This window comes from Maylandia zebra, linkage group LG20 (assembly GCF_041146795.1).
Source record: "Maylandia zebra isolate NMK-2024a linkage group LG20, Mzebra_GT3a, whole genome shotgun sequence".
Lineage (NCBI taxonomy): Eukaryota > Metazoa > Chordata > Actinopteri > Cichliformes > Cichlidae > Maylandia > Maylandia zebra.
In genome coordinates this window covers 22,875,554-22,934,212 of record NC_135186.1, presented here as the reverse complement: position 1 = coordinate 22,934,212, position 58,659 = coordinate 22,875,554, and the positions used below count along the sequence as shown (strand labels likewise).

The window sequence follows — 58,659 nt, the reverse complement described above, 5'->3', positions numbered from 1 at the left end:
ATTTGATTATCAGGGAACTGCCAGGATGTTTGTACCATTGGGGTTAAGTAGAATGAAGTACAAATATCTCAGAATAAAACAATATGTAGCTTTTTGGTGTTTTCACACAAAAGTCAGATGATAGTTTATGCAACACCATCCATCCATCCACTTATTCTAACAGGCTTGTCTTTGCACTGTTGGAGGAAGGCATGGAGACACAGGGAGAGCATGCAAACTCCTCAGAGAAAAGCTCCAGAATGAATTTGAACCCACGACCTTCTTGCTGTGAAGCAACAGTCGGGCCCTTGAGTTCAATGAGTTTCCATAGCGGCATTATTTTTCAGGATGTGGTGCCCTCTTGTGACTTTTGTGCAAATTTCAATCTGCTGAAAACATAAGTAAAGAAATAAATTCATCCACATAGTCTCACAGCAAGTTGCATTCAAAACAATAAATATTAACCGAATAGTTAATGTATAACAGTTTTGCTATAACTAAACTAAAATAGTATTGAATACAATGTAAAATAAAGATAGTAATAATAATATTTAATAATCCGCCAGTCCTGTGGGGGCGCTGCCAGGCGTTTCTAGACCTTAGGCCTCTTTTTCCTCGGAGCGGAAGCTCGACTGTTGTTTATCCGGCTCTGCATCGTCTCGTCGTGTGAGCAACGATGGCTAGCACTGGTGCAAAACAAGCGCCTAAAATTGTCTCCAAAACTTCTGCGGGAGGCACCGGGGCGGCGGGGGCTAGTGGTGGGCCCCCGATAATGCCCCTCGCCTCTCCGCTCATGGGGAAAAAGAAAAAGCCGTTTCTAGGGATGCCTGCTCCGCTCGGTTACGTTCCCGGTCTCGGCAGAGGGTGAGCTAACTTAAAGCTACATGCTGCTAGCCAGATTGACCCTTTTTTTTTTTTTTTCAATCGTACTAACCCAAGTTAATAATGAGTAAAATTTAAGTACAAGGTAGTTTTACAATACATTAATTAATTGGTTAATATATATATATAATTTATACGTGAATAAAGTGCATATCGTTTCCTTTACCATGGCAAGTACGCCAGACTATGAAGTTTTTAAATAGTTTAGTGGTTTTATGATTTAATTGCTTTACCAAACGTGAACTGTTAAATTGAAATTTAATTCAAATAGAGTTAAATGTCAATATATGCTCTTCCTAAATCCATAGTCATCTAATATATAATCTGTTTTAGACAAGCGAGCAAAATTTAAGTTAAAAAGTCATAGTGATCAAAATAGTGTTATGTCACTGTGTTATAGAGAAGAGTAAAGACCTCGCGGTATAATTTTGGCCTGGCTGTGTTTATTTATGTCACATTTAAATGAATGCTTTTCCCTCCAGTGCCACCGGTTTCACCACCCGATCTGATATCGGTCCTGCTCGTGATGCCAATGATCCAGTGGATGACCGGCATGCACCCCCTGGAAAGAGGACGGTCGGGGACCAAATGAAAAAGAACCAGGATGATGATGATGAAGATCTGAATGACACCAACTATGATGAGGTATCTGTGATTTGTTGTAGATAAAGTTTTTTTTTTCTGAGAGTTTAAATGATCAAGTCACAATTTTAAAGCCAATTTCTTTTATTATGAGCAGTTAATTTGATAATCTTGTCATACTTTGTTGTTTCTCTTGTAGTTTAATGGTTATGCAGGTAGCTTGTTCTCAAGTGGGCCCTATGAGAAAGATGATGAGGAAGCCGATGCTATATATGCAGCGCTGGACAAGAGGATGGATGAAAGACGCAAAGAAAGAAGGTTACAAAAAAAAGAGTCTATTGTTTAATTGTTTATCAATGCACAGTGTATTTGTTTTCAAATATATTATGGATTTTATATTGCAGGAGTCTTTTGTTCATGGTTGTCGTTGTATTTTAGGGAGCTGAGAGAAAAGGAGGAAATTGAGAAATACCGTATGGAGCGACCAAAGATTCAGCAGCAGTTCTCAGATTTAAAGGTAAGAGATTGACCCTAATATTCCAAACCTCTCTTCAGTATCATTTATGGAGTTAAAAAAATCTAATGTTGTCTTCTTTTTGCACTAAAAGCATCTTAAATGCATTTTGGTTTTATTGGCTTTATTATCATATCTACAGAAGAAAAGGATTAATATTATCCAATGCAATTCTTTGGTTGAATCAGAATCAGAAGGCTTTTTTTAATGCCTGAGGAAATTATGTGATCAGAGTTTCTCCAAGACTGTAAGAACAGCAGCTAACTAAAATAAATTAAATATTTCAATATATTGCAAAGTTATGCAATATAATAAAATAGCTCTAATATAAAAAAAAATGGCTTTAATTATAAATGGCTTTAATGATAAATGTCCCAGTATATTACACAAATGAAATATATAGTTGACATTGTGGTGCCCCTCTTGTCATACTGTGCTTTTTTGTTTTCTCTGTAGAGGATGTGCAAATAGTAAGCATGTGCAGGCAGTACAGCATACACTGTGCTTTAAATGGAAGAATTGTACAATGAGATAGCCACAGGCAGGATCGGTTATAGTCTCTAGATTCATGATTTTTAAGCAATGAATTCCCAGGCTAAGATCTTTCTGTGAAAATAGCTTAGTCATAGCCTAGTAGTGAAAAGTGCCTTGCATGTTTGTCTCTGAAACAGTGTTCCCTTTTCTTCTTGTTTTACTGAGGAAATAAAATACTGATTAAAATAGAGGTGCTATTTTAATCAGTACAAATATTTGCAGATTCTGTGCAGTAAATCACATTTAGCTTAGGTACTCAGGTATTATCAAACAATCGTAAATGAAAGCAATGCTCACATCCCATTCTTTTCTCCAACATCTTTCTTTACTGTTTCTCTACAGAGGAAGCTTGCAGAGGTGTCAGAGGAGGAATGGCTGAGCATTCCTGAAGTGGGAGATGCCAGAAACAAGCGCCAGAGGAATCCCCGCTATGAGAAGCTCACCCCTGTCCCCGACAGCTTCTTCTCCAAACACTTGCAGAGTGGAGAGAACCACACCTCTGTTGACCCATTGCAAGGGGTCAGTATACTGTGTATACAAATAGAAATAATTTTTGTAACTCATATTTACTTCCAAGTGCACTTCACTAAACTTCAGGGTGTAGTTTCACTATGGCCCAGCAGGAGTCAGGATATCTCCTTGGAAAAAAAGTTACTCTCCAGTTACAGCAGTTTGCTCAGTTTTTCTCTGTTTAACAGACTGGACACCTGTTGCTACAGTAATTGGTCACACGAACTTTGTTGGCATTTAAAATACATTTGAAAGGGACACTTCATTGACCTGTGCATGCAGGTAGACGTCCATGAATTGAAAATGGAGACATGCGTGCTGATTTAAAAAGTTGAGTTTTTTAAGAGGTATAGCCTCCTAACAGAGAAAAAGTCATTGCTTGACTTTAAATTAAAAGATTGAAGTAATTTGTGTCATTTTGCATTGGCTAGAAAAGTGTTACATGATTCAGGCTTTTGTTTCAAGAGCTGTTTAAACGTGCCATGACAGACTTCTCACAGACTGTGTTGCTCCTCTCTGTTGACATTGTTTCCTATCTCTACTAGCTGGGAGGTCTGAACACACCTTATCCAGGAAGCATGACACCTGGTCTGATGACACCAGGGACCGGAGAACTGGATATGAGGAAAATTGGTCAGGCCAGAAACACACTCATGGATATGAGGCTCAGTCAGGTAAATGATGCATCACCTAGCGCAACTTTCACTTTTACTTTCTTCTAGGATTCATGCTGCTGCCATTATACTGATAGAAACAACTTAACTATTCTCTATCCCTTTGTCTACATGTTTTCTGTATTCAGGTGTCTGACTCAGTGAGTGGACAAACAGTAGTGGATCCCAAGGGTTACTTGACAGATCTTAACTCTATGATCCCCACTTATGGAGGAGACATCAGGTAGAGAGACACTGACAGCATCAGATTGCTATATTTGTGTAAAAGAAGTTGCTGTGTGTATATGTGTTTAATCGCTTATTTGTGGCTCTGCTTGTTCAGTGACATCAAGAAGGCTCGTCTGCTGCTGAAATCAGTGAGGGAAACAAATCCCCATCACCCACCTGCCTGGATTGCTTCTGCCAGGCTGGAGGAGGTGACTGGGAAGTTGCAGGTGGCCAGAAACCTGATCATGAAAGGCACAGAGATGTGTCCGAAGGTAAAGGAAGTTAAACAGTACAATAAAACTATTAAATGACAACACAAGGATGCTGATGTTTTCTGGATATTTTGCTCAAATTAACCCTATAATCTCTAAGATTGCATTTCTTAGAATATGGTATTAGTATATCGCTAGTATTATAATGTAACAGCTGCTTAAATTTAAGACGTAACATTACTTCTTGAATAAGTTGCAAATGGGGGCAATGGTTTGTGCTTTCCTGTTTAAATAAGTGTTTTCCCTTTGGATTAGAGTGAGGATGTGTGGCTGGAGGCTGCCAGGCTCCAGCCTGGTGACACAGCCAAAGCGGTGGTAGCCCAGGCTGTCCGTCACCTTCCACAGTCTGTGCGCATCTATATCCGAGCTGCAGAGCTGGAGACAGACGTCAGGGCTAAGAAACGAGTCCTCAGAAAGGGTAAGGTTGTCGTTTATCCCCTCCAATATTTAACAAAAAGCTTTTTTGTGTGTTTGTGTTTATTTATTCACAGATTACCAGAAATTCGTCTTCCTGTTATGATATGAGCCGAAGTTCATGCGCCTTCCCAGCAATGCATATCAGAATGAACCATTTCTGCCAAAAGAAAGAAACTTAATTTCTGCAGGGCCAAAACTCAAGACCAGTCTCAATCTGTTTATCTTCTTATAAAATCACCCGCACAGATCTGCTCACTTTCTTTATTCATAAGGTTGCAACAAAAGATTTTATCACAGTTACATTTGGCAGCTGTGTTTCTGGCTTCTTGTCAAAGCGAGACCATGGTGTCAATGCTCTAACTTACGCACACACACAAACGCTTATTAACACTTCCCAGCAGCATACCCCACTGACAGAGATGGATCAGCGTTTCCTCTGAGGAAGAGCTTACTCCGCCTCTACATGTTCAGTTGCCTCTGCTCTACTTTTCTCAGTTACATACAAAGCACACTCCCATCCCAGCTGACACTGTTGAAAATATGTTATTTATTTTTGTTGTCTGTGCTTGTGTGTTCTCTGAGCTCTATAGGATCTTTGTTAAATAGTTTTTGTGTTCTTGTTTTTATGAATTCTTGCATTGAAGTTATTCAAAATAAAAAGCATCAGCAAAATAACTTAGTACTTATTTAACTGTTCCCTGTCATAGCGCTGGAAAATGTATCCAAGTCAGTTCGACTGTGGAAGACAGCTGTTGAACTGGAGGAACCAGAGGATGCCAGGATCATGCTCAGCAGAGCTGTGGAGTGTTGCCCTACAAGTGTGGAGGTACTTCACCAACATGAACATTTGGAAATTGGACTGAATGTCTCAGAGTGCAGCACAATATATGAACATATGCAATGAACTTTATAACTAACTCTCTGTCCTCTCTAGCTCTGGCTGGCACTGGCCCGGTTAGAGACGTATGAGAACGCTCGTCGTGTCCTGAACAAAGCTCGAGAGAATATCCCCACTGATCGCCACATCTGGATCACTGCTGCGAAGCTGGAGGAGGCCAATGGGAACACTCAGATGGTCGAAAAGATCATTGACCGAGCCATCACTTCTCTGCGTGCCAATGGTGTGGAGATCAACAGAGAACAGTGGATACAGGTTTGTTTCTGGGGCTTTCTGTTTTCTTTGAAATGACTGAGAAGATAAAGGGAGACCAAATTGCTTGTTATTTTTATTCATAAATGAGTGGCTCCCACTTTGAACTGTGATGTGCTTTAAACCTGCATTCGATCTGAAGGCTAACAGACTTTTTGTGACTTTTTGAGTCCTCAGCTATCAAGCTGAGGACTCAAAAAGTCACAAAAAGTCAAAATGGAAAAAATGGCTTTCTTAGCATTTAAATTTTCAATATGATTTAATGGGATCAGTCACTCATTTCAGGACATGCTGAAGGGAAAAAAATTGAGTATGTTTCCTTAAAAAAAAAAGAGGATATGCTCATTGGCTAACAACTTGTGATTGACCAGGCAACAGCCAATAAACAAGCCATTTCACAGGCATGCTCATTCGTCTTTGTCACATCCCATTTTTTAACCAAGATGGCAACAGTAAGATCACTACAGCACACAAAAAACACTAGCACAAAAGTGAGTCATGCCTGAATGAGGGAATCACTTTAACCCTTTAAAGCCGGTCAGAGCAGGCACGCTCCGTTTTGCGTAACTTTTTTTAAATCCCGGTAGCACTGCAACCGTTTAAGCTAGTGCAATAATTTTTTTTGCATATGAAACCGGAGGAGTTGAACTTACATTTGATGCCATCAGCTTGTCCTAGGTCGCAGTTTCCTTCCACGCATAGCTTTGCAAAAATTGCATAAAAAGCACTTGCAGCAACAAAAACATAATATTCCAGAAACACGCTTTGCCGATCCGATCAGCTATTTGTAGAGCTGGGCGATAGAACGATAACGATATGTATCGCGATATAACTTTTTCTCGATAGAAAAATTAAACTATCGCGATAGACCTCGCCGCCCTTGTCCTCTTAAAAAAAAAAAAAAAAAAAAAGAACAGCCAATCCAAATTACGTAGCGCAGAGCCGAACCAATCACAGCCGCAGCGTCACGTCACGTGACTTGTTACGTACAGCACAAGTGCCAAGCCGCACATGTGTATTTGTTTGGGAAGCAGCCAGCCACCCTACCGCCCGGGTAATTAAGGAAAAGAGTGAGCCGACTAGAGAAATCAACCGAGCGTGACCGAAGGTTACCGAAGAGAAAACAGATGATAGTTCCAATGCCGGAGAGATTGTCGAACGGAAGAGCCATAGAAGTTCCGTAGTGTGAAGGTATTTCGGCTATTTCAAGTCTGACAAAAAACAGAGTAGCGTGCACTGTAAATTGTGCCGAAAGCAAGTCTGGAAATACAATAAACTGGTGCATGCGCTACGTCCACACGTACCCGGGTATTTTTGAAAACGCAGATTTTTCTATGCGTTTGCACTAGGGCAGGGCGATATGGCAAAAAATATTTATCACGATATAGATTTGAAAATTTGCGATAACGATATAACTGACGATATAATTGACGCAAAACAAAATACAACTCTACAACTTTTTTAGTGGAAAAAAACCCCATCAATTTGTTTTTGTTTAAACAAGCAGCTGTTTATTTTAACGTGCATTACAGCCACACAAAATTCAACAGTGGTTATCCTGTTATATACATGGTTATCCATAATCATGTATATCCACAAAACTTAAGAGGTGCTTTGTAACAAAAGTGCAGTGTGCAAAATCAATAAGTCAAATAATAATATTGCACAAACTCTTGAGTAAAAACAAAACAAACAAAAAACAGATAAATTATGCTACTGCTCCTGGAAGTTTTTCTACATTTCAAGTTTTAAGATTCTTTGTCAGAAACACTAACATGTTCACAGATGCGGGCTTAAGGGAGGACCTTTGACAAGTTACAACATTTCCACCTGTGCTGAACAACCTTTCAGATGCAGAGCTAGTTGCTGGAATGCAGAGGTATTTCCTAGCTAATCTGCTGATGTGGGGAAAGTTTACTGTGTGAACTTTCCACCACGAAAGAGGATCACACTCACTGTCTGCTGGTGGACTATTCACATAACATCTCAGTTCAGATGATAACCTCTCTGCAGTTACCTCCATCTTGCCACTAACTGGTCCCTTCAAAAAACTCCCGAGACTCTTCTTTTGCTTTTTAACAGCTCCCTGATTTGTTTGGTCACCAGTAGATGTATGAAGTGTTTCTGAAAAACCTGTGATACCCTGGTGTGGGACAAGATGCTCTAGTTCACTCATGACTTGAACTTTGATGGCTTTGCTTTCTCTCTCACTGAAATATTCTGTATGAAACCGTGGATCAAGGAAAGAAGCCATGTTAACAAGCCTCTCTGTGACACTGTCTGTGTAGCTTTTGTTCATGTAGTCAAGTATTGCTGTTTTGATGTCTTTGGTCAGCTCAGTGTCACCTTCTTTTACTTTTAACATGTCATTGTTAAACATCTGAAGAACAGGCTTAACACATGAAATGGTTACATACTCTTCAGCAGAGAAAGCATCTGTAAACTCTAGGAGTGGATTCAGTGCAGTGCTGACCGAGTCAAGCACTTCAATGTCTTGCCATGTCAACATGAGGTGCCTTGTGGTTTTATCAGCAGCTAAAACCTGTGTTATAGCTTTTTCTTGTTCCAGCAGCCGTTGGATCATTCTCTGCTTTGAACCCCAACGAGTGCAACATTCAGTTATGAGTTTGTGTTCTGGTAGGCCCAGTTCCTTTTGGGCAGCCTGCAGAGCTCGCTGGCGCTTCCAGCTATGGCCAAAAGCAGCAACAATCTTCTTTCCCACTCCAACTGCTCGTTCGATCCTTGGGTCCTTCACACTTCTTTCTAAAAGACATACATTTAAAAGGAAACACAGTTTCAACAGCACTATTAATGCGGTGTGGAATGTGACATTTAAGTTGTATAACACACAATTATTTACACACACATCTCTCTCTCTCTCTCTAATATATATATATATATATATATATATATATATATATATATATATATATATATATCTTGCAGTACAACTACCCACATTCAGAGATTAATAACACAAACAGTATTATTACCATCATTTAAACTAATACAATAAGTTCTTAATCTGACGTTATAATTAACTTACCTATAGCAAAAAAACCCCAAAAAAACGTACCTATTGCAATGTGCAGGCGATGTCCGAAGCATGAAAGTCTGGTCCAGTTGTTGAGTGCGACGGCTTTCACAATGTTGGCCCCGTTGTCAGTCGTCACACACACTTGTTTTTCCTCCTGAAGATTCCACGAGCTGAGGAACTCTTTTAAGACTCTGGCTATATTTTCCCCAGTATGGTCCTCGGGGAAAAAACATGTTTCGAGGCACTTGTTTTGTAGCTTCCAGTCTTTGTCCACATAATGTATTGTGAGGCTCATGTAGGGGTCTGATGTTCGGCTTGACCACATGTCCGTGGTGGACGCAAAAAACTCCACCGAAGATAACGCATTTGACACCTCAGTACGGATCTCTTCATATAAAGCAGGCAAGGCGACTTTAGAGAAGTATTTCTTTGTGGGTAGCTTGTAGCGTGGCTCGAACATTTTAAGCATCTTTTTGAAACCTTCTCTTTCCACACTCTGAAAAGGCATCATATCCCTGGCTAAACAATGTGTCACTGCATTAGTTAGCTCCCCCCAGCATTTGTTACTTTTGTCATAAGGCATGGAGCTATTTAAAGCTACGTAGATTGTTTGTTGAGTCATCTTCTTTGGTCTTACCACCTCGCTAGTTGAAGCGGACAACTCTTCACGTGCTTTAATGGCTTTTTTGTACTCAGAGGAGTGCTTCTGCTTCAAATGATAAAATAGGTTTGTAGTGTTTCCTCCCTTCGCCGCGATGGCCCGCTTGCATGTTCTACAAAAAATTTTGCTTTGGTGGGTATCCGATGGACGAAAACCAAACCACTTCCACACCACCGAAGTTGCACCGTTTTTACTGACCAATTCTGGCTCACCCGCTTCATTCAAAGACGCGCCTTCGTCCGTGTCATCCTCCATTGCCGCCATACTTTTTCTGCCATGTGCGTATGAAAACAAAGGCACTGCGCATGCGCATTTTGCCCACATTCTATCGCGATATTTCATTTTCCTATCGTTGCCGAACTTTATACCGGTATTATCGTGAACGGTATAATATGGCCCAGCCCTAGTTTGCACCTTTCGTCCACACGTAAACGGCGTTTTTGGTCACTGAAAACGAAGATTTTTGAAAACTCCCGTTTTTGCATTTACGTGTGGACTAGAAAAACGGAGAAAACGCAGCGTCAAAGGTGTGCGCATTTTTTGACGTCACACTGTGCGCCACGTTATTGTTTCGGTGAAATGAATTTCTACAATACTGTTACTGTTACTTGTACTCTCTGCAGTGTTTAAATGCTTACATATACACACAGTTACTGTCCCTCCACACATACGACGCGGTTCTGCTTCTATGCCCCGACTCGGTTCTGCTTCTATGCCCCAGCTTTGTTTACTTTTTCCCACCGAGGCTTCTAGACTTCTGATTGGCCAACATTTCTGCACGGTTAGGAATCTAGCGCCACCTGCTGCTTCGGCATGTTCATAGCAGCGTTTTCCTTCATTTCTGCCTTTATGTGTGGACGGTGTGTGGATTATGTGTGGATTATTTTTTAAAACGAAAACGGAAAATCTCCGTTTTCAAAAATACCCGTGTACGTGTGGACGTAGCCTCAGTCTCTGACTGGAAGCGCTAATTCGTCATTCGGCTTTTGTCAGACTAAAGTAACTGTTAAAACTGTTTGAAAAGCTAAGCTATACAACAAGGAGAGATTGAGAATTTCCTTTTAGTTCTCAGTTTATTTGATATTGACAAAAGTTAGTCAGTTTTGTCTGTTCTTCTGTAAAACAAACTAAGATTTATTTTTAGAATTAATATTTTGTTTCTAAGTGGAATTGACAATTTAGGAGTCTGATTCGTTTGTTCTATTTTGAAACTTAAACGCTTTAGCGGCTGCCTTTTGTGTAGTTTGCAATATTTGCCTTTATTTATCTGAAAAAGTCTCATGTTCCTTAAGTACATCTACCCTGTTGAACTTATTATGGGAAATAAATATTTAAATAAAAACAAGCTGCTGATTATTTCACATTTTACTTGTGAGCAACGGCACATTTAAATCTTACAAATATAGTTATTTGGCTTATATCGTGATAGATATCGTTATCGCCTGAAATGAAAAAAACATCGTGATATGAAAAAATCTTATATCGCCCAGCTCTAGCTATTTGTAACACTTCCTATATCCAACAGCGCGAACTATCGCATGTCCGCCATGACCTGCCCGAAACTGGAAGTGACGTCATTTTGCGGAAATGTAGTTTTTTTTACCATCAGGGCCTTATGAGCCTATACTGGTGTTTTTAAAAGTTATGTTTGACTTTATGACTTTCTGTGTCGTTTCTGGGATGCTTAGGACTCGTATTGCACTGCTGGAAATAGTTTATTTTGATGCATATGCTGTTTTGTTTTTTTTTGCAAATTTGCATTATAATATTTATTTTCATTTTTCCTGCAGTATATAAAAATTGGTGTATTTCAAAAATAAAACTATGAAGACACTTTAAAATAAATTTCCTGTGGTGGGAAACTATTTTGTGCAACTTTTTTGTATTTGCAGTTTTGAGGGGTAAGCCTCTTAAATTTCTCTAACTAGAAATATATGTTAAAAAAACAAAAACGATTTTAAATTTTTTTGTAGTTTATTGCACTTTTTTGCAAATTATGTTATTACTATGCACTTAATGCAGACATATTATTTAAATTTGAGCTATAATGGTTGTATTGATGTATATCAACTTGAAATGCTCCCAAAAATGGCTCTACAGCATGTAAAAATATAATATAAGCTCTGGCGGACTTGGTTCTATGGTAGGTCTTAAAGGGTTAACTAAGTGAGGAAGCCAATAATGTGACGTATCCTGTTTCTGAAAAGGCCCAAAGATTCACGCTGAACAGCCTGCTGCACTTAAACTTGAAGCGAGGATCTGTTTTGGGAGATTTCATACGAACTTGTTATTGCGAATTGTTCATTGGTTGTTGTTGGACTTACTCTTTTAGAGACTTTGCTGTGGAGTTAAGTTTGTAAGTCTGCAAGAGCAAATTAAAACCTTGCAAAGACAAACTACTGATTTATTTTACATTTACATGACTAGAGTCCCCTAAAGGCTCCAGAGAATTGCCTGTTTACACATTACCTGTCTCACTGTTGTGAAGAGAAAACGGCTTTTAGCCAGAATATGCGGAACACTTATCCAAACAACTTTGAAGTCAACCCTACTCTTCCTTGGCTCCCCAGCAATCCACTTGCCAAGTGTGGGACATGTTAAATGAATGGTTTGTGAGAACAGCAAACAACTCACACAAGATCCTCAAAGAGATGCCAGTAATGTTTCATCTGGATGCAAAACAACACACCACTGTGTCTAATGTTTTCTTTAGTGCAGTACACAGCTGTTTTGCAGTAATTGGCTTTAACTGAAACTCCTCTTTTGCATAGTTGTTTTATTTGTTTCTTTTTTCTTTTTTTTGCCAGTGGTATTTTTTTCTTGTCACCGCAAATATTTGCTTATTAATGTCTGTCAGCTTTAATATTATTATTATTTTATAAATCTGCAGGTGTTCTGATGTCAGTTTTAAAATTTCTTTCTAATTAATATTAGAGTTATTTTTGTGTTAATCACTTTATCATTTCATTTGAATGGCTTACCTAGAATTGATACCAGCAGTTCATCCAGTAATTTTTGCACCCTTCTTCTTCTTCTACCAAAGTGTCTATCCTTCTAAATGCTTGTTCATACCCTGCAGGACGCAGAGGAGTGTGACAAAGCAAGTAGTGTGGCTACCTGCCAGGCTGTGATAAGGGCTGTCATAGGGATTGGAATTGAGGAGGAGGACCGCAAACACACCTGGATGGAAGATGCCGAGAGTGTAAGTATAGAGAGATTAGTTTGGGTTTTTTAAAATAAGTTTTTTACATACTTGCTGTTGTAGTTAAATTTAACAATGAGATGGTTGTGTGTTTGTGCCTCAGTGTGTGGCCCATGGGGCGCTGGAGTGTGCCAGGGCCATCTACGCCCATGCTCTCCAAGTATTCCCAAGTAAAAAAAGTGTCTGGCTTAGAGCTGCCTACTTTGAGAAGAACCATGGCACCAGGTGACAATCTTTAATTTCCAAATGCAAACATTAGCAGTCAGAAGGTGACAGTTGCTGTTTCGCATCACTATACTTATTTATTCTTTTTTGCTCCTGTGCTTTATGACCTGCTGCTTCGTCGTCGCCGCCGCATCCATTATTCTTTCATGGCACATTTAATTTCTCAGAGAGTCCTTGGAGGCTTTACTTCAGAGGGCTGTGGCTCACTGCCCCAAAGCAGAGGTATTGTGGCTAATGGGTGCCAAGTCCAAGTGGCTTGCTGAGGATGTGCCAGCAGCCAGAAGCATCCTTGCTCTGGCCTTCCAGGTAATTAAAAAGCATTCACTTCTCGATACAGCATGTCAAATATTAGAGTAATCTATGTATACCTATGTCTAACTCTGTTATCCTGTGTCTTCTGCTTCTCCTCTCCCTCTGTCCTCCTCTGTCTGTTTTCATAGGCTAACCCAAACAGTGAAGAGATCTGGCTTGCTGCTGTCAAACTGGAGTCGGAGAATAATGAGTATGAAAGAGCCCGTCGACTGCTAGCCAAGGCCCGCAGCAGTGCACCAACAGCCAGGGTAAGTGTATCTGTGTGAATTTCAGAGTAGGGAACTATTGTAAAGGTTACTTCGTAGAAAGGATAAAAGTTAATACTTGGTTTTCTGTTTGAGCTTTTAATACTTGGTTGAATTATAGAATTGCCTAAAAAGCTATTAAAGGAAACTGAATATTTGTATAAGAAGATTAATGAAATCAAGTTGTTCAGGTTATCTCATGTCACTTGCACTGAGTATGACTGCGTTTGCATTGAATCAATCCTGTCCTTTCACTTTGACTGGCCTTTTATGAACTGTACTACATTGTGTTTTTCATGTAGTGTTATTAATTTTTGAACTCTGACACATTTTGGATGAGTGATTCAAGTGTTAGTTTATTTTTCTGTTTTGAAACCACTGCTCTCTACATAATGGTGCAATTTCCTTGAGGTTGTTTCTGGGAACACTGTCAGGTTCAGGCTTGCAGGTTTTCCACAGATTATGCCGTTCAGTACCACATAGGCTGACAGATGTGTCAGCCAAGCTTTTAAACCACCACTCTGTCTGTCAAGTGACCTGGCAACACTCCCCTTTATCTTTGTTGTATGCTGACAGATGTGAGTAAGAGAATCTGCCTTAATGTTTGCTGTACTGCTTGTCCTATCAGATAACACAAAGTTTTAGTGTTAACCACTTAAGCATTTAGGCAAAAACTTAGCAAGTTGGCATTTGATAAAACTGATGTATAGACTTGCAAGTACTGGGGTTCAGTATAAGCATTTTCCTTGTTTTACATTATTCTGTTTCAGGTGTATTACAATGCATTTGCAAATATAAAACTTCATAGGTCTCATTTGTATTTGTAATCTCTACAGGTGTTTATGAAGTCAGTGAAATTGGAGTGGGTGTTGGGAAACATAGAAGCTGCCCAGGAGTTGTGCACCGAGGCCCTGAAGCACTACGAGGACTTCCCTAAGCTTTGGATGATGCGAGGCCAAATCGAGGAGCAATGTGAAAATATGGATAAAGCTAGAGAGGCCTATAACCAAGGGGTGAGGATGGGGTTATGTTTGGGGCGTGGGTTTGTTTTACCGGTAGTATTGGATTGACCACAAATGCAAAGGAAGGAAGTGTTTTATTTTTTGATGAAAATGAGTGTATCATTAAAAACCAGAGTAAGGGTTAAGGATTTTTATTTTCATTGGTACAGTTAAAGAAGTGTCCCCACTCTGTGCCACTGTGGTTGTTGCTGTCACATTTGGAAGAGAGAGTGGGACAGCTGACCAGAGCCAGAGCAATCCTCGAGAAGGCGCGGCTCAAGAATCCCCAGACCGCTGAGCTGTGGTAAGAAAATACACGACAACAAGGAACTAGGAAGAGTTTGGAAAAGGTCACCTGCGCAGCAGTGTATTTTAGCATATGCAGGTTTTTTTTCTCTCCTATCCATGAAAACCTGTAAAAAGTTACAGCTGGAAAACATTATATTTGTGCCTCCAAACTAGAAGCAGGCTTAATTTGCTTTTGCAAAACCACATCAACCGAAACTGGCACATCAAGAACATATATAACACCAACACCATTTATTGCCATAAATTCTGAAATAAAGGCATCTAAAAGTACATATGATCTTATTAATCAGGCTGGAGTCAGTCAGATTGGAGTACAGGGCTGGACTGAAGAACATTGCCAATACGCTGATGGCCAAAGCCCTGCAGGAGTGCCCAAATTCAGGTGTGTATAAAATGCTGCTATAGATGGAAAAGCTTTGTTTTTCTGAACCTGTATTAGTGCAAAAAACCCAACATCAATGTATTTTCAGTTAAACAAGCAACTGTTTTTTATGTGGATTAAAGTTATATAAAAATTTGACAGTTTAACCAAAAGGCATTTCCAGTGGAAATTGGCCGACATATCCTCAGCATAACCATGTATAATATCCACAAAACTTAAAAGAGGTTAAACACACACAATACGGCAATATTATGTTGAAGCACAGTACGTATCACTCCGCGAGGCTCCTGCCTACGATAGCCATAATACTCAGACAATCCATCAAGCGGTGCAGGTTCGTAGCTTAGCAAAGTCTTGCTAAAACATTTGACAGATTTTCGAGCGCCGTGTACCACATAAAATCGTTTTGAAGTAGGCTGTGCCAGATTGGAGTCTTTGGCGGGCCGAATCTGGCCCCTGGGTATTTAGTTTGTGATCCCTGCTTTAGATGGTTTGTTTTCCTCTGTGCCCTTCACGTTTATGCAGACTTAACTTTCGTTCATTGCACTGGCACTATTGGACTTTAATGCACAAATTTCAATCTCCTTTTATTTTCTTCCTTCAAAGGTATCCTGTGGGCTGAGGCAGTGTTTTTGGAGGCCAGGCCCCAGAGGAAGACAAAGAGTGTGGATGCTTTGAAGAAGTGTGAACATGATCCACACGTCTTGCTCGCTGTAGCCAAGTATGACTTGAACTTTTCACTCCCTTTAGTAATAGCTATTACTTTTTGTGATAACCTACAATATAAAAATGTGTATTTTGTTGGTGTTTTACATTCAGCAGACCTTTCTGTATGAAACTCTTAACATTTTGAGATGTTCTGCATATGTCAGGTTGTTCTGGAGTGAGCGTAAGATCACCAAGTCTAGAGAGTGGTTCCTCAGGACCGTAAAGATTGAGCCAGATCTGGGGGATGCTTGGGCTTTCTTCTACAAGTTTGAGCTGCAGCATGGCACAGAGGTAAGGATCTGGTGTCTAGACTTGTGCTATTTTGTTCATGCATTAATAAGTTGATTAAATCATTTGAAGTTTGATTCAAACCTGCTGCCTGGCTGGGGGCTTTCTGTGTGGAGTTTTCTAGTTCTTCATGTAGCTGTGTGAGTTTTCCTCAGTATTGATTGCATTGGTCCAGTTTTACTCCAGGCGTTGGTTGTGAATCAATTGTTTGTTATTACTTAGTGTTATTGTATGAAGTGGATATGTCAGCTGCTATAAACTTAAAATTTTCAGATTTATGTTCAGTCGTTAAAATGTGCAGTAAACATGTGAAATCATACATGATAAACATGTAATTAGTTTTTCCAGCTGCATGATTTATGGTATACATTCTTGCTTTTTTTTCCTTTCTTCACAAAGTTGGTAGTCACTTGTTTGTGTGGCCGGTCCATGTGTTGTGCTGTGATTGTATAACATTACTGCTCTGTATGCTTCAGGAGCAGCAGGAAGAGGTGCGAAAACGCTGTGAGAATGCAGAGCCCCGTCATGGAGAGCTGTGGTGTGCCGAGTCCAAACATGTACTAAACTGGCAGAAGAAGACAGGAGAGATCTTAGCACAGGTAGCCAGCAAGATCAAGAACACATTCTGAGAGTGGGGAAATTTGGACTGAAAACACCTGGAGGACTCTGGCAGTCACCAGTATAGAAGTGAGCAGCTATTGACATGCTTATTCTGTACCAGGACTTGCCCATCTCTGGCAGATTTAAAGTATTTACACACGCCCTTACATTTTTTTGTTGTTGTATGTGTCAGGAGAAAGTAATGATTTGACGTCAAAGTGACGGAATCTGTGGATGTTTTTTAAAAATAAAAATAAAAAATCAAAGTGACTGATGGTTACCCTCTTCATCCTGATATGCAGTAAGGAGATCTTTGGCTGCGATGTGAGATTTTTGTGGATACGTTTTTGATCTGTCTGTGTGTATGGGGTTTCAAGGTGTGGCCTCAGCTATCGTTGTGATTTGGCTTCTTTGTTAAAATCCTTGTCTTATACTCTCCTAAAAGTGCTAGAAGAGTACCCTTAGGTGTCCTCTCGGATTTCACAGCATTTTTCTGTTATTATTTAAACCTCCTGAGTCATGCTCTGCTTGATGTTGAAGATCAGAGGTGGTGTGTTTTGTTTTGTTTTGTTAAAACATTGAATTTTGTTTTGCTTCAGGTCCCACACGCCTTCTGGCAAATAATACATTGTTTTCCCTTTGCAACTCTGCTGTGAAGATGCAACCGATGAATCATCTAGTAAGCAGCTGTCGCATGTGCATTGAATAATTAAAGAGAAAAACACCCATTCCAGTGATTCATTCATTCATTTTTAAATCCACCTTTTTAGAATATTACTGAGTATAAAAGGTTACTTTCAGGTTTATTAAATAAATGATTATGTCATAGTAAATCTGCCGTTCTCTTTGGTTTAGAGTCATGCAGAGTGTCTCCCATCTTTTTTATCCAATAATCCCTGCTGTTATTTTATAGTTCTGCCGTGTTGGATCATTCAGCATCATCTAAATTTTAATATATTACCACAGAATTCTTCCAAAGGTCTGCCTAGTTCAGCTAACAACCTGACTAACTTTACCGATATCGATCAAATATCACAGTCTGCACTCCCATTGGTCAGTGTTGGTATTCTGCTTGTTAGGCAGAAGAAGGGCAACAAAAGATAAACAGGGCAGGCTATAATAGCTTTGTGGAGTTGGAGTTGGGTAACATTCAGCTCTGTGTACAAGTAGGAAGATGGCAGTTTTTTGTTACTGAAAATGTAACAAAAGCTACAGTTATATAATCAATATGGACTTAAAGGACAGACTTATAAGCTTTAATTCAAGGGGTGTCCAATACCACTGATGAGTTAGAGCTGGTCCAGTGTTTTTACAGTGTTCTGTTTTTATTTATTATTTTGTTTTGTGAGCTGCTTCTATTTTTTTTTCTTCACAAGTTAATGCGGTAAAAGGTTGTGAGATGTTTCCAAGTGACGTGTTTGGAAAGCAGCTGTGAACCACAACGTGCCATCAAAAGAGCTCTTAAGTACAAGTGTAACAGACCAAATATCAGCTGCAAAACAAGAAAAAACAGCTCCTTCAGCGTGATAGCGAGTGCATTAGAGAGGCCAAATCATTTAGACAGGAAAAAAAACAAACCAAGGCACTTTGCAACATAACAAAGTCCACATTTCCATGGATGACAACACCGGTGGATGATCCTGGGATCCTTTCCATTGTAAATGGAGCGTGACTGATATTTAGGACGATACTGATATTTGTTATTTTAAAAATATGATATTGCGATATATTTGTCGATATCTTTTTCTTTTTTTTAAAGAAGACATAAAATAAACATAAACATTTGTTACGTGTACGGTACTTTTTTTTTATCCCCTACCTGAAGCTGCACGGATCAGCTGCTTGTTGCGTTTGGTGGGTTGCGAATAGGGAAGTTGCAGAGTGCCCTCTGGTGGACAACTTATGCAATATCAACACCCACAACGTGGTTGAAGGGCGTTTCTCTCTTCTATGTCATTTATGAGCTGTTACAAATGCAGATACCAATAGACTGGCATACAACTAAGTCAGTCGGGCTCTAATTATAAGGATACAGAGGGTTAACGACAAGGTTCAAACCATACCTGAAAGTAAAAGGAAAGACTTTGCCAGAGCAGTTTGGAAACACCATTCTTTAAACAAATAAAACTGACATCAACCTTTACCGGAATGACGGGACAAAAAAAATTTGGCACAGCCATCCATTGGCTCATAAATCAAGCATACAGCATCTAATAAAAAAATGGACTGGAAACAGTATGATGCACAGACACACATGCTTTCCAGTTTCACTAATCACTAGTGTTGTGATGACACAAGACAGAAAGAGTCATGAAAAACTTAAATGTTGGGCTAAACACCACAAAGTAGGAAACTCATTCCACATTAATTTATTAAATTACATTCTAGCTGCTGAAAATAAGTGACTGTGAAAGATGGTTGTGATTTTTCAACAGTTCATGCAATATTTTTGTTTAACTCAAAGCTGAGAGTCTGTACTTAACGTCCATATTCACTCTGTAATAGGGGTGGGTTTTAATAATCGATTTATCGATTAAAATCGATTCTGGCTTGGATAACGTGATATCGATTCATTAAAATCCTGAATCGATTTTTTTATATAAATGTATTTTGCCCAAAATTCAAGAATCTCAGGTGAAACGTCACAAAATTTTGACAACCACCAAACATTTAAAACAGTAAATGAGAGCAGGTACACGGCTTCTGCACAAAGACGTAAACACAAAGCGCGGACCCGCGGATCAGAATCAGTGAGATGTCGCCTTTCTCACCCGACAGCACGGACACGGTCTGAGCTGAAAGCCGACAGCTCGCTGATTCTGATCCGCGGGTCCGCGCTTTGTGTTTACGCCCTTTTTGCGCTGATTCTAAAGCTGTTAGTTTTATCTCTCTCCAAACAATATTGACCAAACCAGCAGCAAAAGAAGATCCCAACTACGCTTCACAAAAACATCGTCATGGACTCCCTCTGACTTTTTCTGTTTTGCTTCCACCACAATAAAATCACACTTCATGCACAGCTCTCTCTCTCTCTTTCTCAGTGTACTTCAAGAACAGTTTCCCGTCTATTCACGAAATCTGTTTTCTGCATTATTCGCTTGCTTGTTACGCACAAGTCTACCGTTATTTACAGCGCTGTCGGCCACTGTTTTTTTTTTCCTTTTACTTACTTCCGAAAAGAAAACCTAATTTCTGCCATTCAATAGGCTTCTGAACAAATTTAAACTTTTTAAAATTATACAAAATGCAAAACGCTGTGTCTCTAATAAAACCACTGTAACTTCAGAGATAATGTTCATATGTTGATTAATGGTTTTCTTTCGTTTTTGATGTACTGCAGAATATTTGTACAAAATCCCAGGCCAGGAAAACCTCCTTCATGTTTTTCTGTGTTTTATCTTCAGCTACTTTGACACAAAGGCATCTGCTGTGATGCTCACACCTTTGATAAAGTCTGGAAAGTGTCAGCTTCCTTTTTATAGATACAAAAATATGTAAATGTACTGATCTGAATTATAACATTTCTGACTGTCTGAGGCAAAATTTCCCAGATTCGAATCGAATCGAATCGAATTGAATCGAATCGTGGATCGAATCGATTCAGGACCCTGTGAATCCGAATCGAATCGAATCGATTCTAGAAATCAGTGACGATACCCAGCCCTACTCTGTAACACTTGAATTTGTTTTTGTGAAATCTTTAAATGAGAAAATGTGTTCTCTGGTGTGTTGACAAGCACTTATTTTGGTTTCACGATGCTTGATCTGTTCATCATTCTTTAGCTGCCTGTGACCAGCCATTTCAAGTCATCTCACAGCAAACCAGCACACTGTCAGCTGGATTTGGCACACATGAGAATTCTGTTAACGAATTATATTTATAGCTCACATTGAAGGTGGTAAAAATGTACTATTAAATCAAAAATTATGCTTTATTGTTTTGATTTATTGTTCTGAGTTCAGTCTATGTGGTTGTTACAATTGTGAAATAAATGCATATTTCAGGCATTTTATACAAGAACTATCTAAAAAGGGCAGTTTCACATTTACAGAATGTTTGAACTGAACACATTAAGGTGTTTTTATCTGTAGCTGTGTTTGTTAAACACTTTACATTTTTGTGGAATTATATGTTTTGTGTCTTCTCCAGATTTGGCTATATCTGTTTAGAAACACATGACAGTGTATATAAACTCTTTCTCAAGGATTATATCATGTAGCCATGATTTTTGTCCTTTCTACATATCTTTTCTGAAATGTGTTTAAAAATACTTTGCAGGCATCCAATAAACAGACAAAGTTTATTGCAGAATTCACTGTTTCTCCCAAACAAGTTGGTTTCTAAGACTTTTTTTTTCTTGTGCTGTAAGTTAAATGTCAACTCAAACTCTGACTGCACACTTTGTTTGTGAGATATGATTTCCCACACTTTCACTCTAAGAGTGACATTCATCCTCCCGAGCAGTTCCCATGCAGGGTCATAGTTCTGACTGCTCTCTCTGGTATTTCATTCCATTTTTTATGTTGTAGGCTGCCTTTTTTTTCTTTTGCTATCACAACAAGCTTTTAAAAAGTTTAAATCGGCGCTTTGGATAAATGCCGCGTCGTGTCTTTCCAACGAAACCGAAAGGATGGAGGCAAATGATTGATTGCAGAAGTTGTCCTTGACTTGATCGGACTGGAGTTTGGTGAAATCCTAAGCCCGGCGTCAGCAATCCATGACGGGGAAGGAAATAGGAGCAGTCAGTTTGGTAATGTTGGAAGCCACGGAGCGCCACATCGGAAGTCTACCCGTCGCCGTATTAACGTCTCCGCCACAGGTAGTGCAAAAGTACTGAAGGGGAGCCAAAGAAAAAAAAAAGTGAAAGTTTGGAGCTCACCATGAGCGAAGACGGTCACGACTAGAGATGGGTTTGCTCGTCTGAAGATCCTGCAGAAAAACATGATAAATGGTAAGCGCAGTTTGAACATCTGGTGCGTACTTACGCAGTAAATGAGCTGCTGCTGATGAAGCGTGCACACCGACGTATATTAATGTGGTTATTTCGACTTTGGTCGAGATGTCAGGTGGCGCAGACAGCTGGAAACTGACAGATGCTTTTAACGCACTGTGCGCCTCAGCGGGAGCCAAATTGAGCGATGATTCGTGGCCTGTTTTCCTTGGTTGCGTGTGAAGAGTTGTAACACTGCTCTCTTTTCATAGTGTCTGACTGGAACTCTGCTCCGTAGTGTCCTGGTGGCTGTCTTGTTGGCCTACTCCTGTGGGAAAAGTAGATGTAACTATAAAGAAATACTGGGCTCCTACAGAGAAGTCATCTCCGTTGAACTACAGAATCTGGTATGATTGCAAAGTTTATTATAAGACTGTGGGATTAATTAACTGTGGTAGATATTTAAAAATGATTGTGTTTTAAGTATTGTATTGGCAGACATCCCCACTAACTAAACTACCATTAAATGCAAGTTCACTGCAATCAGTTACAGCTGTGATAAAGCTTGTGAGTTAATAACATGTGCTAGGCTGCCCTCCAGTGTTTGCTCTTCAAGTAAAGCTCTTTCTCCCCTCTCTCTTTTGCATCACAAGCCAAATAAATGTCTTAAATAACTCAACACTGGGCTTTTTCTTTTGCAGAATCTGACTGTTTCAGCGAATAAATTTAAAGAGAGAGACCCTTGTCCCTCAGGAAAGGTAAGTGGCACTACATTATATGCACTTTCAGCACCATGGACAGGGTAAAAATGACAACCTGCGTGGCACATGTTGTACATTTACGTTTGGGTAAATACAGAAGAAGTTTTCAACCTTTGACTGATATGCTAGATGGACTATTCCACCTTTTTAATTTTCTACACGTTTGGGCTGTTATCTCATGGCAGGCACGTCGCATCCTGGTTTCCATCTATGGTATGACACAGCAGATGCGGTGTCAGGGGAGTGGCAAAAATCAATCTGACCTGGAGAAGCCAGTTGAGAGCATGGAGCAGCTAATTGTGCAAAACTGCCGTCCCCAGTATTTGGTAAGATGACTTTAATGTGTTCTTCTGAGCCCCCAGCACCACCGCACAGTGAGAAAACAAGCCAAACCGCTCTTGTGCTATTTTCTTTTTCCATTTTTTTCAGGGAAATAAAACCTCTTGTTCAGCTGTCCAGAAAATACGAGGAAAGAAGAGAAAAAGGATGAGGTTAATCCGAGTTATCAAGGCACTGATCACTTGCTGGCAAAAACTTCAAAGTGTCTCTGTGCTTTAAAAGTAGGAAATGTATCTCCCTGGTTCCTATAGGCCTGTGCTACTTTCTCATGAAGACATAAGGTGAATTTACACAGTGTTCCTTGCTACAGATAGCGAATATTACATGTGACCAATCAGTGACTGTGTTTAGACAGCTATTTTTCAAAAGCAAAGTCATGAATGTTTACTGTTGTCAAGTTCTCAGTGTCTTGTGTATTAAAAGCTACACCAGCATCTGCATGTCAGCATTGCTACATTTTATGGAATAGCTTTATATAGTAAGCAAAGATAAGCTAAAGATCGACGCGTTCAGATACTTTTAGACCATTTTAAAAGTTTCTCCTGTTGTACAAACTCTTATGTTTTGTGTTTGCAAACCACATGTCATCATACCCAAAAATGTTCTTATGTCGGTTATATAGTTGAGTATATGCCACATAATAAAATTTGTACATGTTTGATTTATACTATTCTGAAGTGAGCCTATGCAGTTATTGTAATAATGATATTAATTAATTAATTATTGTTATTAGGGGTGCTATAGGTGTATCAGCTACAATAGACTTTTGTTGCAAGATATTATATAACCATCCTTTTTTTCATTATTTTGATTAAGGAATGAATGTTAGTGTTACAAAATGTCATTCAATAAATATTGCACAATGTCTTTATTGTAAAGAATGGAAACATATAGAAGCTTGTTTCTGTCAATCAAGATTTTTTTTATTTTAATTTAATTTTTTTTTGTTAGTCAAAATTTTCAGGTGATGTCTTGAAATTTTCTACTCATGACAAATCACTCAATTTTAAAACATTTAGTCAGTAACTTGACGTTTTGTGAAAAAAGTTCTAACTTAGCTTCTAACTACTTTTTTTTTTCTGAGTGACGGAAAAAAGCTTCCATAAAGAGGTCACAAGAAAAAGCTAAATGTGAATAAAGCAGATATTAATACATGCTGGCTAAATCATTATATTTTAAATAAAGTGTAGCAAAAAAACCCCAACCAATCTGCTATTTATTTATTAGTGATCTGCTCTTAGCCACTTTGTAGTTTGCAGTTGTGATGGACAAGCTGATAGATGAGGTCAGGCAGGAGTCTCTGTGTACTGTGATGTTTGTAAACGACATTGTGATCTGTAGTGAGAGTAGTGAGAAGGGGGATGAGAGCCTGGAGAGGTGGAGGTGTGCACTGAAGAGGAATGAAAGTCAGAAGAAGCAAGACATGTGTGTGACTGAGAGGGGGTAAAGGTGAGGATGCAAGGAGCAGAGGTAATGAAGGCAGACAAAAATATAGGAGGTGGAGGTGGCAGAGTTGAAAATGTTACGATTTTCATTTGTGGTGACAAGGATGGACAAGATTAGAAATGAGTCTACTGGAGGGCCAGCTTACGTTGAGTGGATTGGAGGCAAAGTTAGAAAGACAAGGCTGAGATGGACATGCGCGGATACAAGAATGAAGAGGAAGAAAAGAGCAAGACCACAGAGATTCGTGGATGTAGCGAAGGGGAGCATGCCAAGGTTTGGTGAGACAGAGGACGATGCATAGGGTGAGATCTCTGGCGACACCTACAGGCAGCAAGCAAAAGACGAAGTGCAAATATAGATAATATACAATAACTATACACATACACAAATCATATAATACATCTATATAATTATTCTATTATACATAAACGATTTATAACATTTTAAATTTATTAATTAATGTATTTAAATTAAAAGTAGACGGACACAAATGTGTTTCATGGTACTGTTTCCGTCCGGAGCAAGAAATTTGTGGCACAACTTCCACCATACGAACGACTCGAAACGTCAACAGCTGGATGTATGAAGTGTGGCTGTGAGAAAGGCTATTACACCGAAGTTACTAACACAGTGTAGCTTTAAAAAACTTTTTTGCCATGTTTTCAGTCATCGAGAATCGCATCAATTGAAAGTATTAGCGTCAAAGCAGCAGCGGCTCTCTGACCTTTTGAGGAAATCCGTTTGAGTGATCTGCATTTAACAGGTGAGAGCAGAGTTTAGTTAGTTAATTCGTTAGTAGATTCACGTTAAGTACCCCTTAAAAGACATGGCCAGCAGCAGCAGTGGTAGTGTGGACATGGATCCAGATGTTGCCCTGAGGCTTTTCGAGGAGGGAGCTACCCTCGTGCTGCTGGGTGTTCCTCAGGGTACAGAGCTCGGAATCGACTGCAAGAGTTGGCAAGTGGGTCCTCGTTTCCGGGGTGTTAAAATGATCCCCCCTGGTCTGCACTTCCTCCACTACTGCTCGTCAGGCTATGGAGGACAAATTGGCCCGAAGACAGGCCTCTTCCTCTCTCTCAAACCCAGAGAGATCATACTGGCCAACTGGGACGCCAAGGAAGAAGATCTGGACTTCTCAGCCTCCAAGAATGAAGAGGAGTTGAGTCGGATTCGTGCCAGCTTGCGCGAGCTGGATCCTTACCTGGGCCCCTATCCCTATGAGGTGATGAGGAAGTGGGTGTCCCTCACTGACCGTATCAGTGAGGAAATGGCCAAAAACTTGCAGCCTCTCTCAGGTCGAGTATGTGCATTCAGTGACGTGATTCCCGAGCTTCAGTTCACACACACCAAAGACAGGGCGGAGCAGCCGAGGAATGACACGGCCTGTCAGAGCATGAAAGAGGGGCTTGACAGGCTCCCCAAGATGAAACAAAGGGAGGGTACGGAGTTGCGCTTCTCTGTCATCCCTAAGAAGACCTACCCTCCCGGGGCTACGCCGGCTGAGATCACCAAGTGCAGCATGGACCTGAGCTACGCTCTGGAGACGGTGCTGGAGAAGAACCACATGCAGGAGGCTCTTAACGTGCTGGGTATGTATCACATTTGTTAAAAATGGGTTACTCTTGATTCATTATGCAAGAAAAAGTACTGACATTTAGCCCCTCTCTCAGGTGAGCTGCAGTTTGCCTTTGTGTGTTTTCTCTTTGGAAATGTGTACGAGGGCTTCGAGCACTGGAAGTGCCTCCTCGCTCTGCTGTGCCGCTCAGAGGAGTCCATTCTGAAGCGCAAGGACCTCTACCTGGGGCTCATCGCCGTGCTCTACCACCAGCTTGGAGAAATACCTCCTGATTTTTTTGTTGACATTGTATCTCAAAACAACTTCCTTACCTCCACGCTGCAGGTACATGCACAAATCAGACTATAGTGTTTGTCACTTGATGCTCCTTTATATCTAACTAAATAATATATATTCATCTCACTGGTGCAAAATTGATTTTAGATGTGAACTAAGATGTTGTGATATTAAAAAGTTAAAAAAATGTGTTCTTGCAAACTAATCTTAAGTAATTTAGGGTCCATTAACCAGTATCACACTTTTCAACCAACAAGCCAGAAGATCAGCCTTTTACTTGCTCCTTGTGTGACTTTATTGGCCCACAAAAATGACAGTTTAATTTCAAGATTATACTATAGGAACATATAATTTTTTATTAGTAGATTCAAGCTGTATTCAGACTACATTGTGATCTGTGGACAGAATTAGAATTGAGTACATCAGAGGGACAGCTCAGGTTTGAGAGTTTGGAGAGGGAAGGCTGAGATGGTTTGGACATATGCAGAGGAGGGATAGTGGCCAGATTGTACAAAAGAAGCTGAATATGGAGATTCATGGATGTAGTGAAGGAAGATATGCAGAGAGTTTGTGTGACAGAGAAGGATGCTAGGGATAGGCGGAGATGGAGGCAGATTATCCACTGTGGTGACCCCTAAATGACGCAGCTAAAAGAAGAAGATTATTAGGAAAAAAGCTGTAAATAAAGGTTTGGAAATGGAAGTCAAAGCAGCTAAAAACAGTCGATCATTTCGGTCAGCTCTGTTCAGGGGTAAATCGGTCAGTGGAAACACCGTCACTGGTCCAAATGGGTCAGCAGCTGGGCTATCAACTTTCCCAGTAGAGTTTTCTGCTGGCCTTGGGCCATTGGCCTGTTGGTTATGTTGAACCCTGCATTTGTACTACTTAAACCCCAGCGGGGATTAAACCTGGGCTTGCTCCACACTTTGCATGCTCTTCTGGTTAAATGTAAAAAAATAAATTATAAAGATAATAATTCGTATGCAACGAGAAAGGGATGTTTAAATTGCCAGTGTGTTGAATACCTTTCACAACACTATTTTTTTATGGCTGGTATCTGAGGACAGTTTATAATTCGATCCGTACAACATACGTTCATAATCCTGAATGATCTCCACGACACACAGAAATGCTTGCAAACAGAAAATGGACCACAGTATCAAAGCATCACCTGAATTTTTACAGATCACATTTACAGTTACCAGTTTATAAAATTGTTTGATTAATTGTTCTTCACAGGATTTTTTCCAGTTTGCCATTGGGCCTGGTGTAGATGCCAACCTGCGTAAGAGAGCAGAGAAATTCAAAGCCCACCTGACCAAGAAGTTCAGATGGGATTTCGATTCAGACTTGGACGACTGTGAACCTGTTGTGGTGGAGCTGCCTGAAGGTGTGACAGTCGACTGAAACTACTCAATGGACTCTCCTCACCGAGAAAAAGGAACACAGAAGGAGATCCACAAAGTATCTTATGCTACAGTCACACTAGGGAAAACAGTGGGTGGAGACGACGGCACGACCAAACATTTTTGCAACTGACTGATCTCATTGGCTTTCAAATAGTTGCTTTGAAGATGGCGACCAAGTCTGTGATCACTTGCAGACAACTGCTATCTTTAAAGTGGATTTGGTGATGGTGATAAAATGGCAATACATTGAAATTCACATTATGTACTTACATTCAGAGTCCAGCTAGGACCTGATAGTTTTGAAGCATAATTTCAGACATTTCTACACGAATGGTGACACAGCTGCTGCAGGACGATGATTCAGCTGCAGAGTCACATAAGCATTCGGCAGCCTCACATTTAAATTAGCAGCTGGCAAACAGTTGCAGAGAGATGCAGTGAAGTCTGGTTCAGCAGAGACTGACTCAGAAAGATTGTGTTGTGTTGAATCTGTTTGTGTTCATAAATTAGACAGCATACTTTCTCCAGTCTGTCTGAGAGTGATTGCAGACAGAACCTATTCAGTCATTCAGAGGCTGAGCGTGTTGTTGGTCACTGCGACTGCTTCCAGCTGTTTGCTACCATCATTGTCTTTCTCCTAGTTACAAGGAATCCTCATAATGTTAGTTTGTGTAGCTCTATTAGTTCTTTTGCAGAGTGCATTGAAATGATCGTGTGTGAGCTGCACTACACCTGTGGGAAAAAGCATACTCACAAGATTTACCAGGTTTTCTGAAAGGGTTGGAACTCATAAAGTAATGATTTTCTTGTTAAAGTACTGCTTTGTTAAATTTTGTTTTTATTATATTTCTTTACTGTAATCAATTTAATAAAAACAGCACTTCTGAAACAAAATATCCACCTGTGTCTGGTGGTTTCTGTCACTGTTGTTTATCATTAATGAAGCTTTCAATACTTGCTGCCATGTCTTTTCTCTTTCTCCTCCACTAGATGGCGCACATAGGCTTATTTACAGCTTTAAAGCTGCTCTATAACACCATATTTGCAGATTGTCAGTTCCACAATCGATAAAAGCTGCTGTTTTTGGTGGGAAGGACTTGTAAGAAGAATTTCATACAATTTAGTAGCTTTTTTTTTTTTTTTTTTGCCTGTCCCGTTTGGCTCTTTTGCCATCAGAATTGTTGTCTAAAGGCAAAGAAAGATGCCCAACGGATTTACTTTACCAAATTGACCATCCCAGCCTTGCCGTAATGGTCCATTTGATTCACCTTTTATTGTTTATTTTATTTTCACTTACTGAATACGGGACAGACTTGACTGGGGGAAATAAGGAGAGAAAGAAAGAGGGAAAGAGAAACAGCTGAGAAGAGGGACGGGGGAGAAGGGCAAAAGACAAAAACCAACAGAATGAGCAGAAAAAAATAAAAATAAAAAATGCATATATCAATCACCTGGGTCACCTGCTGAGAAAGAAAAAAGAAAACAAGCACTGTCCCAGAAAGAGCTGAGGAGAGTCCCAGATGAGGGCTCACCCAGCAGCCGCGGAGCAGAAGCCAGGGGGAGTTGCAGTGACGCGCCCGTGAGCTCCGCCGGCAGCCAGCCGCGCCTGAGTGACCGAGCCCCAGGCTGAGAGGCCGGGGGCACCCCACCTCCGAAGTGGCCCGAGCGAGCCCCAGGCTCCAGGCCCCGACAAGCGGCCGCCAAGGAGTGAGCCGGTGTGTACCTGGACGCCCACCCCCGGACACAAAGAACCACCAACGCACCGATGTCCGAGGGGGACCGCCACTGGCAGGGGAAGTGGTGGTAGGGGGAGATAGGCCTCCATACCTTGGAGGGCCTGAGATGTCCCCAGAGAGGTGGCGCCTGACACCCAACCTGACATATAGACACAGACATACAGGCACACACAGATACAAACATCCATTCCCACCCTCATGCTCTCATATGCACTTACTCCACACTCAACCAACAATTTAGTAGCTTTGATAAGTTTTTTTCACTTAAAGAAGAGTAAAGAGAAGATAAAAGGTGCTGCTATCATGATGACATGGATGACTGGGATAAGAGCTTTTTTTGTTAATCGACCTTTTCTTCTTCCACCATCACTCTTAACACTTATCTTCAAATATCTATATAAGATTATCTAGAGCGGTGTGGAAAAACACCAAAGGAGGAATGTAATTGTATACATATGCAGTTACAACTCCTATACAGTTTACCCATACCTTTCAGCTCCATCCTTTCAATTACAACGGTGGATATCACAGACTGTGCTCTCCTGTTGGTTCATTGATCTGTTCACCCGTTAATCTTGCTCTTGCACTTCTTGAACCCTTTTCTCTTCAGCTGGACCTCTTTTATTTGACATGCCCTGGCTCCATGAACCAATCTATAGCTATAAAGCTGTTTTGAAAAGGACAAAAGTCATCTAATGCAATTATGGGAATCAATAGAGTCCGAGCCCGTTGCTGGAAATCTAAATGGCAATACAAGAAATCCATTCTCTTCCAGGAAGACAGCTGGTATTGTGAAAGTGATGGTAATAGTGGGCTTTACACTGAAAACTCCCCTTTGAAGATTTACGCAACCCTTTAAAGAAGATCAGTTCGTGTTTGTGGTCCGCTGTGAGACCACTGGGGCCCTGTGCTGGTTGTTATTTTCCTTTTTAAATGCAATTAAATGGCGAGTATGGCTTGGAGAGCATGGCGGAAACTTATCAGCACAACATGGAAGGAAAATGTATGCCAGTGATTGGTAAATGCATTTTCCTCTCCGGAGATGAAATACTGTACATTGTTGATGAAGACAGTTGCAGAAATGACTCCACTGGGATGTCCTTGGCATTCCAGCCCCTCTATTAGTGCTGGAATTACAGTGTATAGGAGGAATTCAGCGGACAACTCACTGAGGGTCCAGTTTTTCCGTGCCACATGCACCCCTTCACCCTCAGTGAAGGCTCTCCTTCTGTGTTCCCTGGTATGGCAACCATTTTCCTTCTAATCTCTCTTATTTGTTTTGTTTGGTGTGGCCACCCCGGGGGAGCGAGGCACATAGAGAAACAGACTGCACTGACTGTGCAGAGCTTCAAAAGCCAGGCCCTGTCAGTCATGGTGGAGCTTTCTCGCCATCAGATGTGAGCTGGCCATTTCCATGGGGCTCACAGGCCGCTCACTCTGCCAGTGTAAACACAGGCCCCTCTGTTTCTTTTTCAGTCACTCGCCCACTCGCCTTTCTCTTTTCAAGACAGAAAGATGGATAGCGCTTAGTGTGTGCGACGTCTTGACAGTCGGTGGGCTGGATGTGATGAATTCATTGTGGATTAAACAAATCAGGTGTTTGATCATGCGCGTACTGAACTGCTAAATTACTAACTCTTAATTCATTTGGGATAAACAGTTACGTTTTGCCATCCCTGTGGTGTAAAGTCAGAGATTAACTAGGAAATATAAAAAATATCAGGATCCACAGATTTGCTGCTAAATGGCAAATGATTTTCTTATTTATTTTTAATTTCGTGTGGTGATTTCCTTTGTTCTCCGTCCCTGTGTGTACACACAGTTATGTCTGCATGTTTCCAGGACTATTCTGAGCTATAGCAGAAGGCATAATCTGGATAAAAACTAGTTAAAAAGTAAGATTTCAGTCATTGTTTGCGTCCCAAAGTTATATGTAAGGATACATATAGATCCAGAAGTGGAACGGGTGTTTGCTCTGCATCAAACCTGGTTTTGCTGATATAAAAATGCAAGCAAATATTCCAGATGAAGGCAAAATGACCTGCTCTCATAAACCAAAACTGGTGTCAGAAAAAGTTTGATGGTGTGTGCATCTGTGGAATGGATTTTATTCCCTGTTCATACACACATCAGTTTTCAGAAGCTACTTTTTCTCATTTTTTTGTTGTTGTCTTGATGTTTGGCATTTACTAAATTGGGAAGTATATGCTGATGACCAGGCACTGCAATAATCCCTCTCTGCTGCAGTGCTAGCGGGAATTCACATGTCTGACTCGCATGACCCAAATGTGATTCAGGCACGTGTACATTTTCCCAGGGTGCATATATGAGTGTGCGGTCTGGGTGCGTGCACATTTTGAACCCAGACTTATTGACGGCGGAGTGGTAGGGGTGTTAAAAGAAAGGATGAACGAGGTTAAAAAAATCTCTCCTGGAAATTTCATACACATCAGGGGAGAGAGAGTGAGTCTATGAACAATATGTTCTGCTATAGTGATCTGGTGAAGCGATTAAAGGCAGGAGTTAAAAAGAAGACAGACCTTTGAGACCTAGTCGGCAGTCATCTGTGTGTCTTTCTGATCAAGTACAGCATAAGCACACAGCAGCTGGCCAATAAATTTCACAGACTAAGCAACTAAATGTGTTGAGGTGAAAAAAGCACCGGCCGTGATGAACACATAGAGATGCTCCAGGACAACAGAGGCCTAGATCACCTTCACTTACATGTTTCAGTTTTGTCACAGAGCTTATAAAAGTGTCTACACCTGTGCTGTATGTCATCCCTGAGAGCTTAAATAAACATCAGATGATCATTGAGAATCAAACACGGGTTAAACAAACCAAGACCTTTCTGGTTCCTATCCCCCGTTCACAGTCCATCAGCTATCTTTCACTCTACCCCACCTGCTCTTCAGATGACTGAATCTGACTTCCATTTTTAGTGAGCTCGTGTTGTCTTTGGCCATGGCACGAACTCTGGCCGACATCGTCACAGCAAAAAGGATTTGAATACCCCTGCACCCCAAATACACATAGATGCACACACTCTTCCAGCTGCTCACTTTCTGTTAGGGGGCTCTGAGGTGATAGCAGACCCCTCCTGGTAGCCAAACACTCAAGAGAGAACTCCCCCAAAAGGCTGCAGCATGGAGGCAAACACATAAGCAGACTGGACCTTTGAGATTGGTCTCTGAAGTGAATGAAAACTTTCTTTACTCATAGCTTTCCTGTCAGTCCTGCTTTATTCATTGCTATTTTGTTAAACTTTTAAAATTCCCTTTTTTATTCTTTACGCACAATGTAACTTGCCATCACCAGTGTGTGAATGTGTGTGTGAATGGGTGGATGACTGGACGTGTAAAGCGCTTTGGGGTTCTTAGGGACTAGTAAAGCGCTATACAAATACAGGCCATTTACCATTTACACACAAGCAAACACTGTGTTGCTTCCAACATTTCATTTCCTGTTTGATTTGTACTTATTTACATTGCTTTGGATTAACCTCTGCTAGTTATTTTTGATTGTTTGTTTGTTTTCTTATGAAACAAAAGTCTTGTAGATACTGTTGTGGTCAGAAGTTTACAACCACTCATCATGGGCATGAATGTCACTTTGAACTTTTCTCTTGATGAGAATTGGATCCACAAATTTGAATTTATTTGGGATTTTCTTTAATCCACACAGGGTCAAAAGTATACATAGAGGCATAGAGGCTCTCTATATTCCATGTATAAAGGCTCAAATAGAGGATATGTATAACAACACAAGGGGCAGTACCCTCCATGGAGAAGGAGGCTAGAGGCTAAGATCAAGGTAGCATGGAGGGAGGTTAGCCAACTATCGGAGTTGCAGAAAGGCGCGATGAGGAAGGTGCCTAAGAAGTACAGGAAGCTGTCCATACCTGAGGCCTTGGAAACGACTCACAGCCTTGGCCAGCCGCTTGAGGAGGTACACCAGAGAGATAGAAGGCAGGAGAATAAACCAGCTGTTCTCCACAGAACCAGCCAAGGTGTACTCTCAGTGGCAGGTGAACAATATGAGAACAGCACCACCAAGGCTGGAGACGGAACAATACTGGAAGAGCATATGGGAGAAGGACGCAACCCATAACGGCAATGCTCAGTGGCTAGTGGATCTGAGGGCAGACCACAGCAACCTCCCCGAACAGGGTCCAGTAACCATCACAGTGGCAGATATCCAAGAAAGGGTCTCCAGTATGAAGAGTTGGACAGCACCAGGCCCTGACATGGTTCACGCCTACTGGCTGAAGAAGCAGACTACACTCCACGACCGTCTGGCAGCACAAATGAACCAGCTGCTAGTTGACGAGAGACACCCGGAATGGCTAACCGAAGGCCGGACAGTCCTGATCCTCAAGGACCCCCAGAAGGGACCGGTCCCCTCCAACTACCGACCAATAACCTGCCTCAGCACCACGTGGAAGCTCCTGTCAGGCACATGGGTGGGCACAGAAAGGGATGGGCAAGAATACCAAAGGTGCAAAACACCAGCTACTGGCAGACCAAGCAGTCAGCCGAGACTGCAAGACCAGACTGATCAACCTGTGCACTGCCTGGATTGATTACAAGAAGGCCTATGACTCAATGCCCCACAGCTGGATCCTGGAATGCCTAGAACTATATAAGATCAACAGGACCCTAAGAGCCTTCATCAGGAACTCAATGGGGATGTGGCGGACAACACTAGAGGCCAACTCCAAGCCCATAGCACAAGTCACCATCAAGTGCGGAATCTACCAAGGAGATGCTCTGTCCCCACTGCTGTTCTGCATAGGCCTGAACCCCCTATATATAGATATATAGATATATAGATATATATTTGAGCCTATGACTGTACTTTTGACCTTGTCTGGATTAGAAAAAAATCCAGAATTAATTCAAACCTTTGTACCCAATTCTTTTTTAAAAATTTTATTAAAGATCTATTTTTTTTTATTTAACCTTTGTTTAACCAGGAATGTCCCGTTGAGATCAAAAACCTCTTTTTCAAGGGAGTCCTGGCCAAGAGGCAGCACATTTCAAAACAAATACATACGAACAAACAAAGTTAAAATTACACAAAACAATTACACATTATTGAGGCAGTCTGTAGGCCTTTGAGTTTAGTTTTAAAAACATTTAAAGACAACAGTTCAGTCAGTTTCCAGTCTTTCTGTAACAGATTCCACGAAAAAGGCGCAGAGTGGACAAAGGCTTTCTTACCCAGCTCTGTGCGGACAAGAGGAACAGACAGCAGCAGCTGATCATTTGAACGTAAGGAGTAAGAACCACTATTTGTCCTTGTGAGCAAAGTACAAATATAAGGAGGCAGCAATCCAAGCATAGCTTTGTAAATAAAAGTGTACCAATGCCCCTGTCTTCTAATGGCCAAAGAAGGCCATTTTACTCTTAAGTACAAGTCACAGTGATGGGTCAGATATCTACAGTTGGTAATAAACCTCAAGGAAGCATGATACATCGTGTCCAACATTAGAAGACATGAAGAAGAAGCGTTCATATACAGAATGTCACCATAATCTAAAACAGATAAAAAGGTTGCAGTGACAAGACGTTTTTTTACTGCAAAAGAAAAGCACTGTTTATTACGGAAGAAAAAACGAAGTTTAAGTCTCAGTTTCTTTACAAGTCTCTCTATATGTGGTTTAAAGGTGAAGGAGTCATCAATCCAGACACCAAGGTATTTATATTCATGAACTATCTCTATGACATTTCCTTCAAGGGTGGACACCACTGGAATAGGCTCCGGGACCTTCTTTGACTTAGAAAACAACATTAGCTTAGTCTTGTCAGCATTGAGAACTAATTTTAGCTGAATAAGTGAATGCTGGAAAGCAACAAAGGCTTTCTGTAGGGTTTCAATGGCCTGAGCAAGAGATGATCCATAACAGTAAATAACTGTGTCGTCAGCATAAAAATGCAAATTTGTGTCTGAGACATTTTGACCCAAGTCATTGATATATAAAAGGAACAGAAGGGGACCCAAAACTGAGCCCTGTGGCACCCCCTTTGTGGACAGCAACAAATTTAGAACAAAGACCTTCAAGTTTAACGCACTGGGTTCTATTATTCAGATAATTTGAGAACCACGCTATTGCATGTTCTGACAATCCAAGGCTGAGCAGTCTATGCTGTACAGTTATTCCACCCTGGAAAAAGAACAGTTCAAAGCCCCAAACTGCCATGATGATGAGTATGTGAACTTCTGACTACAACTGCACATATGCTCCTTTATTAATTGTGCTTTAGCTCATTTTAAATGTGCACGATTTATTTTGTGACACAGGCAGCATTTAAAAAGCCACAGAAAAATCCCAGCCTCCCCTGTTTTATTCCCACATCTCTTTAATACAACAGTAAATCGTGATCTTCCTGTCTCCTTTATGTACTTTTTACCCTTCCCACTATTTCCTACCGTATTCCACTTCCCCCATACCTCTGCGTCTCTGCGTCTAGGCCTGAGTTGAGTTATTGGACCATCATCCACCGTAGCTGAGCAGAGAGAGGTCAGTTCTCTTCGGCTATCAGTATTTTGGGGAATTTGGGGAAACTGACATTGCTGTACCAATGTCAGTTTCCCCAAATTCCCTCATAATCATTAGCAGACCTTAAGGAAACATCACTTCTCATCAGGGTGTTTATTAAGTAAATAACTCTTAATTACCATATTCTTTAAACTCTTTCCATCTAGCCTTCCAGCTCTAACTCCCCTGTGTCCCTGGCCAGAATCCTAGACTCATCCAAGCCCATCATCACTAATCTGAGTGCTAGCTGTCTCCTTTCCTATCCTACTGCTGTCACCACTACTATTAAGTCTGTCTAATTGAAGAGGCTTCTGTCAGTGTGTGTATGTGCATGCGAGTATGGGTCCGTATTGTGGCCAGGCTCACTGGAGCCAGGTGGCCACGTGTTTGGCTCATAGGAGGCCATTTTTCTATTGATGTTAAGCCATAGACTATAAACTCAGCCATGTGGTGAACATAGAGCAAGATTGTATTTGATGCCAAGGACTTGGCAACTGATGCGTAGGAAGATATAATCAGGAATGCAAATTTGGCCAATTATTTTTGAAATTTGGTGGATATGGCCAAAGTGGTTTGAGATTTTTCCAATACTTTAATGAAACTGCAAGCAAGAGAAGATGACCCTGGACGAGACGCTAATAGATAAACAATACTGATCTGCACATGAGAATTCACTGGGTCTTGATTAAGCTGAAATGAGAGTGTCGATACTTTATAACAAGCAAAACAGACACAACCTCCAGTGTTAAATCATCTAGATTTGAAAAAAAGAAAAGAATTCTCCGGCTATCCAAAAACATGTTAGGTGTGGTATATTTGTGGTATGTCAGCTTAGGATAATTAAGGGACTTGAGTTACTCAACCCAAATCACAAACAACTTGCAGAAGCTGTTATTTTGTTGTGATGTCACTTAAAGCTGCAGCACAGCTTTCTGTCATAAACATATTTAGCAAACTTCTCCCTCTTCGCTGTATCAAATCAGCCACATTTTTTCACCAACTCTTTTCACTCTTGTTATGTTTACCTCTCTAAACCCAAGATGTCTGGCAAGTAAACAGATACTGGCTCTTGTCATGGTCTGAACGAGGTCCACGTTTCTCCTTTAGGCCCTTCTTCTTGTCCAGATTAGCGAGGAACCATAGCTGCTTAATGAAAGTCAGGAGTGACTGCCCACAGAATGCCTGCACAAAGACTACTGTAGTGTAGTAACAGGAGAGAGACCACTGCCGCAATATAAATATTACTGAATAAAAGCCAAGAACATGAGAGCATAATTGTGATTTGTTATTGTATATTAGTCAATCCATTGGTTAACATGCTATATCCATGCAAATAAATAAGTAAAATCAAATCTTTGATCTCAGCTATGTTCTTTAGCTGACCGGGACCTCCATTTCTTTTTAAGTAGGAGAACCCACAGTTGAGATTGCATTCTCCTGCAGTCCTCCTCCTCCTTGGGAGACACTAATGCATCCACATACTGAAAAACATTTTCAAAACTGAAAAGGAGTATCCATCTCTCAGTTCAGACTCACAGGGTCCTGTTCATGTATGTTACTGAAGGAAGAAGAAGCTCCCTCGGCCTTATGCAGTCCTTGCCCCATCCTGAGGTCTGCAGAGTGAAGATTTATGCTTTATGGTTAATGATATTCTACTCCCACAGCTTCCAGCCTGCATCCCTCCCTGCAAACCCCCCAACACCAGGGCTGCTGGGATTCATGTGTAGACAAACAAAGACCCTCACTCGGACGGAAACACGTGCAGTGATCTGGTCGCATTTAATGGTCAAAGAGAGGAATGGAAGCAATATTTTTACACGGAAGATTGGTTCCCAGTGTATGCTGTGCACAAAGGCATCCAGCCTTTACTGATTCTAGTATTGTGCTCAAAAGTTCAAAAGAGTGTGTTGTCAAGCACACTTGCTTAACAACACACTCAAGAGTTTTACTTAAAGTTGGCAAAGCTGAAGACATGCATATGTTACTCTAGACTTGTTTGCCATATTGAATATAATACAACCACCAGTAGATAGGAAAAAATGTGTATTCCCTGACTTGTTAGCAATGTTTCTGGAGGTTGCTAGCTCTCATTTGCTAGCCAATTGCCACGGGTGCTTATAATTATTCATGTTTGCCTTCAAATACTTGCTAAATACTAGATGATTGGTAGTAAGCCAACATGTCTCAAAGGACACAGCTTTTACTTTGAAGGCAAACAGTCATTTTCACAGTTTGGTAAATGGTAAATGGACCAATTCTTATATAGCGCTTTTCTATTCTCCCAGAGTACTTAAAGCACACCCATTCTCACAAGCACTTTCTCTGTACTTAGTGCTTTCTAACTACATTCACACATATTCATACTCCGATGGATGCATCGGAGAGCAACTTGGGGTTAGTATCTTGCCCAAGGATACTTGACATGCAGACCAGTGGAGTCAAGGATCAAACCACCAACCTTCCGATCAGTAGGTGACATGCTCTACCTCCTGAGCTACAGCTAGTTTCAGGACAACTCGGAGAGTAGCTGGACAGTGTTTCTGAGACAAGTATGCCACTTTGTGCAAACTACAGGCAACAACAGAAAATATTAGAAACCAAAACAATTACAGTTTTTGCCAACATTTTCCCATAGCAACAGGTGGTTTCAAGTCAGTCGCAGACCAATTTCTAGGCCTGTGTGCCTCATTTGACCTATGACACCATGATGTCATAGGTCCAAAGTGGTGGACACATTAACATCACATGGTTAGCAGTCACATCTCTGCAAAACCTTGATACTACACAGTGGTTCAAAGCAGTCTATGGTGTTCAGACAACTGTTTTGAGAAGAAGGATAACAGGTTGTCTTCTTCTGTGTTCACCCACACACACACACACACACACACACACACACACACACACACACACACACACACACACACACACACACACACGATTTAGCATTGGTTCTTTATGTCTAAATAAAGGCTTTTTTTTAAAAGAATGTTTTTTTACGGGTCTGTGTGTTGGCATTTATTTGTTTCTTTCTCTTTCTGGTTTAATCTGAAAGGCAGTGTTTCACACTTCTTTTGGCAGCCCTGTCAGTCTCCTGAAAGAAATGGAATGATTGGCAAATCAGTGGCCGTCACACCCAACCAATTTGGAGTCCAGCATTTCACAGAGTGATTTCACACGCCCAGGAGTGACCTTTGTCTCCGGCAAGGACACGTGAGCACATTATGAATGGTTTTGTTTGAGTTCTAGTATTATGAAGGAAAGATGTTAACTTTTTATGAGTAACTGCAGCTGGGCAACATATACGCACCATAAAAAACAATGAAAATGCTTCTCTTTTCTGGGATGCACTGGTGATGGCTGTATACTTTAGGGGCTTTCTTAGCTAATCTAACAGAAATCCTGACCAGTCCATTTGGGAATTGTTTAAGTCAAAGCCATACCCGGTTTCAGCTGAAGTGCTGCCATGCTAAGTGGGAACAATCAGCCATAAGTTAGATGTCTGGGGTCACCAGTGCACAATTTCTTGCCTTAATAACCAATAGCCTGAGAAAAGTCAAATGTTGGAGGTTTGCACGTTGGGGGTTCTTAATCCAAACCACAAAAATGTACTTACATGTGCATGCATGCACTTTGTGTCTCTTTCTCCCACATGCACTAAATGCACATACACGTACCCAGACGTGTTTGACCGGCACATGCTCTATGATTGCTGCAGCATATAACCTTCATACTCTGTCTGCTAAAGAATGGAGATTTGTTAGTTTTTCAGATTCCTGGATGTGTTAATAAATTCATGCCATCACAACCACTGGAACCCTTTGTTTATTTTCATTAAGAAAAATCATCTTCAGGGCAGGAAAAGTGTAAAATGCTTTAAAATACTGAGCTCATTACATCATGAAGAGTAAGAGATGATAAGAGCTACAAGCAGGGGAAGATGTATTTTATTCTCAGAGTATGAGTTATTAAATTACAGATTCAAGGCTTTTGTAACTCTAAATTATTAAGAAGGTGGAACAATTCATTCAAATAAACTAGAAGAAAGTTCATTAGTACTACATTCCTTGAATGAAACCTGTTAGGTATGAAGATATTTAATATAATTTATGGGTCTGGGGCGATGGGATCAGGGTTAGGGTGAAGGACAAAGTCATGAAGATTGTGCATTTACCACATTCACACACTGAGAGTTTTTTGATGGCTTTCTCTATTTTGATAAACTGTTAGTGATGCAAAGGACAACTACAATTGCACTATATTACAACTGCAAGCAGTACATGGCCATACTACCACCTGCTCTACACTGCATGAAGTTGAATAATAGTAAAGGCTTTAAAAATACCTCCAAGGACAAAGACATCTCTGAATTGTTATCCATGCTAACCAGCTAGGCTCATCTTAGTGCCATTTTGTACCTCAAAAGTCCATAGTCACTGTAGCGACCAGTCTGGTTCAGAGAAGAAGAGCATCCTTTCATTATTTTGTTATTCTAACCAACAAATGAAATAATGAATGCAACAATGACTGATGCTCTTAGCTTGCAGAGCTGAATTAATGAAGAAGCCTGCTGGTTAGAGTCAGTTAAACTAGCACGGGCCGTTGCATTCCTGCTATTCTTAATGGTATAGTGTGGAAAATCTCACTGTAGATAGCAGATTGCAGTCAATTGAATTCAGTTTTCTTACCCCACCCAGTTCAAGTGTATTATTCTAGCTGCAGCGCCTGCTGTTGGAAAGACATTTTTTTGTGTCAAGATTATTTAAATCATTTTCTCTCTGCAAATCCTTGCCTCTGGAAAGATACTATGCCAAAATCATCACTTTGTCTCTTTCTGTCATGTTTTTACCTCTTTGGTGAAGGGAAGCCCTTCTCAGGTGACAAAACATAGGCATGATTCATTATATCTTCAGTCTGAAGGTGCACGTGTGACTTAAAATTTGTCTCCACTGTACATGAACACCTACGAGTTCTTGTGTCTGCCCTGGTGTACTACGTACAGTATGTAGATTAGTTGGAATGGTGATTCACATCTTGGCGACTATAATCAAGACATGGCAGCTTCCACAAACTGACACCTGCTCCTGTGTATTTTTATGGGATTAATTCTAAATTTATGAGACTCCATGAATTTATTGGAAGATGTAATTACACACTAACTGATATACTATTATGCGTATAATAGTCTTATAAAATTTTTTAAATAACCTCAAAAAATGACTCACTGTACTTTTTAGCGTTTTTTTGCCTTAGAACTGGTACTTACAAACATGTTTGCTCCAAAGTTCACAAGGTGTAAAAATTTAAGACACCTCCGATAAGAGACAAAAAAAGAAAGAAAGATCAGTTTAGAGTCTGTAATGACCATCGTATGATACTGCAAATACTGATGATTATGAAGTTGGATTTATGAACCTAGTTGTGGCTCCTCACAGCTTCTATAGTGATTGGAGTGCCTTTTTAAAAATATGTGTAAATTATGGCACAGCACATCAAAATGAAAATGTCTTCAATGCCCAGAGCTATTTAAAAGAAATGACCGCATAGCCTTCTAGAGAAAGGTACTTTTCAGCTATTTTACAACCATTTTACAATCAAAATGTTTGTGACTTTGCCAAAAAAAAAAAGAAAAAAAAAAGAGTTAAAGCGGTACCTGATTTAAATCTGGCTATTACAAAGCCCTTTATTTGCAACAACTCCTGTAACAAAATATTAAGTTTTCATTGAGATTCCAAACTTCTTGTTTCCACATTACCGTTTCCACAATAAAAACCTTTGATTCTTAATAATTATTTTCATGTTGTAATACCTGGCTTATCAAACCTTTATGGGCTAGACCTTTCCTTTTAATCTACAGTGAATGTCTTCGTTTTAAAAGTGATTGGTTGTGTCACATCCTGATTTTTGCTGAAATTAATTTAATAATTGGCTGGGTGCTTATCAACCATGGCTTGCTGACTGCATAAATAGGGAACAGACTCCCCTTATCACATATCACCAGAATCAATTTCATACGCACACATTAGGCCTTATATTAAAAATCAAAACATTTAAAGTACGTAATATATTTTCCCTCCAGCAATGCACCAAGTCGGGACTTGGTCCCTCTTGCAGTCAGATGAAGAATTACATTCTTTATTAAAATATGAGATTTGTTTGGCTGGTACTGTGTCATACAAAACTTCACCGTGAAATATAGCTCTTCTTTAAACTAACACGATCCAGCGTGCAAGCTAAATCCATGTATTTCATTAGGGATTTATTGACACTGATCCACCAATCGAGCATAATTGCATTCCAGACTGTAATGTAGCAACAGCCCCTCTGCACTTCCAAGGGTGGGACTTGCAGGCACCCCTGAAAGTAATGTATGCATGCATGCTCAGGATTTTTTAAGGGCACAGTGAAGCGCCATACAGGATGGTATGTAGAGTAGAGGCACTGATAGCAGCTGCTGTGTGTTTGGTATGTGCTCTATCCATTACAATTGCATGTATAGCCTCTGACATGTCATTAAAGCATTCTTCAGGAGTGACAACATGGGGTCAGGAGATGTGACAGCAGATATCACTGTCTGAGCAATTTGTATAATGTCATACTGAACAAATATGCAAAGACAGCATCAGATAGAATCACAATTTTATGATGCTATCAAAGTTGTTTACTAGCTAATATGAATGGTGCTTAGCCTTCTTGATGTGTCCTACAGGCCTGTCTTGTAAGGGTGGTTAAAGGGCACTTCTAGGCTTTGAGCTTGTAAAAATAGCTCAACAAAATAGGAATCAAAGATGGAATGAACCCAGTGAAAATACTTGTGATATTGATAGTTCAACAGCTACCATTTAACTTGATTCTAATTAAGACCAAACATTTTAATCTGAATGAAAGCCAAAAAACGTCAGTGCCTATGAGGGATCGTTTCTGCAGGCCACAAACTGAGGAAACTGGAGAAGGGTGTGAATATAAGTGGGAAGGAAGGGTGAATTTAAGTTATTCCCCCAAGAACTTTGTGTTTCAGATATATAACTTGGGGATACATGACTGAACATCCACATGCACCCTAATACGTTTTGAATGCCATCCTAAATTTTATTATAAGGAAACTTAAATATCCCATTGCCTCAAAAGACAAAGGACCCCTAACACACACACACACACACACACACACACACACACACACACACACACACACACACACACACACACAGCAGCAGCAGCATGTGATTGGACCTCCAGCTTTCAGAACTCTGTGTGCTTCCCCTTTTTTCTGACCCTGTGCCAGAGGCTGTGAAATGAGATTATTATGTGTGAAATGATAAGCCTTCTCACTTCTTCCTATAATCCAGACAGGACAAATCAGGGTTAAAGACAGAGGCTAGACAGTGTTGAGCGATAGCTGCAGGCTGGTGCTGCGCCACAGGGGAGTACAGTGCTGGACTAACTTCTTCCACATCATTGCAACTTTCTTTTGTGTCCTGCGGCTTGGGGGAGAACAGTTTATACAGATAGAAGGCGAGATAGAGACGACGGCGGCGTAACCACCTCCTTCAGCGTGTGCTTTATTCATAAAAGATCCCAGGTTGAACAAACATCCAGCTGGGTGCGAAGCACGGTCCTCACCCCTTAACCTACAATTCCTCCCACTCGCACCCCTGAGCAGCATCTGTCTGGCTCTGCTGTGATAGCATTCCCTGCATACCTGTGCTCTCAACTGACGGGAGCACATGCACAGGTCACAGGGCCACAATGGGGAGCGGATGTATGCGTATTAACTCAAATCTCCAGCGACAACCCAATTTTGCCATTATTGCAGATTAATCTTTCCCAGACTGCGACGGTATGGGGACTATAAATGTACGTTAGACTGCTGAGTGGAGAAAGGGGGATTAGGTGATGGTGAAGGTGGGCATTTGAGTGAGAGGTTTCAACCCTGGGCGACTGTGACCTCTGGCCTCCTGATGTGAACTAGAGAACAGCCTCCTCTAATGGAGTAATTACCGTGAACAATAACGCACAATTGGTTACAGTTGGATTAGCTTGAGCTCATCTAATAAGTCATGCAATGCACCAAGTGGGTCAGTGAAGCGCTCAGTTTAGGGGATGATACACATTCTTTAATGAAAGGCATTGCTCTCTTCCCAGTTCACTGGCCGTTTGATGGTGATATACAGTATAGATAATGATAGAGGTATGAAGTTTCTGGAAGGGCAGAGCAGTGATGAATGACTAAATGAATACAAAAAGCCTTTTTTACTACTGGATTTGCTCCATGTTAAGGTTTAAAATGTATTAATTTATCAATTTTAGTCATTCTTCAGTTGTTAGTTGGATATATTTAACATTTCTCTTTTCACACATTGAACTTACACGAGGGTATGCGTCTGCAAACCCTTAAAGTATTTTTTTTCTTTGAGTGCAATCCCTCATGTAGTTGATTAAAGGAATTCAGTAATGCCCATTTCAGGCCTACAGTGTATTTCATGGTTATAGTCTCAATAGAAAACACATTATTACGCATATTTGCTTGTGATGAAATGCAATCCCTGGCACAGAGGCCCCAAAACTGTTTAGTATTTCATTTTATTCAGTTTACACATTAAATTTCCATCAGTGTGGTTTATGAATGCAGTCCATTCGCTCTGTTTCCATGAAATCTTGGGCAATGTTTGGTTCTGCACAGTGATTTATTACCCGAATAGAGTAAATGTTTAATTATGAATATGTTTGATTTATAGTTTAACACACACCGTTTTGAATAAATTCAAAATCAGCATAAAAATCAGCAAATAAAAGCCATATTGCAACATTATGACCAGAAGACTTCATGCATATACCTGCTAATAAACTCTGCAGTCTGAGTGTGTTTACCACATGCTTATTGGCTTAACATGCAGATGTACCAGTTACACACATTATAAAATGCTACTTGTGTACAGTTATGATCAGAAGTTTACACACACTCATCCTGAGCATGAACTTCATGGTAATTTTGGGCTTTTGAGCTTGGCAACAATGCCAAATAAATTCAGACTTTTGGGCCCAATTCTTGTTTTTTTAATATCATTAAGGATGTATGCAGTACAATCATTTCACCCCGGACAAAGAATAGTTCAAAGACATCATTCATGCCCCTTATTGCCACGACATTCATTCGACTTTAAACTTTTAAACTAAATCATGACTGTACATATTACACACAATTTCAAAAAGTGGTTCTTTAACACATGTATTGCAAAACCTATATGAAGTCACAGCTACAGTAAACCCACTCATGCGTGGTAATTATTAATGTAAACGCTATAATGAAGGTTTGTAAATGTATGTCAGTGTGCATTTACATTTTCAGCCAGTTGATTAAAAAAAAGTCAGGCCTTACATTTGAGCTTCTGGAACTGAAAAAAAAAAGAAAAATATGACAAATTAGAGAAATCCTGTTCCTTACAATCGGAAACTGTTGCTGTATTTTGGGACAGAAGGACAGCTGATGCACTAAAAGCTCATCCACGCTCCATGACTCAATGAACAGTGCTACTATTTTATTTATTTGAAAAATGATTTTTCTGATTTATTCTCTTATGCTCCTGTGTTTGTTATTTATTTTTATCTGTAGTCTAAACTTCTAGTTTCATGTTTTCCAGAGCTACCACACACATTCATGAAACTGTTCCTTCTGGTGGCCTGAACTCATAAACACAAAGGATTTTTGTGTGACTCAAAGATTATCTGCTGTCAGAAAAATGAAAAGCAAAACGTCAGACTCTTTTTTTTTTCTTTTTTTTTTTTTTAGAAATTTATATTCATTCTTAATTTCAGATGAGTTCTAACCAGGTCCTCTTGGAATGTAAAAAAAAACATATATCAGGAGACAAAAAGCATCGTCCCTGCAAGTGACACAGTGTCACAGGTTAAGACTGGAGGGATAACGGGGAAAACAGAGGTAGGATCCAAACTGCAGTGATTCTCTATTTGTTATTACAGGTGTTGAGACAGAATGAGCTGCAGAAGTCTTTCTTTGCCAAGTTTAAGCCACGATATATTATTGTTGAGATTTGCTCTTTTGGTCTTGTCTAAACGTCTAAAAGCATCAGATTAATTACTTTACTCTGTCATGTCACCAGATGTCTGCCTGATTAAATACACATTCACATGTGTGTCAAATGCTGATATGAATTAGGGGATATAAAACAAAGGTTCATATTACAAAAGGGGTTTTAGAGTAGCAGCAAAAGTGTGAACTGAAACATGAATTCTGTCATCTGATAAATCATTACCAATTTGCATGTTTTCGTTCAGTTTATTATTCACTAAGTTTTTCTACTTAATGCTAACTCGCACTGTTGGACTGTGCGAACGTGTTGGTCTCAATGTATGTGATAGTGCCATCTGCTTCTTTACACCTGTGAGCAGTCAGCTTCAACAGGAGGGCGCCGCACGCAAGGATGTTGATGCCATGTGCCTCAGACTTGGTTCCTTTCCCCACAGGCGCTCTGCTGGTGCAATAAGCAGTTGCATTTGGTTAGCTTCAAAACAAAACCAGTAGTACCCTCAACTGAACTCAAGTCACTGCAGTGGTTAGCAAGGGCCTTTTCCCAAGGCAACCTCAGCATCTCTGCTGTTAAACAAAAAAAGACTCTGTGCCAGAGTGTGAGTGAATACAATACTATGACTCTGCCAGCTTCTCCAAGAGACCACCTTAAAGACTTCTGGATCCTCTTAGGCAAATCTATATTTTTTTTCCACAATAAACTGCAGCATATTTTATCTTGCCACCATTGTCTTACAGTGTTGTATGCAGTTTTTGTTCTTTGCACATGGACCTAAATGATTAGGTGATCACTCTGACTACACACCAATAATCAGCTCCACAAAGCCTCCATTGGCAGTTTCTTTTTACTGCCTGAGGTGCTGATTGATTGCAGCTCTCTCAGCGTTTACGGTTGTAGAGCTCCAACATTATTACCCGAACCGAGTGGACTCCAGAGTTCTGAGAACCAGCCTCTGGTGTGCATTCAGTTTGTTGCTGTCTTCAGCTCCTGACCAGCATCCAGCAAACTGAACCTTCCTTCCCTCCAGTTTCCAGTCTCTTCTCCAGTCACCCACCGCAGGCAAAAACAATGCTTGAACGGAATGCAGTTTATTCATTTCAACTGTTTTGTATTTCCAACATTTTCCTCCTTGCATCTTATTACCATTAAAAGCAGTACATAACATATGCCTCTTCACAAGACATCAAAGCCCTGAATTGCTTTCATTTAATTAACTGCCGCAGCATAAAAACAGAATACTCAGCAAAAGAGATAAGACACTCCAAAGGAAACAAGTCATTCCTGTTAAATTAGAAAATATTTGTAGTAATCCAGTGCAGTGGGAGTATTATGGGGCAAAGTATGGGGGAAATAACTGACCAACATAAGTGAATCATACAGACGTTATATGTTTTCTGGTTTAAACACCCACTCATATTAGACCAATAAGTGTCCAACTTTCATTACTTATTAGAATAAGTGTAAGTGACTGAATGTCACTTTTGAAACCTGCCCCGGATACAGTCTTGTTTTGCTTTCCGTTAGTCTGTTTGTCCCACTGTCTTACTTTTGGAAAGCTTCAAATAGCAGCCATGAAAACTAAAGGGCTCTCATCTTCCTTTTTCTTGGTTGCAGTTTCGTTTTCCTGATAAATTTTTTAGTTGCTGGGGCAAAGATCTGTATAGTTGTATTATAATAGAGAGCCACTGTAACTCTGACTCTACAGCCACTACACTGTGCAATCATTTCACCATGTTAATGTCAAAAAATTGCCCAATGCTCATTAAAAAATGAATGAAAGTGAGAACCATTCATCTGTAAGTCATCCAAATTGTAAAATGATCCTGCAAAAAAGTAGATGCTTATCTTAATTACTTTGCCTTAGAGGGAAAGGCACACAATAATTTCATGTACGATTACAGCGTCTTCTGCACAATTAGAGGGTCCGGTCATGTGATGCTTTGCAGAGGGGAGTCAAAGTCAAAAATCTCAGCTCATAGCAGAAGTAACCACTGAAAGATTTATAGTACACACTGGCAGTACTATTTAATTAGAACAGGGGTGTCAGGGGAGGACTAGCATCTATTACCTCTGATTGGTGAGGCTGAAATTATTTCCATTCCTCAATCAATTAAGTTCAGTGGTTGAAGACCCATCTGTTTGTGGTTACTGTGCCTGGCTCTAAAATCTCCTGTGCTATTCTTTTATTTTAATGCTGAATGGGCTTTGTTATGATCAGATAACTTTTTAAATCCTTGCTTTGGGTTATAAAGTGCCCATTCAGTACAGTAAGCACATCTATGTGTGTGTGTGCACATGTGTGTATGCTCACAACTGAAAGCTGATTCCCATTCATTTGCAGCTTGAGGGGAATCAAGCACAACATGAGATTTCATCAGAGGTTATGTTGTTTACTGAGCTTGACTTTCACAGAGAAGATTCAGTTGTGGGTTTGGACAGTGTCACGTGTACATTTGAAATGTCTTGTAAATCAACTTTATGGAAGTAGGATTATTTTAACGAGGCCATCTCTGGCTGTAAAGAGAGGTCATGGTAAAAACTATGGGAAAGAAAATAAATGGTTATCCCTGTTTTAATTTGACTTTGCACTGGCGATGAAATGGACACAAAGAAAACTGTTGAGCAAATCGTAAAGTTGGACTGAAACTGTCCAACGACTGAAAGCGGAAGCAAAAACTTATGCAACGTTACCGTCGCCAGGTCTCTCTCATCTTTGCAGCTGTGTCAACACTCAAAACTCGGAAGCTTGTTAGCCAGCCTTCTGTAAATGTGCAACAGAAGACTTTATCCAACTATTTTTTTAATGAATAAATAAAGGTATAAATTAAAAATGCAACACAAAATCTTGAACCTATCCAGATATGCTGTTTTATTCAGGAAACCTAAAAAAAACTGTCTGATAAGTCAGCACAGAAGGCTATGCACATTGCTGGTTAACCGCCTGTTATTTAAGTGATAAAACTACTTTTAGTGGCTTACCCTAAAGATTCCACACCATGGAGTTACACATCACTGTTTGATTGGGGTTTTCACATAAGCCATATCAAATAAACCATATCAAATCAGTTTTAAAGCTCCTGTAGATCCCAGCCCAGAGACAGGGAGGGTTGAATGAGTGCATGATGCTGAGAGCACTGACTCACTGGATTAAACATGTTTGGAATTCTTGGCTGCCCTCCAGAAGAGATGGCTTTCAGTTTTATGATCACAATCACACAGCTTATCGTCATGTGTCATCGACTTGGGGCACAAGGGAGCTGACTTTAAAATTCTTAGATCTTTGTTGTTTTCATTGCAGTGCACTTAAGGAGAATTTCAGCAATGCAGCTTCCACAGTCTCCGTCGTGTTTTCAGCTTTTTGTTTTTTGCAAAGCAGAGTGTGGAAAAAACAAAATGCAACCACTTTAAGAACGTATTCGAGAGCTCTAAACATACACAACTCCCTGTCGTAGCCGGGTGCTCCTACACATCAGCACATGTCCCACATTAATATGTTAACAATTTCAACATAGTGACATCCTCTCACTTGTTGATTTGTGGTTTGTCCATATGGCAGTGATACTGAGAGAGGGGATAGTGTTGGACTGTAGTGATGTGATTGGCCGGTTGCCTGTGTAAGTGTAGCCGCTAGACTGGTGGACCTAAATCTTCACCACCACCACGTCTGTATACATACAAGCAGAAAGGGGAGTGAGTGGGTCAGCGCTCAGAGCACAGAAATTTAGCTGGCTTCAAACACACCATTTATTTTCAGGATAAAACACGGTCAGAACCCCAAATACAAGCTAAAATCCCCGTATACAATAAAAATAGTGTTTACAACCCGCTAAAAACCCTGCCGGCAGGAATGATTAAGCACTAAAAACACAAAGCTAAATGAATGTTCTTCCCTATGCTAAAAACTCCCCCCCCCCAGGGTCCTAATTCTCACAGTCCAGCAACACACGGGCAAATTCTCCTGAGCTGAAAGAGACAGGAGGGGAACTCCTCTTCCGGGATGGGGAATCTCGCCAGCAGAAGACCAGGGAGGAGGCTCCTATCTCCACCTGACTGTGCGCGATTGTGCAGTCCAGCCACTCTCCACACCTGCGCACGGCCTCCCTCGTAGCCCCGCCCTGAAACAACAGACAAGGGCCAGCAACGTTGTCGGCGCAGCCGCTGTTACCCTTCCCCGGCAAAGCTACGCCTAGCGCCCAACAGTGGGAAAGCGATACTCACAGATGCAGGCAGAGGCGTACCCCTGCCCTACTGTGGATTTCACGCGTCGCCTCCCACGGTCGCTATTCTGTCCGTCGGGACTGGATCGCCGGGTTATGCTGGCCGATCGCCGAATGTCTCGTGGCGCCCCACAGTCAGGCCGGAGGTCCTTCTTTTCATATGCTGGCTTGCACACGTTTTGTTTCCAGCTCTTCACTTGTCGTGTGTCTCTCTTTCAGTCTTTGCGCTCACTATCTCCCTTAAGTCAGTTTGGCGGCTGAAAGGCCACCTCGGGGAACGCCCCCACCTCACAGGTGCCTACAATTGTCCGCTTAATCCACAGTGGAATAAAAAAAGCATATTGTTCAATCAACACTAAACACACACTATAAATATGGGGATAAAATCATGCAATAGGAATATCAATAAACAAACATGCAATATCACTATTACAATAAAATCATACAAATAAAATCGACACTATGTACCAACACAGTCTGATCCAAAACAAAATATAAAAACACAATTTTCCACTGTGTGACATCCCCCCCACATTTTACCTGTGACAGTCCCTGTCACCCTAGTCAAGCGACCTGTAACGGGCGGGTGGCTGACCAAAATTAGGCCTCGTCGAGCGCCGCACCTCCGACAACTCTCCCGGCTGCTGGGCTGGAGCGCTGGGCACAAAACCATAAAATGGAGGCTCAACTAGCACCTCTCCCTCAAGGCTGACTTCCTGCCCCTCTGAGTGGTAGTCTGCTGCAGGGGTAACGCACAACTTTAGTGCATTCCGATGGAGGACCTTCTCCCCCCCCCCTTCTCCGGACGCACCCTATATACTACACCTGTATTGCCAACTTCTTCCACTACCACATATGGCTCTGAGCTCCAACCTGGGTGCAACTTGCCTTGTCCCTGCCTATTCCTGTCCCTTATCCAAACTCTCTCGCCTGGCACCAACGGCAGGGCCCGCGCACTTCGGTCATAAGCCCTCTTTGTCAAGGCTCGGCTGTGTGGCAGGCAGGAGGAGGACCCAAACGCAAAACTCACAGACACGGGGATGAACTCAAAATCACAGCTTTAATGCTGGAATGGCAGAACATAGGAAATACAAAACTAAACTGGGAAAAGTAAACTAACATACGCAGAGAGACACAGGGAGATCCACACAACATGAGGGACGACGTCACGCTGAACAGAGGGAGACGCAGACAGAAATACACAGAGGGTTAACGAGGAAAGTGGGAACACACGGGGAACACAGGTGACACTGATAATCATAACGAGACAGGGCGGGGTGAACTGAACATGACATGTACGGGCGTGAGAGTCACAAAGTAAACAGGAAGTGCACAGAGGTTCAGACAGGAGGAGAGAGAGAGCACGGGGAAAACACAGACATAACGGGCTGGGGAAACATGGAATAAAACATAAGGAGAGACGAGGGCTCACAGATACACAGAGGGGCACACAGGGGGTAAAAGCCATGAAGGAAAAACACTTAGGGAACAACACAACAGGGCAACTCAGAAAACATGGCCTAAGCAAGGAACAAAATACAAACATACAAGAAAACTAAGAACACTGGGCCAACATGGCCCAGGACCATGACACTCTTGTTTTGGGTGGCTGCTGCCCTCATCTTCTTCCTAGCCATCTCATAGGCAAAAGATAGTTTCTGGTGATGGTCCTTAACCCACCCTCCCAGGTTGTGGCATGGGGAATCCCGCTCAACACCTAGGTTCAAATCCACTGGCTGCCTCAAATGCCGCCCAAACATCAGGTACGACGGCGCATACCCTGTGGCACTATGGACAGTATTATTGTATGCTTGTAAGAGCTCTGGGAGATATTCTGGCCACCTCTGTTGTCTCTCTGACTCTAGGGACCGAAGCATGTGCAGCAATGTCTGGTTCATCCTCTCAACCCCACCATTTCCAGCCGGATGGTATGGGGTGGTCTTGCTTTTTGTAATGCCATAGCACTTACACAGCTGGTACATCAGGGCAGACTCAAAACTACCACCTCTATCTGAGTGTAGCCTGGTCGGGCAACCGAAGGTCTGAATCACGTGAGCCCAAAGAGCATGCACCACAGTCTGAGCAGTCTGGTCTTTGGTAGGAACTGCCCAGGCGTACCGTGTGAAAAGATCAGTCATAACCAGAATATTCTGGTACCCGTCTGTGGGCCTCCCCAATGTAAGAACGTCCAGGGCCACAACCTCAAGGGGATAGGACACAATAACGGGATGCAAGGGGGCTCTAGGCCTATTTCTATCTCGTAGGCCACACGCAGCGCACCCTAGCTGGAATTCGCGCAACTCCTCTTCCATGCTGGGCCAATAAAAGAAGCGACGTATCCTGGACAGTGTCTTTTCCACTCCCGCATGCGCCACTGCCTCGTGATACTTCTCCCACACCTCCTTGTGTCTCTCTGCAGGACATAGGATCTGAAGGTACATTTCGTTAGTGTTAGGGTCCCTTACCTCTCTGCACAGCGTACCCTCGCAAACCTGCAGCCTTCTCCATTACTGTAATAACTTCTGTACAGAGCTAGGTAGGGATCTCCTCGTTGGTGCATCAGGGGGGATTCCCTGTTCCACATACTCCCTCAGGATGCGCAGATCCATGTCCTTTTCTTGAGCCTCCTTCCAGTCATTCATCTGCGGCACCAGCCCCTGTGGATCCCGACGTGGAGCACTCGTGATGTTTATGTAAGCTGTTTGACAGGTGTGGAGGAGAGGAGGACTCCACACCTGCTTCATGCCCTGGAGGATGGGGCTGTGGCCCCCCCACACCCTCTAGCAGATTATTACATGAAGGAACCTTTTAAAAAACAAAAAACAAGCGCGTCCATGCTCACAGGTGTACACACGGGTGATCACACCCACAAACTACACCCTCTTTGGCTCCTACCTCAAAGCACACTGTGTTCTGTTGATCTTATGTGCTGCACAATAATGTTTAACATTTAGTATTTACTGTCATATTCCCATATATCATTGTGATGTTGTTTATTCTATTACTCTTGTTCTCTTCTGCTTGCTTTCTTTTTTCTTTCTCAGCAGGTGACCCAGGTGATTGATATATGCTTTTTTTTTTCTCTGCCCGTTCTGTTGGTTTTTGTCTTTTGCCCTTCTCCCCCGTCCCTCTTCTCAGCTGTTTATTCTACCCTCTTTCTTTCTCCCCTTCTTTCCCCCAGTCAAGTCTGTCCTGTATTCAGTAAGTGAAAATAAAATAAACAATAAAAGGTGAATCAAATGGACCATTACGGCAAGGCTGGGTTGGTCAGTTTGGTAAAGTAAATCCGTTGGACATCTTTCTTTGCCTTTAGACAACAATTCTGAGGGCAAAAGAGCCAAACGGGACAGGCCAAAAAAAAAAAAAAAAAAAAAAAAAAGCTGTTTGACAGTCTGTGGGAAATCTAGAGTGAGCATCAGCATTAGCATTCTCTTTTCCAGCCCTGTACTTAACCTCGAAGTCAAAGGATGCCAGCTGTGCCACCCAGCGTTGCTCTGTTGCCCCAAGTCTAGCACTCTGTAAGTGGGCCACAGGATTGTTGTCGGTATACACGACAAACTTGGCACCTGTCAAGTAATCCTTGAACTTCTCAGTAACGGCCCATTTTAGAGCTAAAAGTTCCAGTTTGATGGAACTAGTTTTTGTCATTTCGTTCGGTGGGGTGTAGGCTCCTGCTGGCATATGCAATCACCCGTTCCTTGCCATCTTGCACCTGAGCTAACACAGCACCTAAGCCTTGATTGCTGGCATCAGTATAAAGTGCAAAGGGCTCCAGGAAATCTGCATAAGCCAGAATAGGGGGCTCGGTCAGAGCACATTTCAAGCTGTCAAAGGCTTCCTGACATTCAGCAGACCACTGGACCTGCATGCTTGACCTGCTAGAAATTCCCACGAGCAGAGCATTTAAAGGTCGAGCCAACCTAGCAAACCCTGGGACAAATCGCCTGTAATAACCTGCCAGGCCAAGGAAAGCTCTGACCTGACGGGTGGTAGAGGGAACAGGCCAGTTCTGGACAGCTTGGATTTTCTCAGGGTCCGGTCTTACCCCTTGTTGGTCGACAAGATGCCCCAGGAACTTCACCTGACGGTGGAACAGCTTACATTTGTCCAGCCTCAGCTTCAGACCATGTTGCCACAGCTTCTGCAGGACATTCTCCAATTGCTGTAGATGAGTAGAGAAGTCAGTTGAGTAGACTATTATATCATCCAGATATACCAAAACAGATTCAGAAAGGTGACTACTTAGACACCGCTGCATCAGGCGCTGGAAGGTGGCAGGGGCATTACAGAGTCCAAAAGGCATGCGATCAAACTCAAAAAAACCCAGAGGAGTGGTAAATGCAGTTTTCTCCCGATCCTTAGGATCCATTTCCACTTGCCAGTATCCACTGGCAAGATCCAGTGTGGAAAACCACTCAGCTCTGGTCAGACATGTTAAAGTCTCTTCAATTCGGGGGAGCGGGAACGCATCTTTATGAGTTACTGCGTTTAATTTTCTGTAGTCTACACAAAATCGCCAACTGCCATCCTTTTTCCTCACCAACACAATGGGGGCTGCCCAGGGACTGCTACTCTTCCGAATGACACTGTTTTTCAGCATATCTGCTAGAAGTATCTTAATCTCTTTGTACATCAGTGGTGGTAAAGGGCGATATTTTTGTTTAATGGGTGGTGTATCACCTGTGTGGATCTGGTGTTGGACCAAATCAGTTCTTCCGTAATCCTCCTCGTTCACAGCAAACACCTTTCGCCACCTCTGCAGCAGGGTCTGGAGCTCGGCCTTCTGCTGGGGGGTCAAGTCTATGCCGTTAAGCAGTTGACTCACCTCCTCTTCAGGGATCGCATGCTCTTCGGGCCCAGCTACTTCAACTACGCCCACCTCGATCACACCATCGGATCCCATTGTCAGGCTAAGATCACTGTCCATCTCCACGTCCGACTCCTCCACCTGATACAACTGGCCCACTTTCTGGTAGCGTCCTATAGTCACGTCGTATGGATTAGGGTTACAGACCCGGATAGGGAGCCTCCCTCCTTTGACTACTGACATCAGGCATCAGGTAAGGCTTCCACTAGTGTCAAGCGTTCTGTCCCACCCTTACCTTTACACCCTTACCTTTACACGTCCGGCCCCAGACCATCACTTCACAGTTCGGGGGCACCTTGACTCCTCTGTGGCTAGCAGGTCGAACATAGCCTAGAAAGCCTTCAGTCTTGGTGGTAGCAGTCTGTTGACAGATGGCAAACGCCTCTTTCCATGCTCTGCGGGACTTCAGCTTTTGAGGATGAAAAGCAGACTTGCCTTTGGCAAAAACATCATTCCAGCATGCACTAATAACATTCATACCAATAATTAAAGGGTGCGTGGAACAGTCATTTCTCACAACCACAACCCCTTTTCCTGGTATCTCCACCCCTTCTACCTCAAAATCCATAACCACATAGCCTGAGTATGGTACCTCAAGTCCATTGGCTGCCTTTAAGGCGAACAACAGGGGTGTGTCAGTTTTATTCACTTCAGGGAAATGGAGATCCATTACCTGCTGTTGCACTAGTGTAACCTGAGAGCCTGTGTCTAATAATCCCGTCATCTTAACCCCTCCCATACACACCTCAATGAGTGGACATTCTCCCACAAAAGCTGTACTGGCCCCCTGATTGTTTGAATAGTCCCTTGTCCCCACCGCCTGGGCCTCGGCAGCAGGGTTTATTAGTTTAAAGGTGGTTGCTGGTCTAGTGTGCTCGGACAGAATCTGGCAATATGCCCAGCTTGTTTACAACGATGGCAAATGGGTTTTCCCTCTCGGGTCCAGTTATTAGCATACCCAGAATGCTTTGGCTTAAACCTTGATTTATTAAAAGCTGAGCCGGCTGGGGTTTGCTGTGGCAAGAGCGGTTTAATTTCATTAACAACATCTTTGACGAGATCGCGCATTTGACCCTTGACATCCTCCATAATTTCTTTTTTAAATGTCTCTTTCCAGTCTGGTTCATAAGGTGGCTTAACACACCTGGACTCACCCACTGCCAAGCACGTAGTTTGCAATCCCTGGTGTCCCAACTGTTCCTCCTCTAGGAGCAACGCCTCCCGATGGACTGTTGCAAAATCCTCTTCTGGATGGTGACACACGTAGGCTCGCAGGGTTTGTGACAACGGGCCCGCCCAACAGCATCTGTTCCTGTAAACACTTTTCAGTAGGTGCTTGATTTGGATTGCGCTGTTGTAGCCTGCAGTGCAACTCCCTCAACCTTAAGGTAAAAGATTTTACCGACTCATTTTGTTTTTGTATACAGCTAAAAAACTGCGACCTCAAAACCGCTAGGGAGGTATTGTCACCATATAGAGAATCTAGATATGCGAATATTTTCCTAATCTGGTCTCTATCTTTTTCTTCTAACATGCTTACTTGACGCTTTGCCTCACCGCTTAAAGCCCCAATTAAAATTTCTACTTTCCGGGTCTCAGCTATTTCTTGAGCATTCAATAAACCTTGTATTTGTTCTTTCCAGTCTCCATATGAAACATCTGCTTCAGGACCCTTATATTTTGGTACCCAGGGGGCACCCGGATACACTGGCATCATCATCTCTATATCTGCACTCCAGGGGCGGAACACTGCTCCCCAAACTTGTATCCTGTCAACAAACACCAAAATTATGTAGCCGCTAAACTGGTGGACCTAAATCTTCACCACCACGTCTGTATACATACAAGCAGAAAGGGGAGTGAGTGGGTCAGCGCTCAGAGCACAGAAATTTAGCTGGCTTCAAACACACCATTTATTTTCAGGATAAAACACGGTCAGAACCCCAAATACAAGCTAAAATCCCCAAATACAATAAAAATAGTGTTTACAACCCGCTAAAAACCCTGCCGGCAGGAATGATTAAGCACTAAAAACACAAAGCTAAATGAATGTTTTTCCCTATGCTAAAAACTCCCCCCCCCCCCCCCCCCCCCCCCCCCCCCCCCACTGTGTGACATAAGCAAGCGTTGTGTGGTTCTATGGTAGTGACCAGAGAGACTTTCAGTAATTTTCATTTCCAATCGAGCTTTTTCATGTGGCTCCAGTGCTTATGTAACACACTGGCCAACGGCTGCTGTTACATCAGCAGAGACAGGACAGCGATGTCCTTGGAGTAAGCGCAGCTGAAGTCACTCTTAACTGCACATGTTCAGCCATTATAGAGTCTAAATGGTGCTTGACTGTGTTTTAGAAATGTTTGGACCCGTCATTGATTGGTGGGATTTGTTTCAGTGGTCTTCAGTCTCCATGAGATGGACCCAGAGGTTAAAAATGCTAAATGATCACTTGGGTAGGATTCTGCCTGATAATGTGTTGGATGCAACGGACTGCTGGAAAGTCAGATTCTGGAAATCCTTGGCATGGGCCCTGAGTGAAGCTAATAAATAATATAGAGAATAATGCAGGAAGCCAGGAAAGCATCTGGCTTTTGTTTGACCAGCAGGCCACAGAGTCAGTCTGTATCTCAGACCCAGAGTATCTATTCAGTTTAACTCTCTGTTGTCCTCATAAACAACCAGCTGTGCCAACAGAGCTTCTGTGTTTCACTGTAACCAGGAATGTGTCACTCAGTCTGGTGCCAAGCTGTTCAATTTCATGGCCAAAGTGAAATGAACTCCACCTTTAAACTTTATGTCACTACATTGACAGTTCAGCTTCTATATATTTAACTATTCAGATGTGTCATTCATAAACTGTATATAAAAGATGAATGTCATCCAACAGTCTGTTCCATAGAGAACATACCATAAATTAATAAGTCTCGATAAGTCTCCAAAACGCACAGACACTACAAACACTGGTGCTAAAAGACTATTCTTAAGACCTTTACATTTATCATAACTGTGAAAATATATTACTGCAGATATATATATATATTTATTTAGATTTTTCCATTTGGCATGAAATGAGCCATGAAAAGAAAAAGAAACTTGCCACAAAAGCCCTCTCCAAACTAAGCTTTTTCTTTGGTGCCCACACAGACACAAAAACACAGATTCTTTCACTGGCGAGCCGATGAAATGGGGCTAAGCCCTGACTGTTATTTATTTATTTATTTTCTCAGCATGGATAAATACACTATGTGGCTTCTTGCCAGAGAAGCCACATAGTGGAACAAATACTTGTGGACTTTTTTATTAGTTCAGTGACAAAATAACCAGCTCGATGCATCGCATTAAGCTCAGACCTCAAAGAAGACGGCACAGAGTTGAAGAAGAGAAACACAGGCAGTAACTCTTACACCACTGCAGGAGATGAGAACACAACAGAGGAGTGGTTCCATCGATGAAAGGAGTCTCTGAGAGGTCAAAAAAAGAAAAGCTGAAAAAGTCACGAGTTGTTTGTGAGTCAGTGAACTGTGTGACAGTGAGTCTAACAGCAGCTCTGCAGGACAGCTCTCCACCTGTGACTTTGGTATTACTGCATTGCTGAACTAGACTGTTTAAAAAAAAACATCCTCTGACCTATAAGACACAAAAAAGAAAGGATAAGTAGAAAAACACGAAAGTGGAGATATTTCCTGAAAGGAAAGGGAACCCTTTTGGAATTCTTGAATTCCGGGATTCTCAGGCTCCCCACGGTGGCTCGGAAGTTGCAGGAATCAGATTGGCTTCGAGTGACAGGATGGAGAAAAGTCGGCTTCCTGACAGGATGTGAATCTGTATA

The 58,659-nt window shown here is 41.5% G+C and overlaps 4 protein-coding genes across 4 annotated transcripts; 3 read left to right on the top strand and 1 right to left on the bottom strand.

The window, feature by feature from the left end:
• Positions 1-608: 608 nt before the first annotated feature.
• Positions 609-17,419, top strand: prpf6 (PRP6 pre-mRNA processing factor 6 homolog (S. cerevisiae)). The gene is made up of 21 exons (XM_004545985.4): positions 609-843; positions 1,344-1,506; positions 1,643-1,761; positions 1,882-1,960; positions 2,834-3,010; positions 3,547-3,675; positions 3,804-3,898; positions 3,998-4,154; positions 4,410-4,572; positions 5,279-5,397; positions 5,506-5,724; positions 12,499-12,621; positions 12,725-12,846; positions 13,014-13,152; positions 13,287-13,406; positions 14,240-14,416; positions 14,575-14,708; positions 15,004-15,095; positions 15,702-15,816; positions 15,968-16,094; positions 16,568-17,419. Exons 1-21 carry the CDS (start codon positions 656-658, stop codon positions 16,718-16,720), a joined length of 2,910 nt encoding a protein of 969 aa, XP_004546042.3. The 5' UTR covers positions 609-655; the 3' UTR covers positions 16,721-17,419.
• On the bottom strand, positions 7,089-9,174 carry LOC106676357 (E3 SUMO-protein ligase ZBED1-like). The gene is made up of 2 exons (XM_014412799.4): positions 8,798-9,174; positions 7,089-8,484 (listed from the first exon to the last, which is right to left on the bottom strand). The coding sequence occupies exons 1-2, from the start codon at positions 9,081-9,083 to the stop codon at positions 7,463-7,465; spliced, it is 1,308 nt and encodes a 435-aa protein (XP_014268285.4). The 5' UTR covers positions 9,084-9,174; the 3' UTR covers positions 7,089-7,462.
• Positions 17,420-21,126: 3,707 nt separating the features above from the next.
• On the top strand, positions 21,127-23,917 carry LOC143414218 (uncharacterized). The gene is made up of 5 exons (XM_076878113.1): positions 21,127-21,643; positions 21,895-22,029; positions 22,324-22,380; positions 22,569-22,709; positions 22,813-23,917. Exons 1-5 carry the CDS (start codon positions 21,641-21,643, stop codon positions 22,939-22,941), a joined length of 465 nt encoding a protein of 154 aa, XP_076734228.1. The 5' UTR covers positions 21,127-21,640; the 3' UTR covers positions 22,942-23,917.
• Positions 23,918-24,696: 779 nt separating this feature from the next.
• aar2 (AAR2 splicing factor) lies at positions 24,697-28,389 on the top strand. The gene is made up of 3 exons (XM_004545984.3): positions 24,697-25,757; positions 25,839-26,068; positions 27,260-28,389. The coding sequence occupies exons 1-3, from the start codon at positions 24,995-24,997 to the stop codon at positions 27,425-27,427; spliced, it is 1,161 nt and encodes a 386-aa protein (XP_004546041.1). The 5' UTR covers positions 24,697-24,994; the 3' UTR covers positions 27,428-28,389.
• The last annotated feature ends 30,270 nt before the right edge of the window (positions 28,390-58,659 follow it).

Bases quoted from the DNA above. Each gene is read 5' to 3' on its own strand.
- prpf6 (XM_004545985.4), top strand. From the start codon at position 656: ATGGCTAGCACTGGTGCAAAACAAGCGCCTAAAATTGTCTCCAAAACT. The intron at 1,961-2,833 runs GTAAGAGATTGA...GTTTCTCTACAG, and splicing joins AGCAGTTCTCAGATTTAAAG to AGGAAGCTTGCAGAGGTGTC. The intron at 14,709-15,003 runs GTAAGAAAATAC...CTTATTAATCAG, and splicing joins CCCCAGACCGCTGAGCTGTG to GCTGGAGTCAGTCAGATTGG.
- aar2 (XM_004545984.3), top strand. From the start codon at position 24,995: ATGGCCAGCAGCAGCAGTGGTAGTGTGGACATGGATCCAGATGTTGCC. The intron at 25,758-25,838 runs GTATGTATCACA...CCCCTCTCTCAG, and splicing joins GGAGGCTCTTAACGTGCTGG to GTGAGCTGCAGTTTGCCTTT. The intron at 26,069-27,259 runs GTACATGCACAA...TGTTCTTCACAG, and splicing joins TCCTTACCTCCACGCTGCAG to GATTTTTTCCAGTTTGCCAT.
- LOC106676357 (XM_014412799.4), bottom strand. From the start codon at position 9,083: ATGTGGTCAAGCCGAACATCAGACCCCTACATGAGCCTCACAATACAT. The intron at 8,485-8,797 runs GTACGTTTTTTT...TATGTCTTTTAG, and splicing joins TCGCCTGCACATTGCAATAG to AAAGAAGTGTGAAGGACCCA.
- LOC143414218 (XM_076878113.1), top strand. The intron at 22,381-22,568 runs GTAAGTGGCACT...ATCTCATGGCAG, and splicing joins ACCCTTGTCCCTCAGGAAAG to GCACGTCGCATCCTGGTTTC. The intron at 22,710-22,812 runs GTAAGATGACTT...CATTTTTTTCAG, and splicing joins ACTGCCGTCCCCAGTATTTG to GGAAATAAAACCTCTTGTTC.